Source organism: Xenopus laevis, chromosome 5S (genome assembly GCF_017654675.1).
Source record: "Xenopus laevis strain J_2021 chromosome 5S, Xenopus_laevis_v10.1, whole genome shotgun sequence".
NCBI classification, from domain to species: Eukaryota; Metazoa; Chordata; class Amphibia; order Anura; family Pipidae; genus Xenopus; species Xenopus laevis.
Window position 1 is genome coordinate 136,909,237 of NC_054380.1, and position 72,089 is coordinate 136,981,325.

The 72,089-nt window shown below is 42.1% G+C and overlaps 1 protein-coding gene, 1 long non-coding RNA gene and 1 pseudogene across 2 annotated transcripts; 1 reads left to right on the plus strand and 2 right to left on the minus strand.

Annotated features, from left to right (window-relative positions):
• Nucleotides 1-15,010: 15,010 nt before the first annotated feature.
• tram2.S (translocation associated membrane protein 2 S homeolog) lies at nt 15,011-42,903 on the minus strand. The gene is made up of 11 exons (XM_018266011.2): nt 42,676-42,903; nt 30,330-30,393; nt 29,467-29,576; nt 28,254-28,370; nt 26,733-26,791; nt 26,561-26,645; nt 23,656-23,726; nt 21,297-21,401; nt 19,020-19,163; nt 18,287-18,456; nt 15,011-15,751 (listed from the first exon to the last, which is right to left on the minus strand). The coding sequence occupies exons 1-11, from the start codon at nt 42,790-42,792 to the stop codon at nt 15,678-15,680; spliced, it is 1,116 nt and encodes a 371-aa protein (XP_018121500.1). The 5' UTR covers nt 42,793-42,903; the 3' UTR covers nt 15,011-15,677.
• Nucleotides 42,904-46,305: 3,402 nt separating this feature from the next.
• Nucleotides 46,306-48,093, plus strand: LOC121394324. Its single transcript, XR_005961665.1, has 2 exons — nt 46,306-46,539; nt 47,952-48,093. It is a non-coding gene; the product is annotated as an uncharacterized LOC121394324 (long non-coding RNA).
• Nucleotides 48,094-62,995: 14,902 nt separating this feature from the next.
• LOC108717505 lies at nt 62,996-63,958 on the minus strand (annotated as a pseudogene).
• Between the last annotated feature and the right edge of the window lie 8,131 nt (nt 63,959-72,089).

The following is a 72,089-nucleotide window of genomic DNA, read 5'->3' on the forward strand; positions in this document are numbered from 1 at the left end:
CTTCTGGAAACAGGTCCACATGTCTTAGACACCAAGAAGAAACTCGGGGTCCCAGTTTATGTAATGTGGATTAGATAACACATAACTCAAGAAAGCTCAAGGAATGTTGGGATATTTCATGGCTATAGTCTGTTGATAGTGTATCAAATGGTTTGCCAATAATTGGATGTGGTCATTCAGAAGCTCCATAAATGCAATTTTCTTATAATCTGATCACCATCTGTGTTCCTGACTTTGCATATTTGCCTTGGCCAGACACCGTCCCAATGAGTGTGCTGCAGATCTCAGACCAGGAGGTGAAGGAATGGTTCTCCCCCGGAGATTTCACAGTGGGAAAGCACGTTAGCATTGGGATGCAAATTCTTCATTTATGACTGTGATGCCTACACTAGAGATTTCTATCAAGAGAAAATGGGGGTCCGAGACCTTCAGCTGGTTGAGGCGGAAGTGGAGAGAGAGGATGAGAAGGTCATCCAGGTAGGCTTACATCTGATATGAGTTATGAGAATGTTTCACAGGTACAGTCAACACATTTTACATACCAAGATGAAGGTTATTGGAATATGTTTGTAGGAATATTTATATGGTTATAGAAGATCTTGAAAAGCGGTGTGGTGTCCAAAAAATGCCAGTTTATCCTGTAGTTGAGCTCTGAGCTGGAAGTGCAATGTATATAATACATACCTGTTATTCTGAAGTAGTTAGTAGAGATCAATCTACTCGAGGCACCGGAGATGTGGCTTCAAGGAGGTCATTAAAAAGCTGATGAAGATATATTTTTAAGCATATACTCAACCTCCTAATTAGACATAGCCCAACTGGGCATTGTCTTTTTCCTCTATGGTCACTCCCTTAGTAAAAGTGGTGTGCAAGAACACCCTAATGCTTGTCCTTGACACCATTTTGTTCTTTTGCCTCGTTCCTCTTCCTCACTCTGGAGTTCTTTTCTTAGTTTTGTAGAGTCCCTGCCATTGTGGTCTTTCTATTGGTTCAGATTAGCAGTTATTGACTCACGCCCTGGCTGACCATGTATCTCCACCTACATCTGAACTTGGGCTTGTTCTGACTCCAGACACAGGTTAATCTCTTTAAACTTCCCTTGAGGTCACTTATGAACCTCCACACATACAATCCTTTAGGACTCAGAGTGAAAGGGGCAGTTATAGTCTAAAGCTGGGCTCCGTAGTACTCCCCCAAGGTTTTGGATATGTGGGGGCATTGTATTATTGACAAAGGGCATAGCCCGAAACATGTTGTGTAACTCTATTCCCCAATAAAGAATACTGTAGTCATGCTTGCTGCCTTGCAACAACACAAATTCATTGATTTATCTAATTGGGATATCGAACACAGGATAACCCGTGGAATAAACCGACAAAGAAACCTTGGTGAGCTGCACTTACTTCCTAAGGGGCATTGTATTATTCACAGTTTATATATCATAGCTGATTGCAGGAGATCCCTCCATACAATGGATTTGGTTTGCTCAAAGACTCTCTACAGAACTGCCCATCCCTGGTGCCCAAGCCTCCCAAAAGGATGTTCTAAAAATGTTGGAGAAGGACCATAATGTCTTGAGATATTCAGCTATCCTGGTAAGGAGCTCCACATCTCCTCGCTGAGCACATTGCTTGTTGCCCTATTGAAAGAACTTTCACAATTTTGGTTCTTATCGACCCTTGAAGCCGCATAGACCTACTGCCTCTAACCAACTGTACGGCAGCCCTCTTGAAGCTGTTCCAATGTTGGGCCTTTTGATGCTTTCAACATCTCTGACTTGAGCACGCCCAGTATTTTCTCAAAAAAAGTCTTTCCGTAGGATTCCCCAAACCCAGACGACAAAGTGCACCGGTTCATTCTCTCATATTTCCTGGCCAACAACATGCTGAGCATCTTTGAGCGTCAAGTTCGGAGGGAAATTCCTAGAGAAATCCAGAGTGCCCATACCAGGTTCTACCATAGACAACCCAATCTACTACCGACCAAAGGATTTCACTATTGAAGGTAACTAGAGACAACCATGTGGTTGGTGTAGATATAGAAATGCTATAAAGTTGCACAGCACTAGGACTTGCTCCACAGGCCGCAGGATATAATAGTACTATATATACCTCTGCCCATGGTCTCTACCCTCAGACAGCAGCGGCCAAAACTCCCTGTGGGCCAATTGGACTGGTCTCATTGGTGTCTGAAACCTTTGCAGCAATGCCAATACCAAAATCAACAATAGAGAGCTCTCCTGTGCGCCATCTAGTGGCAAAAAGCAGTATAGAATCATAATAAAGGACACAAAATGAATATTCAGAGCGCGTGACTGTCAAACTTTATAAATTATTCTCAATACTGTGGGTTCTGATCAGTGAGAATTTGTAGCAGACTTTATTGATCCCTGAGCTGAACACTGGAACTAGTGAAAAGCAGCCACATTCAGCGGTGCAATAAGTGGACAACAGCACCCCCTTGTGGCTAGAGATGTGTGACGCTTGTTGGTGCAGGGAAACAGCAGTGCACTTGGCTCATAGATCAGACAAATGTGCATGAAATCAAAGGGAGATCTATGGATGATGGATGGGGGCTGCACATAAATGGTGGCACTATAGCAGATAACAGATAAGTACTACTATAGTTTATATAAACTATATATGGCTACACAGCAGCTTGTTTATATAAACTATAGTAGTACTTATCTGTTATCTACTGTGTATCCTGTGCTTGAATGGCTGCCCCCATGGCTACACAACAGCTTGTTTATAGAAACTATAGTAGTACTTATCTGTTATCTACTGTGTATCCTGTGCTTGAATGGCTGCCCCCATGGCTACACAGCAGCTTGTTTATAGAAACTATAGTAGTACTTATCTGTTATCTACTGTGTATCCTGTGCTTGAATGGCTGCCCCCATGGCTACACAACAGCTTGTTTATATAAACTATAGTAGTACTTATCTGTTATCTACTGTGTATCCTGTGCTTGAATGGCTGCCCCCATGGCTACACAGCAGCTTGTTTATATAAACTATAGTAGTACTTATCTGTTATCTACTGTGTATCCTGTGCTTGAATGGCTGCCCCCATGGCTACACAACAGCTTGTTTATATAAACTATAGTAGTACTTATCTGTTATCTACTGTGTATCCTGTGCTTGAATGGCTGCCCCCATGGCTACACAGCAGCTTGTTTATAGAAACTATAGTGGTACTTATCTGTTATCTACTGTGTATCCTGTGCTTGAATGGCTGCCCCCATGGCTACACAGCAGCTTGTTTATATAAACTATAGTAGTACTTATCTGTTATCTACTGTGTATCCTGTGCTTGAATGGCTGCCCCCATGGCTACACAGCAGCTTATTTATATAAACTATAGTAGTGTTTCTGAAGCAAACACACCAGAACAGGGGAACGATACATTATATTGTCATTCCTTTAAAACACTGTAATTTTTTGGTGAATTCTTTGGTGAATATTCTGAGGACACAGTTATACCCTTATACTCTACTAGGGAAACCAGTGACGGCTCCTGTTTATACAAATAGATACAATTAAGTGTCTTTAAATGTTTCTCTCTCCAGTCTTCACCGACAGATTTATCATCACCAATGCCGATGAATATGTGTTGAACTACATCAAGGCGCACAGTGAGGAGTTCCCGGCCCATGTGCTCAACTCCCTGCAAAGGCACCTGCACCAGATAGCAGAAGTCAGCACTCAGCAATGGAAACTTTTGCAGTTGGGGTGCACGTCTCAGGTAGCCACTTCCACCTTAATATTCAGTATTCCCAGGTAGACAGCACCACACATCCAGTCAGGTTCCTTAAAAAGCCTTTATTAGAAAAATGGCTTTAGCAAGACAGAAATACAGCGACGTTTCAGGCCGACATCAGCCTTTCCTCAAGCTACAAAATGCATGAAGTGAACACATTTATATACCATCTCTATGCAGTGCCCTCTACTGGCTACTTAGTTGCTACAGAAACAGCTGAACTTCCTCAAGCTAATGAACACATACAATGTTGCAAAAAATATATCAGGGTTAAGATACTTCTTGAGCAAATCTTCCTGCTCCATCCGTGCAAATATTGAGAGTCTCGCAGTAATCTCCGTGACACCACCCTGTAGATTAAAACCAATAAAAAACAATTTGCTATAAAAACGTTATTGAAAATTTTTTTGCAGTTCATACTCCCTATTCAATCCCCCAGGTGTAAGAGTGCCCAATAATAGTATCCACATTGCCTCTTTTTTAAGTAGTAATTTAAGTCTATCACCCCGGCGATGTAATTTGGGGACCCCATCTACTACTTGGTATTTCAAATGATGAATACCGTGCCCCTCTCCTACAAAGTGACAGGCTACTGCTTGTTCCATTTTTTTCGTTCTGATAGCAGATTTGTGCTCACATATGCGTTCCTTGACCATGCGAGTGGTCTGCCCTACATACAGTAATCCGCATGGGCACTTTATCACGTATATTACAAATGAAGAAGAACAAGTAAAGAAACCTTTAATTTTAATAGGGGAACCTTTATGGGTATGATAAATAAATTCCCCTTTTTGACAGTTCGAACAACAATTGCACGCCAGGCATGGGTAGGTGCCATTTTTCACTGGTCGGAGCAATTGTTGTGTTTCTTTTGGGGTCCCTATGTCTGATCTCACTAAGGCGGACCCAACAGTTTTTGTTTTTTTGTAGGCCATCATGGGTAAGGACTGAAATTCTCGTATAGTAGGTATGCCATCTCTAAGCAACCCCCAGTGTTTGCGGATAATTTTTGTTATGTGCGAACTCAATGGATTGTATTTAGAAACAAATGTTAACCGTCCCCCCTCTCTAGACCGCCCTGATACCTGGGTCTGTTCGATATTTTGCCTCTCCACTAGGGAACGTTGTTCCCTCAATAGTGACAAAGGGTACCCTCTCTCCTTAAATTTAGTAGTCATTTCCTCCATTCTTCCTTGGAGGGCATCTTGGTCAGATACAATACGTTTAACATGGGTATATTGAGATTTAGGTAAAGATCGCTTCACATGGGGTGGACGGAAAGATCCATAATGTAGTATTTTTGTCCGTGGGTTTCACATAAAGATCTGACCATAGTGTCCCCTCCCTTAGATGTATCATGGTGTCTAGAAAAGGAATGCACTCTGGGCTAGCATTCATGGTGAATTTAATATGGGGTGATGCACAATTGATCTCTCCATAAAATTTGTCAAGGGTCTCATGTGGCCCCGTCCATAAAGCGAAAATATCGTCTATAAAGCGTACCCATTTCCAACAGAATTTTTTGAATAATTCATTAGGGTAAACAACATGTTCTTCAAAATTGTTCATGTAAATATTCGCATAGGACGGGGCCACATTCGAGCCCATGGCGGTCCCCCTTATTTGTAAAAAGAAATCATCCTGAAACATGAAATAATTGTTCCGGAGAACCATTTGTAAACAATGGAGTATGAAGTTTTTTTGTGCTCCGTCTAGGGACTGGTCTCTGGTCAATTCGATGCGGACAGCCTCAACCCCCCCATCATGTGGGATGGAGGTGTAGAGGCTCTCCACATCAAAAGTAACCAGCCAAGTACCATCCGATACTGTGCCCAAACATGCAAGTTTGCTCAAAAAGTCTCCTGTATCTTTCAAATAGGATTTGTGTTGCACCACATAAACATTAATCAACCGGTCTACAAATCTAGACAAGGGTGATAGTACTGAATCAGTGCAGGACACCATGGGCCGACCTGGGGGAGACTCCAATCTCTTGTGTATCTTGGGTAACACATAAAAGATGGGAGTCACAGGATTTTTGTTCTGTAAGAATGCAGCTAACTGTACATCGATAGTTTTTAATTCAAGTGCATCATGTACCAAATCCTGAATCTTATGTTGAATATTAAACAGCGGATCACTATCCAACCGTTGATAGGTGGTAGTGTCGGTTACTTGTCGCATAATTTCTGCGATATAAGTAGATTTGTCCATTAACACAATGGCTCCCCCCTTATCCGCTGGTTTAATAATTAAGCTATCATTTTGTTTCAATTCCTGCAAAGCTTTGTATTCAACAGAGTTCAAATTATAAGGAGTAAGATGGAAATCCCCCTGCCTGTATTTAGTTTCCAAAGTTGCAACATCGCGGGTCACATTAGATATAAAAGTATCAATAAAAACATTATCAACCACAGGGATATATTGGCTACTCAGTTTTAACCCCAAGTCCTTGCTCGTGAATGTGTTAATAGAGCCACAACCCGAATCCCCAACAGTATCCGAGAACTGAACTCTCAGTTTAATGTTCCTGAACAGTCTGTATAGCTCCAAGTCTAATTCAAAAAAATCTGGGCGGGTAACTAAGCGAAAAGATAAAGCTTTAGTCAATACCTTCTCTTGGTCGTCCGTCAATGCGATACTGGAAATGTTTAACACCGTTTGGGCCTGCGGCGTGGACGATGTACTCGCTTCTGTTTGCCTGCGGTGCTTCCTTCCACCGCGCCGCCGTTTTCTAGAGTTGCGCCCATCACTTGCGACCCACCTAAAAAAGAGGAAGAGGTGGTGGAAGCAGATGTAGACCTGGATCGGTCATGTCGATCCTCCCCGTCGAAGCGTGTCATGCGGGATAATCTTGTAGAGGGAGACAGCACCTCCGTGTTGTTTGCCCATCGGTAAACTCTCCCACTCGCATTGCTCAAGAAGTATCTTAACCCTGATATATTTTTTGCAACATTGTATGTGTTCATTAGCTTGAGGAAGTTCAGCTGTTTCTGTAGCAACTAAGTAGCCAGTAGAGGGCACTGCATAGAGATGGTATATAAATGTGTTCACTTCATGCATTTTGTAGCTTGAGGAAAGGCTGATGTCGGCCTGAAACGTCGCTGTATTTCTGTCTTGCTAAAGCCATTTTTCTAATAAAGGCTTTTTAAGGAACCTGACTGGATGTGTGGTGCTGTCTACCTGGGAATACTGAAGGCACCTGCACCCCCAGCCTGAGAGCACGACGATGCCAAGGGCACAGGATGGGTCACTGTCTCCCCAATATAATCAGGGTACCCTGTACCCCTCTGCATTCATTTCTACAGCCAATCAGGCTCAGCTCAGCATTTGACATGTTTGAACCAGTGACTAGTTCTCATGTCTATGAATTAATGAGCAGAGGATACAGGGGGGCCTAGCGGGGGTTTGGGGGGTTCTATAGCTCAGGGGGGCCCTGTATAATTGCACAGTAATGACCCGCCCCCCACAGGTGACAAGGAAAGGAGAACCATTAAAGATGTGGTTCACCTTTGAGTTCATTTTTAGTAGGTTATAGAATGGCCAAATCTAAGCAACTTTTCAATTGGTCTTCATTTTTTTTTACTATCTTTTTTTAATTATTTGCCTTCTTCTGACTCCTCCCAGCTTTTAAATGGGGGGAAGGGGGTCATGCAAAGATTTCTATTCAGGCCTCTCCTATTTATATTTCATTCTCTTATTCAAATCAATGCATGGTTGCTAGGGAAATTGGGATCCTAGCAACCAGACTGCTGAAACTGCAGACCGGAGAGCTGCTGAATAAAAAGCTAAATAACTCAAAAACCGCAAATAATAAAAAATGAAAGCCAATTGCAAATTGTCTCAGAATATCCCTCTTTATATCATATTAACAGCTAATTTAAAGATAATCAACCCCTTTAATTGCTCTTCTATATCAGGAAATATCACGAGTAGATGAAATGCCAGGGCTGAATATAACAGGGAGGGTTCAGGTTACCTGGGAAAGTTCATAGCGTTTCTAACAGTCCCTCGTTAGTGATCCTCGTTACCAAGGTCAGGGAATGATCTCCAGTTCCCGGCTCTATTCATGCAGCACAGGCCGTCCTGTTGCACAGCTTCTCCAGCTTCTATAAGGGGCTGTTTTCTACACCCAGGAGACCTGAGTAGGGATGGACGAATTTGACCCATTTAGTTTCGCCAAAAACTTGCCGCCAGCGAAATGTCGCCAACGGGCATTAAAGTCAATGGGCGTCAAAATGTTTTTGACGTGCGGCAGATTTTTTTGACACGCACTTTTTTTTTTTCCGCATGGCGCCATACAAGTCTATGGGTGTAATTTCCACGGCAAAAAAATTCGCCCATCCCTAGACCTGAGCAATCCTTCCAGCAGTGTGTCGAACTTAGCCTATGAGTAAGTGCCCACGTCAGGCACGAAACGCTTCAGGCTTACGTATGTCCTAATAAAGATTTTTTTTACTTTCATAAAACATTTTTGGCTCCTGCTTTACAACAGGTTGACCTCTTACTACATTTGAATGCTCTAAACTAGGAGGGCCACAATGTAATAAGGGGGGGGGCATGGAACTAGGCAAAAAAAAAAATGCTTTTTATTCAGCAGCTCTCCAGGTTGCTAGGGACCATATTACCCTAGCAACCATGCATTGATTTGAAGAGACTGGAATATGAATAGGAGAGCGAAGACCAATTTAAAAGTTGCTTAGAATTGGCCGTTGTAGACCATACCTAAAGTTAACTTAAAGGTGAACCACCCCTTTAACATTTAAGTTGGAGTAGGGGCCCACATTTGAGAACTGAAGGGGCCACGTGGGGTCCAGTGATATATGAAATTAAATAAGAGTGTTCTATGAGTATTACTGAGCCACATGGGACCAGTCGAGTGGGTTTGGGTCTTTTGTGGGACGCGGGCGTGTGTTTAACTTTAGTGACCTCCTAGTGCCCCACCTCCGTCTGAGGCGCTCCTTTTTATACAGTATACTCATACACCAGTGTGCTCCGCCCCTTTCATGACATCACAGTGGGTGCGGGGCGAGCATATAAATAGCAGGTGCAGGGCAGGGGCGGGTACATAAATAGGAGCAAACAGCAGGTTATGGTCGGTTGCGGGTTCCTCGGGGGTTGGGTCACTATTTTGTACTGAAGCCATTGTTACTACGCTCCCATGAATCTCTCCCTTCTTTTTGGCTTTGCCTTTCAGTGGATCCATGGTGGGAAGACCAACATTGAGTTGAAGGACTTGGCCAAAGCCTCCAAATGCTGCTGCTCAGAGCCTTGAGCCAAAATGATTGGATGTGATTGGTCAGTGCTGTACTTGACTTTGCTCGCATTAAAGCCAATGGCCGAGACTCGTATGTTCCTCCGAGATTCATATTCGTAATCCGCATCACAAACTACTACAAAGTCCAGATTTATTTTAGGAATCTTTTGAACAATTGGTGTTTCCCTCCCTATCAAAATCCTGTTCCCCGAGGAGCCAAGTTTAACCACAGAAAGGAATGAACGATGAAACATCATATTGGGGTGAGTACAGGGACTTGCTAGTGGGGGTGTCTGCTTCGTGCGCCCCCGCATGTCTTTTATAAGGAACATGGGCAGTTTTAAAGTTAGATTTGCCCCAGACTTGTGAGAATCTGCTTTTTGGCCCCTGGGGAAATGATTCCATTGTGCAGGGACATTATCCACCAAACCAAAAAAAAGTTCCAGCTCGTTTCCAGGTTTAACATTCGGCTGAGTCACAATGATACTTAATAGCTGTCCATATAGACAGGTGAGGTTCCCAATGTGAGTTTTATGGGCCACATTATGACAAACACGTGACCAACTGTCTGGCAGATGTTGTAGAGCTTTGCCTTAACAGCACCTGGGCAGGAAAAAAAGGGAGAAAAAAAGAATAGAAAGAGAAAAGGAAAAAAAGAATAGAGAGAAAGAGGAAAATAACAGAGAAAGAGGAAAAAAGAATAGAGAGAGAAAGGGAAAAAAGAGAGAAAGAGAAAGGAAAAAGAATAGAGAGAAAGAAAGGAGAAAGAACAGAGAGAGAGGAAAAAAAAAAGAATAGAGAGAAAGAATAGACAGAGAAGGATAAAGGAAAAAAAGAAGAAAAATAGAAGAGAAACAGAAAAAAAAGAAAAAAGAGAAAGGAAAAAAGAATAGAGAGACAAAGGAAAAAAATAAGAGCGAGAAAGAAAGGAAAAAAAAGAAGAAAGAATAGAGAGAAAGATAAAGGAAAAAAAGAAGAGAGAAAGGAAAAAAGTATAGAGAGAGACAGGGAAAGGAAGAAAAAAAGAAAAAGAAAGAAAGAGAAACCCCGAGGGAAATGGGGCCCCTGGGACAAACAAGTGACCAAACTGTATGGCAGATGTTGTAGAGATTTGCCTTAACAGCACCTGGGCAGGAAAAAAAGAATAGACAGAAATAAAGGGAAAAAAAAAAAAGAACAGAATAGAGAGAAAGGGAAAAAAGAATAGAGAGAAAGAAAAAAAAAGGAGAGAGAAAGAGAAAGGAAAAAAAGAAGAGAGAGAAAGAGAAAGGAAAAAAAGAAGAGAGAAAGAAAGGAGAAAGAATAGACAGAGAAGGATAAAGAAAAAAAGAAGAGAGAAAGGAAAAAAGAATAGAGAGAAAGAACAGAGAGAGAAAGCAAGAGAGAAAGCAATAGAGAAAGAAAAAGGAAAAAAAGAAGAGAGAGAGAAAAAGAAAAAAAGAAGAGAGGGAGGAAAAAGGAGAGAGAAAGGAAAAAAGAATAGAGAGAAAGAACAGAGAGAGAAAGCAAGAGAGAAAGCAATAGAGAAAGAAAAAGGAAAAAAAGAAGAGAGAGAGAAAGAGAAGAAAAAAAGAAGAGAGGGAGGAAAAAGGAGAGAGAAAGGAAAAAAAAGGAGAGAAAAAGGAAAAAAAAAGAGAGAGAGAAAGGAAAAAAGAAGAGAGAGAAAGAGAAAGGAAAAAAGAAAAAGAAAGAAGGGTTTTCTTCCAGAGCATTTACTCTCCTGCACTTGACTCCTCCCAACCCGCCAGACCTTTTTAAATATTTTAAAGACCCACCCCCTCTGGTGACATCATAGACAGTCAGGGACACTATAAACAGCGGGTGCATAGAAAGTTTGGCCCATAAAGGTGCCCATACACGTAGAGATCCGCTCGTCTGGTAATTTCGCCAAACGAGCGGATGTCTCCCCGATATGCCCACATTGAGGTAGGGGCTAAATCAGCTGATCCAATAGGGCCCAATGATCGGATCATAATGTAACCAACATGGCCAGTCGGATCACGGGGACTGCATCAACGAATAGATACGCCCCGATCCAACGGGATTTTTAATCATGCCCGATTAACATCTGCCTGACTTTCGGCCAGATATCGATCGGGAAAGCCCGTCTGAGGGCCCCACACACGGGTCAATAAGCTGCCGACTCAGTCTGTCTGTTTTATCGGCCTTGTATGGCCAGCTTTGGACTCTACTAATGATCCCTTGGCCCATCCTACAGGGAAATCTACAAATAGCAGATGAGGCTCCCTCTACTGGTCAAACACACAAACTTCAAATGAATAACTAAATGGAGTGACGTTCCAAGGGCTCATTTTGTGTTGGTGAAGCAGCATCAATTGGAGCCTCACTCAGTTTTGTGCACTTATAGAATTGAAGCTGAATATGCTTTGGCTTCATCTGTACTAAGCACAATTCAGCAGGAACAGCCCCTTAGTTTGCTCATAGTCTGTACAGAGAGATCCCATAAAACTATGGCAGCATAGGTATCCCCTGTACTAAGCACAATTCAGGAGGAACAGTCCCTAAGTTTGCTCATAGTCTGTACAGAGAGATACTATAAAACTATGGCAGCATAGGTATTCCCTGTACTAAGCACAATTCAGCAGGAACAGTCCTTAAGTTTGCTCATAGTCTGTACAGAGAGATCCCATAAAACTATGGCAGCATAGGTATTCCCTGTACTAAGCACAATTCAGCAGGAACAGCCCCTTAGTTTGCTCATAGTCTGTACAGAGAGATCCCATAAAACTATGGCAGCATAGGTATTCCCTGTACTAAGCACAATTCAGCAGGAACAGTCCCCTAAGTTTGCTCATAGTCTGTACAGAGAGATCCCATAAAACTATGACAGCATAGGTATTCCTCTGTACTAAGCACAATTCAGCAGGAACAGCCCCTTAGTTTGCTCATAGTCTGTACAGAGGGATCCCATAAAACTATGGCAGCATAGGTATTCCCTGTACTAAGCACAATTCAGCAGGAACAGTCCCCTAAGTTTGCTCATAGTCTGTACAGAGAGATACTATAAAACTATGGCAGCATAGGTATTCCCTGTACTAAGCACAATTCAGCAGGAACAGCCCCCTAAGTTTGCTCATAGTCTGTACAGAGAGATCCCATAAAACTATGGCAGCATAGGTATTCCCCTGTACTAAGCACAATTCAGCAGGAACAGTCCCCTAAGTTTGCTTATAGTCTGTACAGAGAGATCCCATAAAACTATGGCAGCATAGGTATTCCCTGTACTAAGCAGAATTCAGCAGGAACAGCCCCCTAAGTTTGCTCATAGTCTGTACAGAGAGATCCCATAAAACTATGGCAGCATAGGTATTCCCCTGTACTAAGCACAATTCAGCAGGAACAGTCCCCTAAGTTTGCTTATAGTCTGTACAGAGAGATCCCATAAAACTATGGCAGCATAGGTATTCCCTGTACTAAGCACAATTCAGCAGGAACAGCCCCCTAAGTTTGCTCATAGTCTGTACAGAGAGATCCCATAAAACTATGGCAGCATAGGTATTCCCCTGTACTAAGCACAATTCAGCAGGAACAGTCCCCTAAGTTTGCTTATAGTCTGTACAGAGAGATCCCATAAAACTATGGCAGCATAGGTATTCCCTGTACTAAGCACAATTCAGCAGGAACAGCCCCCTAAGTTTGCTCATAGTCTGTACAGAAAGATCCCATAAAACTATGGCAGCATAGGTATTCCCCTGTACTAAGCACAATTCAGCAGGAACAGTCCCCTAGATATCAGGAAAATATAATGGTATGTATGAGGCTAACGTGTATATAACGTGACTTTGTACCCGCCTAATAAAAACTCAACACTCACCTCTATAAGAAACAATTTAATATTCTCATATGAAAAAGTCACCAGTGAAAGATCCAAAAATGTGGGTTTTTTTTCACAAGTAACTGTCCCTTTAGAAACGGCGAGACATGACCAATGTACAGAGCTTTCTGCCCACGGCCACACGTCTGGCTACATGTTACAGTAAACGGAGTATAAAGCCATGGGACACGGACACAGACATGAGTGGGTTAACCCCCCTACTGATTCCTGGGTCTGCCCTGAAGGGGTTAAGCCACTCTTCATAGTCATTGGGATTAAATGGGAAGAGAAATTAATTTTGATCGGCCCTATATTTTCCCTTTAGCTACGACAGGGGGTCACACTGAGCCTTCGCTCTCTATGTATTTAAATGAACACACGGAGGGAGCGGTCCTATCGATTGCTTTGGGCAAATGTAAACGTACAGATTCAACAGACACACAAGAGAGACAGCGCCACTGCTACTGCAGCTACAGACATGTCTCGGTATATATATAATACTGCGTGTAACACTCCTACGGGCATCTTACATTTCATATAAATCATTGCTACTCTGCCCAGATGTTGTTGGAATACAAATCCCAGCATGCCTCAACATCAGGCATGGCTTCTTAAAGGATAAATAAACCTTAGAATTAAGTGAATGTAAAACTGATGAGGGGGCTATTCTAAGCACTTCTGTACATTCATTATTTATTTTCTTTTAATTCCAAGATATTAAGGGATATACATGTACTGTTAATATGAATGAATTTTGTTACAACAGCGCCACCTGCTGGTCAGTTTCCCACCAGTCTGACCAGCAAGTAGTCAAGGAAGTTGTCAGGAGAAAGAAAGAGGCTGCTCTGATGTTCTTCTGCTTAGGAATAAAACAATTAAAAACCTCTCACATCTTTCCTAAGCAGAAGAACATCAGCCTCTTTCTTTCTCCTGACAACTTCCTTGACTACTTGCTGGTCAGACTGGTGGAAAACTGACCAGCAGGTGTCGCTGTTGGAACAAAATTCATTCATATTAACAGTACATGTATCCCTTAATATCTTGCAATTAAAAGAAAAATAATGAATGTACATTGCAGAAGTGCTTAGAATAGCCCCCTCATCAATTTTACATTCACTTATTTTTAAGCTTTACTTATCCTTTAAAACCATACCTAAGCCACGGACCAGAAAAGCTTCTATTTGATTCTGCCACTGCCCCCCCTCCCCAAGAAAAAACACTGGGCACAGCTACCAATCAAACACTGGATAGCAAAGAGGCACCCGCAACACATCCTACTGGTCACTGAGGTAGATTTTTGTCTCCCATAATGCTTCACTATGGGCCTTCCTCCACCTTCTAGTCCTCTCTAGTCATGTGATTGGCAGCATGGTATTTATGAAGGGCATGCTGTGAGCAGTATGTTGGGATCCCCTGGGACACCATGTTTGAATGGCAGGTGTTAAAGGGGAACTATCGTGAAAAATTAAAATGTAAAATAAGCTTCCTCATACTGAAATAAGAAGCTTTCTAAATACAATCAATTAAAAATTCTCTTTTCATGCAGCAGTTGGGTGTCAGATATTCATTGACAGTTAGATCCAATATATCTTATAGGGGGGCTCCTTTCCTAGCAGATGTATTAGAGCTCACTCTATTAAACTCACCAGACATCATGTCTCTCTACATGCAGGATTTGTGCAAAAGGCAGTTATTTTGTTAGATTTTGTTTGTACTGGAATCAGTTATTTGAGTGATCAGTTTCTCTTCATTCTCTCTTCATGCAGCAGTTGGGTGTCGGATATTCACTGACAGTTAGATCCAATATATCTTATAGGAGGGCTCCTTTCCTATCAGATGAATTAGAGCTCACTCAAATAACTGATTCTAGTACAAACAAAATCTAACAAAGTAATTGCCTTTTGCACAAATCCTGCATGTAGAGAGACATGAGCGCTAATACATCATCTAGGCAAAAGGAGCCCCCCTATAAGATATATTGGATCTAACTGTCAATAATTATCTTGATTATTTCAGAAACAGTACCGAATATTTAATTGATTGTATTTAGAAAGTTTCTTGTTTCAGTATGCTGAAGCTTATATTATATTTTCATTTTTGGGATAGTTCCCCTTTAAGAGTCCAAAGCGTCAGGGAGGAACACTGGGAAATCAGACACAGCCTATCAAGCTGGGCACAACAGGGTGAGCAAGACCTACAGTTAGAATTCGAGATGTGCTTAACCCTTTCAGTGACCGCAGGACACCTGCAGAAGCTTCTGTTTGACACATTACAATACCGACTGTCAGTTGTTGAATGACAAAATCACTTTATCTTTTCCCTGTTGTGTTTTTAGACCTGCAACGCAACTGCTATGGCGTTCTACACTCGGAGTCTATTGGCAGCAGGTGGAATTTCAGTCGTGGCTACAGCAGCCGCCATCTTTAATTTCCCTCCTAGGAGGGAGCAGCGGGGTATCAGCGTGGGACTGACTGACAGCTAGAGTCACTAGTCACAGCCACAGAGATGTGGCCCTATTTTGGCCAATGAGGAGGTAACGATCCGGAGAGTTGGTTTGTTGGCTCTGTATGATGAGAATAGCAACGTACACAAGAATATTTCAGTCAATAAGAAGGGAATGTACACTTCCCCCCACCTCGAGGTTTCTATGGACCTGGTTGGGGGGGGGGAGGGTTTCAAGGCAAGTTCGGCATTGTGTTTAATTCTTTGTTTCCATATAGTAAATAGTTCCTAGCGATGGCTCCAAAAGGCACTGGGCAGGCAGAAATGTGGAGCACAGATTTAGTCTTGGGCTCACGGTCTCTGGTATCGCTTAGTTTGGCCTCTAAGGAGATTTGATTTTCTTCTGTCGGGGGGTGGATCCATTCTCGGCTTTCACAACTCCATTTTCGTGATAACCTGAAGTGAAGGGAGAGAATTGTAAGAAGATTCCCAAAATAAGTTTTTATGAATCACATTTCTATGGTTTTTTGAGATTGAGACAGTAGTTAGGGAAGGCCAAGCGATTTGCTGGTAACATTATTATCAACAGCATCACGTATTTATAATACACAAAAGCCATGAATATCTTGTAAATTATATAAAATTAGACATTAAGCCCGTTAAATTAACGGGCGCTAGAACATATGTAGTCAAACATTCGCCAGCATACCTACCAACATTTCAGAATAAGTAAGAGGGACAAAATCGTTAGCCGCGCATTTTTGGCCACACCCATTTTTTGACCACACCTCCTAATTACCATATTAAGTTTACAAAATTTGGCTGCTTATGAAAGTTTAAACACACTCCCTTTCCCTCCATGTTTGCTGCTCAGCCCTCCCTTCCCCTCAGTGCTTGTTGCTGTCAGCCCTCCTTCTGTGTCACTGCTTGTTACTGTCAGCCCCCCTTCTGTGTCACTGTTTGTTACTGTCAGCCCCCCTTCTGTGTCACTGCTTGTTACTGTCAGCCCCCCTTCTGTGTCACTGTTTGTTACTGTCAGCCCCCCTTCTGTGTCACTGCTTGTTACTGTCAGCCCCCCTTCTGTGTCACTGTTTGTTACTGTCAGCCCCCCTTCTGTGTCACTGCTTGTTACTGTCAGCCCCCCTTCTGTGTCACTGCTTGTTACTGTCAGCCCCCCTTCTGTGTCACTGCTTGTTACTGTCAGCCCCCCTTCTGTGTCACTGTTTGTTACTGTCAGCCCCCCTTCTGTGTCACTGCTTGTTACTGTCAGCCCCCCTTCTGTGTCACTGCTTGTTACTGTCAGCCCCCCTTCTGTGTCACTGCTTGTTACTGTCAGCCCCCCTTCTGTGTCACTGCTTGTTACTGTCAGCCCCCCTTCTGTGTCACTGCTTGTTACTGTCAGCCCCCCTTCTGTGTCACTGCTTGTTACTGTCAGCCCCCTTCTGTGTCACTGCTTGTTACTGTCAGCCCCCCTTCTGTGTCACTGCTTGTTACTGTCAGCCCCCCTTCTGTGTCACTGCTTGTTACTGTCAGCCCCCCTTCTGTGTCACTGCTTGTTACTGTCAGCCCCCCTTCTGTGTCACTGTTTGTTGCTGTCAGCCCCCCTTTTGTGTCCGTCTTGCTTAGCCCTACCTTCTGTGTCCGACGTGCTTGCTGCTCAATATCTCACCCTCCCTTCGTTCCATGTCCATGCTTGACTCTGCTCTCCGCCCCCGCCTTCTCCTCTGATCTCAGCCAGCACCACATTCCTTTCTCCTATGCGCTCTGCCTGCCTGCCCGTTCTCGTCTCTCAGCCAGCCCCTGCTGCTCAGAGGAGAAGGGCCTGTTGTGAGAGAGTGTGGCTGTCTTGAGTGTGTTGTGGCTGCAGCGTGACCCGCGTCAGTAAAATAAAGATGGCGACGCCGGCTGGGCTGCAGCATATGCGCAGCTCTCGTGAGACAGTTGGGAGGTATGCGCCAGAGACGGTCCGTGGGGCACATGCGCAGTAGCGCAATCCCACGGACACAGGGACTGGACGCAGAGACACTTCAACTTTATCATATAGGATGTGGTCCCCCCCTCAGTCTTTGATTGGAGAAAGCTGCAAAGCAGGAAGTAGTGTTCTGACATCAAGTCAATCCAGTCTTTATACATTTTTATCATTGGACAAATTTCGAATTCATGTGATTTTTTTTTTTTTTTTAAAAAAAGAAAAAGAAAACTCCCATAAACTCTAAATTCGACCAATCGAAATTAATAAAATCGAATTGACAAAAAGTCTGATTAATAGAATGAACCTGAGTTTTCAGGGCAATTCTATTCATCAGACTTTTAAAAATGTGATTTTATTAATACATTAGATTGGTTTAATTTCGAGTTAATGGGAATTTCAAAAGAAATGAATGGGAAACCGAACCTGGTTAGGGTGAGAAGGGCTAAAAGGAGTAAAAAAGCCCTTCACTAGCATTTTACATACAAAGTGAAGCCTTCTGAATCTCATGCCGTACACACAGCACTGCTTAGATACCAAAATGAGTTTTAATTCTTGACGTTTTTTTCTCTTAAAAAAAAAAAAACCTTGAATGTCATGAAGGCTGCAAACAACTCCAAATTGATCCCTGGACCTCTCCTATTGACTTAAACAGCAATTCAACAGGTTTTAGGTGGCAAATAGTTGAATTTGAGTTCTTAAAGGCCCAGAGTATGATAAATCTCGAAAATCAAATTAGATTTTTTTTTTTAAAAAAAACCTCGAATCGAATTGGAATAACTCCCAATCAAATCTGACCATAAAAAAAGAAAAACCCTAAAATTCGACCCTTGATAAATCTGCCCCTACAAACAGTACATGGCTAATTAACTATATTGAAAACTTTTTTATTTTGCACAGCCTAATAATTTACACAGATTTTAATTTTATACTGAACAACTCCTTTGACATACAAATACATACAAAGCAGCCAATAACTGAAGAGGTAAAGAAGGCCCTGACCTAAAGAGCTTACACCTTACCAGATTCCCTTTTGAGGACTTTTGCTTGCTGCTTCACCATGGCAACGGCTGCCAATCTCTTCCTGGCCGCTTGTTCTTTACAGAACTCTCGCCATCGCCTCAACTGGAAGTGAATGAACCTCCACATCATCCAGGTCTGGGAGATGCACATCAGGAGCAACACCACCATCCTGCAGACAAACGACAGGGGGAACAATATATTGATACACAAGCCCATCACTGTCAGCACTTCCTGTGCCATTACCCTTTCCTGCATGCACATTTCAGAAAGGTTAAAGGATAAGTAAATCTTAAATATAAGTGAATATAAATTGATAAGGGGGGCTATTCTAAGCACTTCTGCAATGTACATTCATTATTTATTTTCTTTTAATTCCAAGATATTAAGGGATACGTGTACTGTTAATATGAATGAATATTGTTACAACAGCGCCACCTGCTGGTCATTTTCCCACCAGTCTGACCAGCAAGTAGTCAAGGAAATTGTCAGGAGAAAGAAAGAGGCTGCTCTGATGTTCTTCTGCTTAGCGCTACGCAATATGTTGGCGCTATATAAATACATGTTAATAATAATAAGAAAATAATTAGAAACCTTTCTCACATCTTTCCTAAGCAAAAGAACATCAGCCTCTTTCTCCTGACAACTTCCTTGACTACTTGCTGGTCAGACTGGTGGGAAACTGGTCACTTATTTTAAGGTTTACTTATCCTTTAATATGAATAAAATATTTACCTGAACAGGAGTGTATTGAAATCCCCCTTGTCCGGATTAAACGTGTGAACCTCAGCTCGCGCAAGGCCAAATCCGATGGTCAGAACAGAGAGGGTGAGGGTAAAAAGGCGTGTAATGACGAAGACTATGCCCCAGGCATTAAATCTGCGAACAGAGTCAATACGACTTCATTAGACCTGGTACAGGTAGGGGATCCATTATCTGGAAACATGTTATCCACAAAGCTCCGAATTACAGAAAGGTCATCTCTCATAGGGGTATATTTAGTGAAGTTAGAGATCACCACAGTCTTCTAGAATAGGGGTCCAAACTGCCGGGCCGCGGCCCAGAACTGGGCAGCAGACAGTCCTGGGCCGCCGAGCCTAGGCCGGAATTAACGTGGAGCAACAAATTGGATGTGCAGTTTCTTCTGGCTGATCATGTGATTTCAGAAAGAGCCAGCACTTTAGGATGGAACTGCTTTCTGGCAGGCTGTTGTTTCTCCTACTCAATGTAACTGAATGTGTCTCAGTGGGACCTGTATTTTACTATTGAGTGTTGTTCTTAGATCTACCAGGCAGCTGTTATCCTGTGTTTGGGAGCTGCTATCTGGTTACTTTCCCATTGTTCTGTTGTTAGGCTGCTGGGGGGGGGGGAAGTGAAGGGGTGATATCACTCCAACTTGCAGTACAGCAGTAAAAAGTGACTGAAGTTTATCAGAGTACAAGTCACATGACTGGGGGGCAGCTGGGAAACTGACAATATGTCTAGCCCCATGTCAGATTTTAAAATTAAACATAAAAAATCTGTTTGCTCTTTTGAGAAATGGATTTTAGTGCAGAATTCTGCTGGAGCAGCTCTATTAACTGATTCATTTTGAAAAAAATAAATTTCTTCTCATTACAGTATCCCTTTAAGGGAAGGGAATCGCTCTACTTTAAAAGGAGAACAAAAATGCATTTAGGTTATTTTGATACCATACAGAGTCCTCCAACTTCCCAAACCATGTCACCAACAGATCCCCATAGAGCCACACTACTCTGTAACCTATGATAAAAGGCAGAGCACTGCATCGGAGTGGAAGTCAAGTGCCTGTCAAATCCCTGGTGTCAACACAGAACCAGGAGAATCGCCAGTTGCACGTGCTCCTGGCTGCCACAGAAAGGAAGTCTAATGCCAACCATCCGACACCTCTATTCTGTCGCTTATCACCAGGCCCTATTGTGGGTGGCACAGATTGGGACGGAGGAGGGAAACTCCAAGCGATATAAAAGGATTTACTATTCCCTTTTTATTTATTATAGAATATTATATATCTAACAACTGCCCTATTGGCAGCATTTAATTCTCTTAGTCACAACAGTCTTCTGGTGAGCAAATCATCTATAGAAGATGATAGAAAAACAATAGAAATTATTTAAAACAAGAGTTAAAGGAGAACCAAGCCCTTGCTAATAAATCCCCTACCCTACATAGATAGACCCCTCCCTCCCTGCCCCCTCCCCCAGCCTAGGTGGTACCTTTGGTAAATGCCCCTAATTCTTTACTTACCCCTCGGTGCAGATTCAGGGCATCGGAGTTTTCGGGTGCCATCTTCTTCTCTTCAAGAATAGAACAGCATAACGGCACATGCGCAGTTGGAGCAATCTTCTGTTTTGCGACAACTGCGCATGCGCCGGAAGAAGACCCGAAGATTACCGAAGAGAAGAAGATGGCGCCCATGAACTCTGATGCCCTGAATCTGCACTGTGGGGTAAGTAAAGAGCTAGTACCATCTAGGCTACAGTCCTGCAGCGGGTCAGGTACCGACGGGTTACCAGCAAAAAAAGCGGGCACCCTGCGGAATGAGGGGCGGATTTTCAGGTGCGTGTATACCCGCGGGTCGGGTTGCGGGTCTCATCTACATTTCTTTTTTTATGTAATATTGTCTATATTTTACTCCTTTTAAAGTTTTACAAAACTCGTTTCTGTCCACACCCACTTTTGATGACGTCACTTCCAGTTCTCAGCACTGTCTCTTCAAGTTTGAAGGTGGTCGGCGGGTTCCTGGTCGGGTTGCGGATAAGGCAGTGGTGGGTCCAGGTCAGGTAGTGGATCAAAGTGGGTAAAAATGCGGGCTGCGGGTTCGGATCTTAGAAATTGGTTCCGCAGAAGACTCTAACCTAGGCTCGGGGAGAGCAGGGAGGGGGGTCTATGTAGGGTAGGGGTTTTTATTAGGAAGGGTTTGGTTCTCCTTTAAAGTTAATGGGTTGACATATTTACCCTTTAAATTGCAACATTTCTCGCAGAGATACTTACAGCTTTTGATTGTTCTCGTCGGTGAAGTAGAAGAGGCGGGCGATGTGGAAGAGGAATTCAGCCACGGACTGCAGGAGCAGCAGGATCAGCCCCAAGCGAGTTAAACTGGAACAACAGACAGAAAGTGAGAAGCAGGAGAGGCCAATGTGTGCTGAGAGCGGCCACTTTATGGCTTGTTTGTGCAGAGATGTGACACGAGGGACCTGCGTGACTCCAGTCAGGGCTTTAACTCTTTTTGTTACTGTGTCAGGCTGTTCTGTAAAAGCACTCGGCACCGCTGCCAGCTATTCATTGCACAGAGGCCGAAAAATAAATGCCTGCTGGAGGGTGAAGACGTACCGAGATACAACTACTGTAGCTTTAAAAGGGAACAATAGCGAAAATGAAAATTTAATATAAGCTTCCTCATACTAAAATAAGAAACTTTCTATATACAATCAATTTAATATTCTGTACTGTTTCTAAAATAACCAAATTTATGCAGAATATTTAATAGATTGTATTTAGAAAATCGGAGCTTAAAAGAACAGTAACAAATTACCAAAAAAATTAAAGTGTTTTAAGGTAATACAAATATAATGCAGTGTTGCCCTGCACGGGTACAACTGGTGTGTTTGCTTCAAAAATTCAACTATAGTTTCTATAAACAAGCTGCTGTGTAGCCACGGGGGCAGCCATTCAAGCACAGGATACACAGTAGATAACAGATAAGTACTACTATAGTTTATATAAACAAGCTGCTATGTAACCATGGGGGCAGCCATTCAAGCACAGGATACACAGTAGATAACAGATAAGTACTACTATAGTTTATATAAACAAGCTGCTGTGTAGCCATGGGGGCAGCCATTCAAGCACAGGATACACAGTAGATAACAGATAAGTACTACTATAGTTTATATAAACAAGCTGCTGTGTAGCCATGGGGGCAGCCATTCAAGCACAGGATACACAGTAGATAACACATAAGTACTACTATAGTTTATATAAACAAGCTGCTGTGTAGCCATGGGGGCAGCCATTCAAGCACAGGATACACAGTAGATAACAGATAAGTACTACTATAGTTTATATAAACAAGCTGCTGTGTAGCCATGGGGGCAGCCATTCAAGCACAGGATACACAGTAGATAACAGATAAGTACTACTATAGTTTATATAAACAAGCTGCTGTGTAGCCATGGGGGCAGCCATTCAAGCACAGGATACACAGCAGATAACAGATAAGTACTACTATAGTTTATATAAACAAGCTGTTGTGTGGCCATGGGGCAGCCATTCAAGCACAGGATACACAGTAGATAACAGATAAGTACTATTATAGTTTATATAAACAAGCTGCTGTTTAGCAATGGCGGAAATTGAAAAAAGGCTATATGACACAGGTTAAATAGTGGATAACAGATCCTGCTGTTGTGTAACCTGAGCCTTTTCTCCTTTGAATGGCTACTTATCTGTTATCTACTGTGTATTCTGTGCTTGAATGGCTGCCCCCATGGCTACACAGCAGCTTGTTTATATAAACTATAGTAGTACTTATCTGTTATCTACTGTGTATCCTGTGCTTGAATGGCTGCCCCCTTGGCTACACCGCAGCTTGTTTATATAAACTATAGTAGTGTTTCTGAAGAAAACAGAACAGTTTTACCAGTGCAGGGCAACACTACATTATATTTTCATTATTACTTTAAAACACTTTTTTGGTGTTACTATTCCTTTAAACACATTGTCTTGCAGAGTCAGGCTAAGGTACTTTATAAAAGCATTATTGTTTTTGTATGCAAGTCTTATACAGAGGGTACCTGTCTGTCTCGGTACATGTAGAACAAAGGAGGACTGTGTTCAAATAATTACTATTAACAATAAAGTAACTAATTTTCCCATCTAAATAAAATCTACTGTCGTTCTTTCATCTTGGGGGGGGAAGGAGAGGTGAATGGGGGTTAGGGTAAGGTAGGGGAATGATTACTCGATTGAGCTTCAGTTTGGGGTAACAGTTCTGGTAGGTGTTCAGAGAGTTATGATGACCATATTTTATAGGGATGCACCAAATCCAGGATTCGGTTCAGGATTCGGCCATGATTTAGGCTTTTTCAGGAGGATTCGGCCGAATCCTTCTGCCCGGCTAAACTGTATCCGAACTTGCATATGCAAATTAGGGGAGGTAAATCATGTGACTTTGTCAGAAAACAAGGAAGTAAAAAATGTTTCCAATTCATATGCAAATTAGGATTCGGGATCGGTATTCAGCTGAATCTTGGCCTGACTCTCACAGCTGAGGCCCCCGTCCCGTATGAACTAAGTGAAAGTTACATTAAACATATGCTTTCCACTGGAAGAAACAGTTCAGGTCACTTACTTGAGCAGGTAAGCTCCTGTTATATGGAGCAGATAGAGAACAATGTACTGCAGCTGACGCGGAACTTCTTCCTGGGAAGGAAAAGGAGAAAAAGTGTTACAATAGGTTGTGGTTCAACAACAAAGACAACACTGAGCACCAGGCAAATAAACAGCCTCCCAGTCACACACAGTTTATATTGTTATTTCCCCCTTTACAGTTTCTATTTAAAGAGATTCTGTCATGATTTTTATTACAGTTTTCATTTCTAACGGATCCTGTTTACACTGCAAATAATTCACTGTACAATATAAAATGTCATTCCTGAACCAGCAAGTGTATTTAGTTGTAATATTGGTGTGTAGGTGCAGGTCATTTTGCCTGGTCATGTGATTTCAGAAAGAGCCAGCACTTTAGGATGGAACTGCTTTCTGGCAGGCTGTTGTTTCTCCTTCTCAATGTAACTGAATGTGTCTCAGTGGGACCTGGATTTTACTATTGAGTGCTGTTCTTAGATCTACCAGGCAGCTGTTATCTTGTGTTAGGGAGCTGCTATCTGGTTACCTTCCCATTGTTCTGTTGTTAGGCTGCTGGGGGGGGGGGGGGAGGGAGGGGGGTGATATCACTGCAACTTGCAGTACAGCAGTAAAGAGCGACTGAAGTTTATCAGAGCACAAGTCATATGACTTGGGACAGCTGGGAAACTGACAATATGTCTAGCCCCATGTCAGATTTCAAAATTAAATATAAAAAAATCTGTTTGCTCTTTTGAGAAATGGATTTCAGTGCAGAATTCTGCTGGAGTAGCACTATTAACTGATGTGTTTTGAAAAAAAATTTTTTTTCCCATGACAGTATCGTTTTAATTGTTTTCATTGATTTACCTGCCTGAGAGGTCTTGCCTAAAATCAGATATTGATCATCTTTGCATCTTATATTGCCGTGTATAATCTTTGTAACCCTATGCACCCTACTAGGTTCAAACTGCAAACTCTTTCTGCATCTTCAGTCTCACATGGGTGCTCTATGAAAACTAGAGATGCACCGAATCCACTATTTTCGCGAAAGATTCGGCTGAATACCGAACCAAATCCTAATTTGCATATGCAAATCAGGAGTGGGAAGGGGAAACATTTTTTACTTCCTTGTTTTGTGACAAAAAGTCACACGATTTCCTTCCCGCCCCTAATTTGCACATGCAAATTAGGATTCAGATTCGGTTCGGCCGAATCCTGCTGAAAAAGGGCAAATCCTGGCCGAATCCCGAACTGAATCCTGGATTTGCTGCATCCCTAATGAAAACTCACAGGTCAGTGGTAGGATGGCAGCAATTAGTCCTGATCAATATTATTCTAGTCAATGCAAGACTAAGAACTAGGCCTATGCAGAGCTGATGGGAGAGGACTGTACCAATGGGTCAAAGCAGCCGTCTCTCAAACAGATTTGTCTAACCTGACTAATAGATCTGTCCAATGTGAAAGCCCCATACACTGGCCAACAAGCTGCCAACTTGGTCTCACCGGCTTCTATTGTACTATGTATATGCCCAACTTAAAGAGGTGGTTCACCTTTGAGATCATTTTTAGTATTCCAAGCACCTTTGCAATTGGTCTTCATTATTTATATGTTCTAATTTTTTAGTTATTCGCTGTTTACTTAGGAATCTTTCCAGCTTTCAAATGGGGGTCACTGACCCCCATCTAAAAAACAAATGCTCTGTAAGGCTACAAATGTATTGTTATTGTTACTATTTATTACTCATCTTTCTATTCAGGTCTCTCCTATTCCTATTCCTGTCTCTTATTCAAATCAGTGCATGGTTGCTAGGGGAATTTGGACCTTAGCAACCAGATTGCTGACATTGCAAACTGGAGACCTTCTGAATGAAAGGTCAATCAATTAATAAAAAATGAAAGCCAATTGCAAATTGTCTCAGAATATCACTCTCTACATCATAATAAAAGTTAATTTAAAAGTGAACAACCCTTTTATGGCAGACACAATTCAAGTAATGCAGTAAATGAAATGGAAAGGAGAACCAATTTCAGAGGAGTCTTGTCTTTGATATGTAGAAAAGCTTCGGTTATTTGCTGGGCAATTGTTCCCTAACAGTCCTCCCGCTAAATACACTGCCATCACCCTCAACCTCTTTATACAGCTGCCTCCTTATACAAACAGAGGCACAAATTAGACTCACAGAATCTGAGGCACATTCTTCATCTGTGACTTCTAATATCCTTATCATTTACAGTAGGGGGTACATTATCCCTTAAAATACATGAGTGATACTCAGAGTTCCCTGTATAACTCAGCCTGCAGCCTTGTGCCTTTATATGGTCACAGAACAACCCCTCAGTGACTTCTAATATCCTTATCATTTACAGTAGGGGGTACATTATCCCTTATAATACACGAGTGATACTCAGAGTTCCCTGTATAACTCAGCCTGCAGCCTTGTGCCTTTATATGGTCACAGAACAACCCCTCAGTGACTTCTAATATCCTTATCATTTACAGTAGGGGGTACATTATCCCTTATAATACATGAGTGATACTCAGAGTTCCCTGTATAACTCAGCCTGCAGCCTTGTGTCTTTATATGGTCACAGAACAACCCCTCAGTGACTTCTAATATCCTTATCATTTACAGTAGGGGGTACATTATCCCTTATAATACATGAGTGATACTCAGAGTTCCCTGTATAACTCAGCCTGCAGCCTTGTGTCTTTATATGGTCACAGAACAACCCCTCAGTGACTTCTAATATCCTTATCATTTACAGTAGGGGGTACATTATCCCTTATAATACATGAGTGATACTCAGAGTTCCCTGTATAACTCAGCCTGCAGCCTTGTGCCTTTATATGGTCACAGAACAACCCCTCAGTGACTTCTAATATCCTTGTTCAGCCGCGTTGCACTTACCTTTTTCACCTTCTGGAAGTATAACTCAGGCAGTGCATGTAGCCAGTAAGCCAGCTGACACAGGTAGAAAAACTTGACTTGGAAGCTGGAAAGGAAATGAATAGAGAGCTTAATGGAATGGGGCAAATCACCAGACCCCCAGCACTTCCAGGCTCCAGCTGAACACACTTACGGAAGGTAAACATGAGGGTAACTTTCCCACAGGGTTTTTGGACTGGATAAATATCCTTCCTGTGTGGGAGGGAAAAGAGAGAGCTGTATCATCATTAACAAACAGGACTATTTATATAGTGCCGACATATTCTGTAATGCTGTGCAGAGATATACGCCTTTTGCTGCCACTGACCTGTGATCTTTGAGGATCTTCTCCTAAAACATCCCAGGCATGTAACAGGGACCCATCGGGATCTTTTCCTGAATCTTGTCAGACCAAATTCAACCATGGATTTAGGGCATTAAAGGATAAATAAACCTTAAAAATAAGTGAATGTAAAACTGATACATGTACTGTTAATATGAATGAACTTTGTTGCAACAGCGCCACCTGCTGGTCAGTTTCCCACCAGTCTGACCAGCAAGTAGTCAAGGAAGTTGTCAGGAGAAAGAAAGAGGCTGCTCTGATGTTCTTCTGCTTAGGAAAGATGTGAGAACAGTTATCTAAAGGTTTCTAATTGTTTTCCTAAGCAGAAGAACATCAGAGCAGCCTCTTTCTTTCTCCTGACAACTTCCTTGACTACTTGCTGGTCAGACTGGTGGGAAAATGACCAGCAGGTGGCGCTGTTGTAACAAAATTCATTCATATTAACAGTACATGTATCCCTTAATATCTTGGAATTAAAAGAAAATAAATAATGAATGTACATTGCAGAAGAATAGCCCCCTCATCAATTTTACATTCACTTATTTTTAAGGTTTAGATATCCTTTAAGTTGCCTAAATGATTTTTAGCTTGCTGGGCAGCAAAGATCTCCAAGTCACTTGTTATATATTTCCCTTGGAATTGCCTGGACTGATGGGTGAACTCACAGCTCAGGAGATAGTGACTGTAAAAAATGTGGTAGTCGGCTTATTCAGAGAAGATTAATAATTTTGGATTGTTTCGGTTACTGACACCAAGCCATACATCAATCGGGCACGAATATGTCCTTAAAGGGGGGGTTCACCTTTAAGTTAACTTTTAGTATGTTATAGAATGGCTAATTTTAAGTAACTTTTCAATTGGCCATCATGTTTTCTCTATTATAGTTTTTGAAAAATTTGTTGACTCTTTCCAGCTTTTAAATGGGGGTCACTGAACCCCATCTAAAAAAACAAAGGCTCTGTAAGGCTACAAAATTTATTTATTGCTACTTTTTATTACTCTTCTTTCTATTCAGGCCTCTCCTATTCATATTCCAGTCTCTTATTCAAATCAGTGCATGGTTGCTAGGGTAATCTGCACCCTAGCAACCAGACTGCTGAAATTGCAAGCTGGAGAGCTGCTGAATAAAAAGCGTAACAACTCAAAAACCACAAATAATAAAAAATGAAAACCTATTGCAAATTGTCTCAGAATATCCCTCTCTACATCATACTAAAAGCCCATTTAAAGGTGAACAACCCCTTTAAGACCACCCTGTCTCCCATTACAAGGGATGCGGCAAAGAAGCAAGTGATGCAAATGGGATAAGTGTAGCGGCACGCTCGTACTCACCGTGGTTGATACATAAAGGCACCAAAACATGGAGGCGAGATGAAAGGCTGCTAGCTGTCCCGATTCATTAAACCTACTCTGTTTCACTTTGGACAGATGAAGACGTTTATTTATTTTCTGTAGAAAGGGCAAAAATGAAACGAAATATAGGTTATGTGACATGAGCCTCGTATCTAAGCGGGGGTTTGTCTGGTAAAAACAGAATGATGGGTAAGTGGGTGGGACCTGCAACATGTAGTGTATATAAGGTACTCCTTTTAAAGGAGAAGTAAAGCCTAACTAAAGAAGTAGGTAGAAATGTCGTACATGATGTTTTCTGCTTCTGTACCAGCCCAAGGCAACCACAGCCCTTTAGCAGTAAAGATCTGTGTCTCCAAAGATGCCCCAGTAGCTCCCCATCTTCTTTTCTGCTGATTCACTGCACATGCTCTGTGCTGCTGTCACTTACTGAGCTTAGGGACCCACTCACAATATACAGTACACATAGAATAGAAATGTCACAATATAAGGCTGATTAGTAATTAATACACATAATTACTACATGGCAGCACAGAAACCAGTGCAATTAGCATCAGAATTGAATAATCAGAAAACCTGTAGCATCATCTTATATTACAGCCAGGGAAGCTCATTTTCTGCTGGATAATTAGTGACGAGCCCTAAGCTTAGGTTCTCAACAGCCAATCAGAGCCCACTGAGCATGTGAGTGTCACAGACACTTTCCAAGATGGTGACCCCCTGTGACAAGTTTGAAGTCCTGGATCATTGCTGCTATTGACAAGCTCAAACTTTAGCCTTGTGCAATAAGTTCAGTTTATAAAATAGGACATTTTTAGCCACATTTATTTTTAGGGTTTAGTTCTCCTTTAACACATACCATACAGTGACATCACACACAGTTCCCCAAAAATCTGGGTGATAAAGAGGGAAAGGCAAAAAAATGCTACAAATGTAGGATTTGTATAGTTACAGGTAATATTAAGGGTTCGGATATTAGACTGTCTGTTTGTTTTCATTTGTCACAGCTTCATGCCCATTAGGCAGCACATATTCTATAGATTACTATGGGAAACTGTATTTTGACAGGTACAGTGGCTCTTTAAATGGGATATCTAGGTGAGGAGGGGCCCAGAACTGGAAAGGCATATACATTCCAACACCAGAGCAATTTGTGTCTCTGTCTGGACTAACTCCGGGGAGCGGGAATACTTACGTCGAGAATGTACTCTTGCACTATGGCGTGCAGAATGATGGCGATGACCACGTAGAACAGGATGGTGACCAAGTCTTTCACCCCGTAATGATAATACAATATCTCACCATCTAAAATGAAGGAAAACACATGCCGTTTTTTTAGTTCCCCTTTAATGTACAGCCTGCACCACGCTTCTTACAGGGATTCTGTCATGATGTTTATTTCTAATGACACTGTTTACACTGCAAATAATTCACTCTACAATATAAAATGTCATTCCTGAACCAACAAGTGTATTTAGTTGTAATATTGGTGTGTAGGTGCATCTCAGCTCATTTTGCCTTGTCATGTGCTTTCATAAAGAGCCAGCACTTTAGGATGGAACTGCTTTCTGGCAGGCTGTTGTTTCTCCTACTCAATGTAACTGAATGTGTCTCAGTGGGACCTGGATTTTACTATTGAGTGTTGTTCTTAGATCTACCAGGCAGCTGTTATCTTGTGTTAGGGAGCTGCTATCTGGTTACCTTCCCATTGTTCTTTTGTTTGGCTGCTGGTGGGAAAGGGAGGGGGTGATATCACTCCAACTTGCAGTACAGCAGTAAAGAGTGACTGAAGTTTATCAGAGCACAAGTCACATGACTGGGGGCAGCTGGGAAACTGACAATATGTCTAGCCCCATGACAGATTTCAAAATTGAATATAAAAAAAATCTGTTTGCTCTTTTGAGAAATGGATTTCATTGCAGAATTCTGCTGGAGCAGCACTATTAACTGATGTGTTTTTTCCCCATGACAGTATCCCTTTAAGCAATAGCTTTTCAGCACTTATCGCTCTCCTCTCTACGGTCTCATGATGACAGAGTTGACCAATGATTTACTTACCCAGCGACTGAATGGTACTGTTGTACTGAGGTAAGATGAAGATGAAGGCGGTCTTCGCAGTGACCTATTGGACAAAGAATAACCCGATTAGAAGGAAGTAGTGTAAATGTAACATGCGTGACGGAGCTGCTTCTGCACAAACAGACCTTCACGTGACCGGGAGTTCAGCTCATCAGAATGACAAACATCTAGAGCAGCTCCAGATCAGTTCTGTGACCCAGTAGCACCCTGTGCTCATCAGATCTAGAAGCGTTTTGTCTTCACGGAATCAGTTATACCATGTGACACAATAGGGAAGTGAGTGTGGTCTGTAAATCATCATGACATGTTCCGTCATCATTTAAAGGAGAACTAAAACCTAAATATAGAACATGATGTTTTGTGCTTCTGTACCAGCCCAAGGCAACCACAGCCCTTTAGCAGTAAAGATCTGTGTCTCCAAAGATGCCCCAGTAGCTCCCCATCTTCTTTTCTGCTGATTCACTGCACATGCTCTGTGCTGCTGTCACTTACTGAGCTTAGGAACCCACTCACAATATACAGTACACATAGAATAGAAATGTCACAATATAAGGCTGATTAGTAATTAATACACATAATTACTACATGGCAGCACAGAAACCAGTGCAATTAGCATCAGAATTGAATAATCAGCAAACCTGTAGCATCAGCTTATATTACAGCCAGGGAAGCTCATTTTCTGCTGGATAATTAGTGACGAGCCCTAAGCTTAGCTTCTCAACAGCCAATCAGAGCCCACTGAGCATGTGAGTGTCACAGACACTTTCCAAGATGGTGACCCCCTGTGACAAGTTTGAAGTCCTGGATCATTGCTGCTATTGACAAGCTGAAACTTTAGCCTCGTGCAATAAGTTCACTATATAAAACATGACATTTTTAATAGGGATGCACCGAATCCAGGATTCGGTTCGGAATCTTCCTTTTCAGCAGGATTTGGATTTGTCCGAATCCTTATGCCCGGGCGAGACAAATCCTAATTTGCATATGCAAATTAGGGCCGTGGAGGGAAATTGCCTGACTTTGTCACAAAACAAGGAAGTTAAAAATGTTTTCCCCTTCTCATCCCTAATTTGCATATGCAAATTAGGATTCGATTCGGTATTCAGCCGAATCTTTCGCGAAGGATTTGGTGCATCCCTAATTCATAGCCACATTAATTTTTAGGGTTTAGTTCTCTTTTAAATTAACTTTAAATCACTAGTGGACCCAAGTTCTGTCAGCTGTACCCCCATTTTTTTTTTGTTTGCACTATTTTTATATTTAAACACGACCCCTGTGCATTAAGCTGCTCATTTTGAGGCTTTATATTGGTGCTGAGAGTGGATGCCCAGCTGGTGTCCTGCTCGGAATACTGTGTGGCCCAGCTGCTGGTAGTGTTTACACAGGCCTGCATCTGGCTCGGGGCCCGAGTCTCGCTTCAGTAGCCGTGCTGGGAAATGCGAAGTTAAATTCTATTGCTACTGATGCCTTTATTTACTGTAGGCAAAATGAGACATTCCCATGCCGGCGTGCTCAGTAATCCTACTGCTGTAAGTCAGTCTGGGCACAGTCATGCCTCGTGGGCAGCCTTTTCTGCTGGTAAAATACAGTATCAGATACTTCCAAGTGTCCCTTGGATTTCTAGCATTAAATGCTTTTAAAGGAGAACTAAACCCTAAAAGTAAATATGGCTAAAAATACCATATTTTATAGAGTGAACTTATTGCACGAGGCGAAAGTTTCAGCTTGTCAATAGCAGCAATGATCCAGGACTTCAAACTTGTCACAGGGGGTCACCATCTTGGAAAGTGTCTGTGACACTCACATGCTCAGTGGGCTCTGATTGGCTGTTGAGAAGCTAAGCTTAGGGCTCGTCACTAATTATCCAGCAGAAAATGAGCTTCCCTGGCTGTAATATAAGATGATGCTACAGGTTTGCTGATTATTCAATTCTGATGCTAATTGCACTGGTTTCTGTGCTGCCATGTAGTAATTATGTGTATTAATTACTAATCAGCCTTATATTGTGACATTTCTATTCTATGTGTACTGTATATTGTGAGTGGGTCCCTAAGCTCAGTAAGTGACAGCAGCACAGAGCATGTGAATCAGTGAATCAGCAGAAAAGAAGATGGGGAGCTACTGGGGCATCTTTGGAGACACAGATCTTTACTGCTAAAGGGCTGTGGTTGCCTTGGGCTGGTACAGAAGCCCAAAACATCATGTACAACATTTCTACCTACTTCTTTATTTAGGTTTTAGTTCTCCTTTAAGGGCAAATGGGTAATGTCTACGCTGGTGTGTGTATCTTGTAGCAGCATTCAGTAGCCACAGGTACATAACCGGCAACAGAGCTGTAATTTCTCTGGGCACAGACACAACAGGCTACCATGGCTGTAACGGGTGAGTATGGGGGCGGGAGTGAGTATATAAATGATTGATGGCAGCCAGATGGAAGAGAATTAAGCATGTGCAGAAATCATGGGTGGGGTGGGACATCTGCAAAATTTGTCCCTCTCCAAATTAACCAAGGATTAATGCGGGGGGGCTTCATGATAGTTAGAGCGTCAGTTTTAGTCAGTATGGGGCACCCCAGCAATTTGCAACCTCCACTAGCTTGCACGTCTGACTGACAGTTGCCATGTTATCTGCAGTGGCTTATCTACAGTGGTATCTAAAGCATGGCCCAGAACATGACTTGCTAGGTTGCCAGGTGTATCATATCAATGTGGCGTCTCTGTGTATTACTGGGAGTGGAGGAACGGCACAGCTTAGCCCTGCCAATCCACAGAAACATTTGGCACTCGTTTATCTCTACCCTAAAGGGAAAGAGGGCACTGGCAGTTAAACGGCACGCTCCAGACACTGTAATTAGTCTATAAAGTGCCTTTATCCCTTGCTAGCTGTCATATAACATGTCTTTTCATGTCGGAGAATATCGCTGCTATGCTCCAATGTACACAAGTATAATGGCAGAGACTTCCTATACATACAGTGTTACATCTGGGCTCTGATCAGAACAAGGGCTACAAACAAAAGATCCTCCACCCATAACCATTACTCAGATACAAGCACTTTGGCTGACCCCACACCACCGAAGAAACGGACATAGATAATAGATGCCCCTAAAGTTCAAACGGTAAATTCCATTTTTTTTTTGGGGGGTCAAAACTCAGAAATTCGAATTTAAAACCACCAACTCGAATTTGAATGTGAGATTTATCACACCTCAACCCTGGAAACAGTTATAATTCGAATATTCGCCACGTAAAACCTGCCGAGTTCATGTAGAAGTCAAGAGGTCCCTTGAACTATTTGAAGATCTTAATAGTAGCGATGAGTCAAATTTTTGCCAAGTTCTGCTGCGAAAATGACGCCCCATAGACTCTAATGGGAGAAAAAAAAAATGTTGCACGTCAAAAAAAAAAAAAAAAAGTCAAGTTTTTTTTCGGAGGAAAACTCAATTGAAACTCGATTCGTATTATAGGGTCGTTTCTATTCACTTGAATATTCGATGTTAGAGTTTTTTCATAATAGGGATGCACCGAATCCAGGATTGGAAACGGGATTGGGCCTTTTTCCCTCTCCACCCCTAATTTGCATATGCAAATTAGGATTCGGTTCGGCTGGGCAGAAGGATTTGCATATGGGAAATTGTGTGACTCACAAAACAAGGAAGTAAAAATGTTTTCCCCTTCCCATTCTCAATTTGCATATGCAAATAAGGATTCAGTTCGGTATTAGGCAGAATCTTTCGCGAAGGATTCAGCAGAATCCAGAATAGTGGATTTGGTGCATCCCTATTTCATAAATAACCTCCCATTCGAACTAAAAAATTGGACCTTTGATAAATGTGCCCCCCACAGTAATAGTTCAACTATGGGGCAGAAAGAATCCCAAGGCACACAGGATAGTTTATTGCGAAGTGCAACGTTTCGGGGTCACGCCCCTTTCTCAAGCATGAAACACAAGCGATAATTGTGGTGCATAAGCAACAGCTTCTATAAGATCATGGTGCAATCTGCCTTTAACATATTCATTATACAGGTTTGACAAGTTAAAGGGGCAAAACCACCTGAAACTAATGGTACTTTATATAGGTCTCTCCAGCGACTAAAACAGACATTTATTGCGCCATGCAAGATAGAGTTTCCGCATAGAAGTGTGCAGCCCCATTCCGTCGTCATGGGCTATTCAAGTGGGCCCAACGAGAAGAACTAAAGCTTAACAAAGAATTGGGATAGAAGTGTTATTAGGTTCTGAGACAGCCCAAGGCCCCCAGAGCCCTTTAGGGCAGAGACACGCGGTCAGATTCGGGGAGAATAGTCGCCCGGCGTCAATCTCAGCTTCTTCGGGGCGACTAATCTCTCCGAACTGCCTTCCCGCCGGCTAGAATGTAAATAGCAGGAGGGATGGCACTCTGAGCGCTTCGTTTTCCGAAGTTGCCTCACAAGGAAACTTCGGGCGACTTCGGAAAACAAAGCGCTCAGAGTGCCATCCCGCCGGCGTTTACATTCTAGCTGGTGAGAGGCAGTTAAGGGAGATTAGCCGCTCTGAGGAAGAGGAAATTTGTTGCCGGGTGACTAATCTCCCCAAATCTGACAGTGGGGGTCATTTATCAACACTGGGCAGTAACCCATGGCAACCAATCAAATTGCTGCATTCATTGTTCTACTTGCAGCTGTCATTAAAAAGCTATGCACTGACTGGCTGCTATGGCTAACTGCCCAGTGTTGATAAATGAGCCCCAGTGTGGCTCTGCCCTTATCAGGGGAACATCCGTTCCCCTGAAGATGCCCCAGTAGTTTCCCATCTACTTTTCTGCCGATTCACTGCACATGCTCTGGGCTGCTGTCACTTACTGAGCTTAGGGACTCACTGACATACAGTATATGTACAATATAATATTCAAAATACAAAACTGATTACTAATTCAGATTCCCATTACATGGGAGCATAGAAATTTAGGCTTAGCCTCTCAACAGCAGCCCAGAGCCCACTGAGCATGTGCAGTGCCATCGACTCACAAAAGATGCCTAACATCAAAGATGGGTAAGCGCTGAGGGGGGGGAGCAACAGTGAAGACCTAGATTATTAAGGTCATAGAGCTGCTGATCCTCTGGGCTGGTACAGTAAGTTTAGAATATAAAGTCCCGTTTTTCTAGCCAGATTCATTAGTAAGCTTCTGTTCTTTAAAAAATGTGAATTTTTCCATACCCAAAAACACAACAGATTTATCAAATGTCGAATTTCGAAGTTGTGAATTTTTTTTAACGCTAATAAATTTGAATGTTGTCACAACTCGAATGGGAGGTTATGAAAAAATGTGAACGTCTAATATTCGATCGAATACGAACGACACGAAATTCGAAACAAGTTTCCCCCCGAAAAACTTGAATGTCAGGAAGGCAATTAACATCTTCAAATGGTTCAACGGACCTCTGCCATTGACTTGTAAATGAACTCGGCAGGTTTTGGGTGGTGAATATTCGAATTAGAACTGTTTCCAGGGTCGAGGCGTGATAAATCTCATTTTCAAATTAAAATACGAGTTTGTGATTTAAAATCCAATTAATGTTACTTTATTTTCTATCAAAATTAACCTTTTGGTTTTCATACATCCAGTTTAAAAGTTCAGCGTAACCTTTCTTCTCTCTCCAACTCTACTTGCTGAATAGGTCACAGGCCTCTCCAGGTAGCAGTGCAGTAAAGGTTAATGATCCTTTCAGATAAAGGGTAACTGATCCTTTCTGATTCCTTTCACATAAAGGGTAACTGAACCCACAATATGTTCTGAGTGTTTATCTAGAATACCACTCATACACATTGGCGGCCTCAGCCATTTTCAGGAGAGGGAGTGATACACTTTTTACCTCTACGCTGTTGCATTGAAGTCTGTGAAAAACGCCCCAGTCTTCCAAGACAATTGGACTGTCCCTCTCATGTAGGATATTAAAGGTGGCCATAGACATAACAATTACGATCTTTCTTGAAAAAGATCTTTCCAGAAAAGATAGTTTGTTTCAATACACACGTGTAGAGCTGAATCTTCAGATATACATATAGAAACAATAGAATTCTACCTGTATCTGACGATTCAGCACTAACAATGGCCGATGTTTAGGTGCCTTCAAAGGCACCCAATCAAAATTTTCCATCCAGCCCAATCGACCGATATCCAAGTCTTCTGCCGATATCAGTCGGCTCTTTTCCCACCACACGCACCAAATATCTTACAAAAATATTTTTTTACGATATTATCTGTGTGTCCATGGCCACCTTTACTCTCCTTGCCATTCCAACTAACTGCCAATATAACTGGTTTGGGGATCTTGGAAAACCTACACTTTTTTTTTGCTTCAAGACATTTAGCTGCAGCTCACCGGATATCCAAGCCCAGTAAACAGCAGCACTAAACTGATGTACAGTATAAAGACGAACATTATACTGTGACAAAACCGGCTTTGTTGAATACCAGGATGCGGTGATTTTATGTAAACAACGGATTAGAATACACCATGGGAGAAAGTTAATTATTCATTATAGAGAACCATGGCAAAACCAAGTATTAGACAACATATTTGGGGCAACATTACTATAGTTATTATCCAACAAATTGTTGAGCCTCCCCCAGATAAACAGTAGAAACAGGGGCCAGACCTATGAAGGGTCGTTGGGAGAGGACTGCATCAATGCACCCATCCAGTCCTCAGCCTAAGGGATTCTCCAACAAATCAGACATCTGTCCCATCTTGGACTGAAGCAAAAAGGAAGCAAGGTTTTGTACAATATTCAGTTCCTGTATGGTGAGACATGAGACGATCAACATAGGCAGTCTTGAATATCGGTTGCTTCATCGATTAGACAGTATGGAACATTTTTATTGGGCGCCTTTGAAGGTTCATATCTGAAAATTCAACTCTTAAAGGCACATTTATCTAGGGTCCAATTTCGAATTCACGCGAGTTTTTTTAAACTCCCCTAAACTCCCATAAATTTGAATAGACAAAATTTATTGAAATCAGATTTTTTTAAAATCAAACTAATATAAACGACCTGGAAACTCGAATCTAATTTAATTCATATTATAAAAAAAAAACTCAATTCGAGTTTTTTTCTCTGAAAAAAACTTGCATGTCATAAAGGCTACAAACAACACCAAATTGATCCCTGGACCTCTCCCATTGACTTGTAAGGTAATTCAGCAGGTTTTAGCTAGCGAATAGTCGAATTTGAGTTCTTAAATGGCCAGAGTATGATAAATTTCGAAATTCAAATGAAAACTCGAATCGAGTTTGGATAATTCACAATTTCAGAGTTTTGACCAAAAACAAAAATTCTAATTTTCACTTCGACCCTTAATAAATCTGCCCGTTAACGTTAGTAGAGAAAACTAACACTTTTTCCTGCGATCAATGGCATCGATCCTTGTATATTAATAAATGTATACATGTTGTGTGTTCTTTAAGGCAAATTAATTTCCAAACGGTCAAGCAAAGACAAGTGCCTTGAAGGTCTACCTTAGAAAATAATATAAATCATGCAATAAGGCCCTTATTAACGGGTTGCAGATATGCCAGTGTGCTGTATGCCGTACGTGGCATACGGGCCTACTTATGGTGCCTTATGAACAATATCTGGTCAAAAATAGTCCAGATACCTATTGAGCAGGTAAGAATAGCCAATCAACTGATGGTTGCTTTAGCCTGTACATGTGGCCCTCTCATGATGGGTATGTGTTGGTAAGCATTTGGCCAAATACAAGAGTCCTCTGCACTCAACCCATTATCAATATATTTAAGACAGAGACATTTTGTGCTACTGCTACTGAAAAATGCCTTACCCTTTTATGCTTTGCCCTGTTAAGTATCGCATTGTATTTGTCTATATGTATTTTGTGGTCACAGCCTCATTGCATCCCCCGCCTAATGGTTTTAAAAATTAGTGGTGAGCACAACTTTCCCTTGGTTGGTAAGCATTTGGCCATATGGGTGGCCAAATCGGGCTAAGATCTGCTTGCTGGGCAACTTGCCACTATTTTCAGCCCTCACTATTAAAAATATCAAGACAATAACAAAAGAAAAATAGCAGGCAGCTCTCAAAAGGGCTTAGGGCAGAGACACACGCTCAGATTTAGGAGATTTAGTCGCCTGGCGATAAATGGCCTCTTTGGGGCGAATAATCTCCCCAAACTGCCTCCTGCGGGCTAGAATCTAAAATCGCAAGTAGGATGGCACTCCGAGAGCTTTGTTTTGGAAGTCACCCGAAGTTTCCTTGTGAATCAACTTCGGAAAACGAAGTGCACTGATTGCCATCCCGACGGAAATTTACATTCTAGTCGGCAGGAGGCAGTTCGGGGAGATTAGTCGCCCCGAAGAAGAGGCGATTTGACGTTGGGCGACTAATCTCCCCGAATCTGAGCATGCGTCTCTGCCCTTAAAAATTGGGGTGCAGCACTGAAAATTCAGTTCCAGAGTCCTGGGTTAAGGATTGACAGTTGATTCTGCATTCTCACCAATCTTTTTGGTTTTATGCTTTAAAACGAAGGTTTTTTTTTTTCATTTCTAGGTATCGGTTTCTAAAAGAAGATCTGCAACTGAAACGACTGAATGGCAGTTCATTTCCGTGCTCTCCTTAATACACGTGTGTTTTTCACCACAATGTATGAAAAAGAAAACCCTTCTTGTTCTTCTGCATTCATCGAGAGCAGGACGTCTGACGATATCTGCTTAAAATTTTTTCTACTCTCTCCCCCCCCTCTTCCTCCCAGTTACAGTTAGGCTCCTTTCAGTTTGATACGTGGCACTGAGCAGCGAGTGGAGGGGGGTAAAAAAAAAAAAGAAAGAAAGAAAGAAACCCTCCATTTATAGAGGGTCTGAGGGAAGAGAGAGATGCAGGTCCGGTGCTAGTTACCCATGAGCCAGGTGTACAAGGGCCGAGTTGTTTAACACACAGGATTGACTCAAATTCCCAATCCTGGAACAGACAGTACAGAGGGGGGGGGGAAAACCCTCCTCGCTTAGGAAAGACACATTCCTGGCATAATTTGGCTCAGTGGAGAAGCTTTAGAGAATGCTTTCCTTTCACTTCCTGCGGGGAAGGAGGGAAACAGTGTTTTTTCTGCTCGGCCAGTGCCAGTATATAATGGTTTAAAGTAACTACAGGTCGACAGGCACTTTCCATTAAACGCCTGAATATTCTTTGCTTCAACCGGCACTTTCCTTCCTGTAGTGCACCGCAAAAATGGTAGCAATACAAGGAATGCTTCAATGTACTCCAAAATATGTTGATGGAAGATAAAGAAAGCAAAAGAATGCGAATCCTATACGTCTGAACCTGGAGGCAAATTGGGGGAAAATATTAGATGCCTTATAGGCCCACATACGGCTTCTGGGGCTAGTTAAACAGCCATGCACTCGCCCTTGCTGGTGGCCAATATCAGCCATACATTACCGAGACTCATCTGGGAAAATGAGACAGATAAAATTGTCCATTGTGACATCGGCTCAGTACAGTCATTCTCAGTTGTTTGCAGTCGCCTCTTATCTGGCCTGCCCTGCAGATAACCTCCCGTTCCTCAGAAGCTGGCGCTTTATTTGGCTCCGACACACACAAACAAAAGGCCACTTAGGACAAACCAAAGGGTCATTACAGTGCAGCGGGAGTTTAAAGAGCCCAAATACCTTTTGGTATTGTCCTAACCAGGGATGCTCCATATCCATCATTTTTGGATTCGTATCAATTAGCAAAACCAAATCGGACCCCTAATTTGCATATTCAAATTTAAGAATTTTTTTTTTCTTGATACGTCAGGTTATTTTATGCAGAGCTATCTGGTGCCTCCCTAGTCCTAGGAGTGATATGAAAAGATCAGTTCTCCATTGGTATTTCAGCCAAAACTTAATTCTTTAAAACTAAACGGCGTTGGGTAAAGTAATTGGTGGCATTTGGTGTTGTTGTAGTTTACCATCTGCAGGGTCTGCTGTTGGACCCTCAGGTCATGAACTGGGTCCTCCTGGGAGTTGGAACGGTCATAAAGTGTCCTCATCGGAAAAAATAATCATCATCGTTCTAGGCAGGCTCCAAATTGTTCCCTACAACAGCCACAAAGTCATTGCAATTTGAAAAAAAAAAAAAAACTCTTAAAATACTGCGACCATGACATTTTATTGGACAGAACCACCGAAGCACTCCGAACTAAACCGCCGTTGAACTATTATTTGAAAACAGATCAGCAAAATGTTCCTTTAAACCAGATGAGATTAATCAGCAGCATCACAACAATAAAATAAACCCAAACACTGAGTTTTGAAACGCCCCACTTGAACAGTGTCTCCAAACATTCTCAGCACTTGGCCGTAGCCACCACCGTGTGTCACACCATTATAAATGCACAGTCTGGACAGCACCACAAACCCCAGTACAGGAAAAGGAATTAGTGACTCAGGTTTTAACAGGGAAAAAATAGATCCTTGGAGGCTGCCATATTGTTCCCCTTAGACAACGTATAGCTTAAAGCAGACACAGGACAATTCTTCACTGGGATCATAATGGAGGAATATGCAGACCTATCAAGAGAGGACATCATCAAACTAAGGAGGTCCTGGCCCAGCCAATATACTACTGATTTACTGTCTGATATTGGGTGAGCAGACCATCGGAAAGGCCCACAACAGACCAATAAGCTGGCCGCTTGGTTTGGATGTTCTGAATCGTCAGATTATACCTGTCTGTGTATAGCCATAGACAACAATAACAACATTCAATTGCACGGTGAGTTAGAGTAGAGCCCACGCCAAAGGACTGAGTAATCCCGCTATCAAGTAACCTGTTGCCCGGAGAGCTTCTTCTCTTGGCTGCTTGTGTAACAGACACAGCAGATTCCTTCCGTCTGGGAGCCCAGACAGACAGCTTGTCCCTAACCACAAACAGCTAACTGTGCCTCTATAATTACACTGCACCTTGGTGAACGGCTGCATGTCGGCTTATTGAGGGGGTGCTGGGAGTTGCTCCCTAGAGTAAGAGTTCCTAGCCGGAAGTATTTGCCAGCAAGGAGGCACACAACGTTTTGCCCTCCAGTTGTTGGCAAACTACAACTCCCAGAATGCCCTTGGCGGCTTTGCTGTGGTTTAGTCTTTTATAGCTGGAGTGACAGTAGTTTATAGGTATGTTACCCTATACTAACCATTAACAGTTAGAAGGGCAGTTATAAGGACAGCATAGGGGCACAATGGCTAGGCAGCTGTGCAACGCTGGGTACTAGGTCCGATTCCAACTAGGTCACAATCTGCAAGGAGCCCAGGTATAATTTTCGTAAAGTGCTGCAGAATATATAATGATAGTAATGAGAAAGGACTCCAATTCCTATTGCAAAACTAAAGCAGAGCCCGATCTAGCCTGGAATGACTGGCAAGTTTCCCTGGCATGAACTCCCCCGCCGTTGTTGTTTGGACTGCCACTTGGCATTTGTCAGGGTTGGACGGGGACACGGCACAACTGTAACAGCAGAAGAGCAGAGTCACAAAGGGAAAGCGATACCAGATCCTGAGCTGCCCTGAGAGATGCCAGTTGTGGGAAGGGGGTGAGGGCATATTTTGGGAGGAGGACAGTGTAGGAATGCAGCGGTGCTATGGGATAGTGTCTCCAGCTCCTAGCACCCCCACTAAAGTCACTGGGGATCATTTATCAACACAGGGCAAATTTGCCCATGGGCAGTTACCCATAGCAACCGATCAGTGATTAGCTTTTTAAAGCCAGCTGCAGGTAAAACAATGAATGCAGCCATTTGACTGGTTGCCATGGGTTACTGCCCAGTGTTGATAAATGACCCCCACTGGGTTAGCCCACCTCCAAGCCAACTAGTGAAAACAAAGCACATACCATTACCCCTTCCCAGGGGGGATCCTCACTTATTCACTCCCACCTCCCCTTCCTGAAACCCAGGGCAGATGTATTTAATACTATGCCCCCCTTGGACTTTATAAACTACCCAGGACCAGATCTGCCTATAGAGAAATACAGTGGCTAAAGGTTATTTACAGATCTTTATAAAACTCCTACTTTATCTTCTTAATCCCACCCCTTTTCCAGACTAATGGTTCACCCCTCTATCCTATGGGCGCCCCCATTGTGGGGATAATGATACAGATACAGGATCTTCACTCCTTACAGCTGTGGGGGTTATTGGAAAGCCCCCCACCTAGTGAGTTGGTACGTGCCAGGTTCCCACCACTGTCTGGGGGTAGGCGCCACCACTGACACTGCAGGGGGGGACACCTTTGCCAGTGGGTCGCTAGATACCCCTGGACTCTCCCACTCTGAGAGAGGGGGGGAGAGAGAAGCGTACCTCAAACATGAGCCCGATGAGAACGCACAGCACGAAGAAGAAGCCGATATCCGCATGGTTGTGAATGACAAACTCCTGGCTGAAGAGCGGGTAACTTTTCCTCCTCCTGAAAGCCATGTCCGGGAAGCTGTGCCGGCTCTCCGTGTCCCCCTCCCTTTCCCTCTCCTGCCCGCTCCACCCTTCCCCTCCGCTCTCCCACTCGCGCTAAACTTCTCCTTTCCCAGTCAGAAGTTACACAGCGGGCTCTACGCCGATTTACCGCGCATGCGCGCATTCGCCACGCCCCTTTAGCCGTGACGGCGACGGAGAGGGAAGATGTGAGGGACTGGGATCCAGTCAGGCAGGGATTGTGTTTCACTGTCTGTGAGGAGGCGGGAGATGTGAGGTGGCACTAGGCTGGGGAAGAAGACCAAATTAATAGTATCAGTGAATCTATAGTAATAGTGGGGCTCCCTATTTTGAGGCTCCCCATTTTAATATGAAAAAGGAGGGTCCATTTTTAAGAAATGACTCCTGGTTTAAAGGAGAACCAAACCCTTTATATTAAAAACCCCTACACTACGTAAACCCAGGGCCACTCCTGCTATGAGGCGAGGTAAGAACATCTCAGGCGGCAGCGAGCGGCCAGTTACAAGGGGCGGCAAAAATTCGGCTCCACTAGTGCAAAGAGCGCAAATGCTCTCAATGCGCTAGCGACGCTGCCCTCTTTTGACCCTCTCCGACGCTGATTTTTAAGTGCGGAGAGGAGGGCCGGTATCTGGGCTCAGGCGGCAGCAGCCCCGGAAGTGACGCTGCATAAATCCCCCTCCCTGCTCCCCCCAGGCTAGGTGTTTTCCTCGGTAAAGGCCCCCATACACAGGCTGATAAAATCTGCCGACAGACAGAGACAGAGTTGGCAGCTTATTGGCCTGTGTGTGGGGCCATCCGACAGGCTTCCCCAATCAATATCTGCCTGAAAGACAAACAAATCTTAATCGGGCAGATTAAAAAATCCCGTCGTATCACGGCCGCATCTGTGCGTCTATGCAGTCCCACAATCCCGTATCAGATCCATTATGAGCTGATCATGGGCCCGATCTGCTCGTTTGGCGACTGCCAAATGAGTGTATTTTTACATCTATGGCCACCTTTACTCTTTACTTACCCCTCTCATTGCAGATTCAGCGTATCGGGGGTTTATGGGTGCCATCTTCTTCTCTTCGGTAATCTTCGTGAAGTAAACGCTGTATCTGCGCATGCACAGTTGGAGCAGGCCGATTTTTGACAATTGTGCATGCGCAGAAAGTGACAGAAATTGTCGAAGCGCCAGAAGAAGACCCGAAGATTACACAAGAGAAGAATATGGAGCCCGTCAACTCAGATGCGCTGAATCTGCAACAAGTAAAGCGTTAGGGACTCCCAGTGGTGGAACTAGATATTACTGGGCCCCATAGCAAATTATTTTTCAAGCCCCCAAAATGTCTAGAGGTTTGCTTGCTTTATCAATATTTAATGAAATTGTATATGAATTAGGGCCTCATGGGGCCCCTATACCTCCTGGGCCCCCTGCAGCCGCAGGACCTGATTCCTCTGTAGTTACACCTCTGGTAACACCTAGGCTATACAGGAGCAGGGAGGGGGGTCTATGTAGGGTAGGGGTTTACGGGATTTTAATAAAAAGGGGTTGGTTCTCCTTTAAACTACCTCCCAACTTAAAATCATCAAGCTCCCCCTAAATAACAAATGGGTTAATTTTAAGGTAATCTGACCTCCTTGTTTATATGTTTCTCAGGCTGCTGAGGCCACCACACAAGTCAGTTGTTTAGCCCTCAACTAATGACTGGATTATAATAGAAGAAAACAGATTACACTCCAACATCCTGGCCGTCTGATCAGTGTAGGTGCCCAGGGTAAGAGGAATCGGCGACCACGTAGTCAATATTGAAGAAAAGTAGTTCACCGGCACACGTGGGTAGAGTTGCCACCTCTCCGGTATTTTGCCAGCCTGGCCAGTAAAAATGATGGTTGATCACAATGTTACCCTACACATGGGTAATGCTGGCAGGGAAAAACCCTTGCTAGTTTATTGCGGGATACAACGTTTGTCAAGCATCATAATAGGACCAGTGGCGTAACTAGATATTACTGGGCACCACAGCAAATAATTTTTAGGCCCGCAAAATGTCTATAGTTTGACCTGTTTTACCAATATTTATTGAAAATGTATATGAATTAGGGCCTCAAAGGGCCCCCTATACCGAATCAAAGGGTATATGGGACTGAATATTAATCAAAGGGAAAATGTTTTACCACCATTGGTGTCTCGGGTCCCCTTGCCGCCCCCTCCTTGCACCTGGTGCATACCATTTTGAGAGCCTGAGCGGGTGTAGGGGGAGGGTGCATCACTAATGGCTCCTAATGTTATTAGGGGCACCTTTTTGCTGCCCCTGATAACTTGCAGGCTGTTTCTGTCTGAGGTGAGCTTCTCAACTCGCCTCATGGCAGCAGCACATGCAGAATGAGCACAGCGGGGCGCACGGGCACCATCTTCTTCTCTTCCGTAAACTTTGTGTCTTCTTCCTCCCCTTCGACAATTTCCGTCTCTTTCTGCGCATGCGCAGTTGTCACGAACCGGAACAACTGCGCATGCACCAATACGCCACTCACTTCACAAAGATTACCGAAGAGAAGAAGAAGGCGCCTGTGAGCTCCGCTGCACTCACTCTGCATGTGCGGTCGCTATTTCTAGAGGGGACCCAATTCAGGGGTAAGACTGTGCAGGAGGGACTTATAACCATGGGGGTTTAGTTCTCCTTTAAGCTTTAATGGGCCCCAGCCTGAGGTAGTTTCACTTTCACTAATTTCCTTATTTCTAGCTATGTAACATATGTTTGGCCCACGGTTAAACCTCATGGGAGATTCTGATCAGATTTTGTGGGTCAGATTTTATCTGATATTGCACACGATATTTGAGCACGATATTTGAAGGATCCTGTGGAATCTGATCCTTCTATAGCTAATTTGTAGTCAGATGATCGGATCAGATAAAATTAGATGGTGTTGTTTGTTCATACATCTGCAACTGACATTCAGTTTATTTCATTTTTATGTTTATTTCAGTTTATGGAAAAAAAGTCTGTTAGACACCATCAGATTTTATATTGTTGGATGAAAACGCAGCATGCTGTGTTCGCATCTGACAGTCATGTCGGATGGAAAATTTCCCTGTAGTTTGCACATTAGATTTTAGTTGAAGTTGAAGTCATGGTTAAATAGTACATAGTTACATAGTTACATAGTTAAATTGGGTTGAAAAAAGACAAAGTCCATCAAGTTCAACCCCTCCAAATGAAAACCCAGCATCCATACACACACCCCTCCCTACTTTTAATTAAATTCTATATACCCATATCTATACTAACTATAGAGCTTAGTATCACAATAGCCTTTGATATTATGTCTGTCCAAAAAATCATCCAAGCCATTCTTAAAGGCATTAACTGAATCAGCATCACAACATCACCCGGCAGTGCATTCCACAACCTCACTGTCCTGACTATGATGAACCCCCTACGTTGCTTCAAATGAAACTTCTTTTCCTCTAGTCTGAAGGGGAGGCCTCTGGTACGTGATCCACTTTATGGGTAAAAAGGTCCCCTGCCATTTGTCTATAATGTCCTCTAATGTACTTGTAAAGTGTAATCATGTCCCCTCGCAAGCGCCTTTTTTCCAGAGAAAACAACCCCAACCTTGACAGTCTACCCTCATTCAAGTCTTGAAGCCGCGAAAAGAACTGAAGCCAAGAAAGGGACTGAAGCCGCGAAAAGACCTACACTAAACGAGCCAAAGCTGCAAAAAGACCCGAAGCCACGAAAGGAGCCTAAGGTAAGTTCCACTGAACGCCATTGTTTTTTATTTTATTAAACCCCTGGCCACCAGTGCATTATTTTAATACTGCATAGACCCCTGACCACCAATGTTTTTTTAAAAAACTTTTATGGGGGCCGTGGTGCCAATGTTTTCTTTTCTAACTCATAGGGCGGCCCTGACCAACAATGTTTTTTTTTAATAACTTTTATGGGAGGTCCCTGGCTGCCAATGAGGTTTTTTTTTTTAACTAATAAGGGGGTCTTGACCACCAAGGGCTTTTTATAACTTGTATGTGGCAGGTGTTTACTGTTTTTAGCGCTGATGTCCGTGTGGCCTTTTTACTGTGGTGTGGGCGGGATCTGGGTGGGGCTTGGGGGCAGTGGCGGAACTACCGGGGGAGCAGGGGGTGCAAGCGGGCCAGGGCCCCCCCGGCAGCCCGTGCGCCACTGAAAATGCGGCCGTACGGAGGGGGGCAGGGCCCGGCTGCGCGTCACGCATCAGGGCCTGTCCCCTCTAGTGATGCTACTGCTTGGGGTATGGGGTGGGTAGGGACCAGTTTTGTACGGGGTCCGGGGATTCCTGATGGTGGCCCTGATAGGGCCTATAGATAGCTGTTGGAGAGGGACTGAATCAAAGGAACAATGCTCTACACCTTAAATGAGACTTTAAAACTTTGTCTATGAAACATATTTACTGAAGGGAAGAATGTCAGATTCGAAGTATTCTCAGCGAAAAGAGAAAATTCACATGACATTGGCAGTTTACAGGACAGCAAGTTTTCCTTGTTAACGTCACACTGGTGAAAATTATTCATTTCGCCTGGTGTCTTTTAAAATTTTTTAATTTATTCAGAGCTTCAAAGCATTTTCCCGCCAAAAGTAATTTCACAAAGTCTAGGCTGGCAAATTATCATTACAAACATACAGCATGTACATCACTGCTTTATGGTGTTTACTCTCTAGTAAATTTTCTGTCATAATTACGTGAAGACAATTTGGCATGTTAGGCTCGCAATGGAACATTAAAATTCTCAGTAAACATGCAGTCACTGTGAAAATTCTCTTGACCTATTGATGGAAACTTTGCCAAAACGAGGAGAAAATTCACACCAAAGACAGAGTGCTGTTTTACAGAACATGGAACTCCAAGGTGACTTCTAATATCCATGTATTTTACAGCAGGGGGTTCTATTATTACAATACACAAGTTTCAGAGATTCATGTGACATGAAATTACATCAGCACTGTAAAGACATCATTTGCAGGACATTCATATTCTTGTGTATTATAAAGGTATAAAGTATCTTTGAAGTCTTGGGCTTTACCATCCTTAGAGCAAGAGCATACGATTCCTCAGTTAATGAATTCAAGTTCTAAGGAGTATTTTAAGAAACATGTTTAAAGATTCTCTTTGATTTCATCCGACAGACACACCTCTCAGCAAAGCTGAACCAGGGAAGGAGAGTGGGGGCTCCATGAAGATATGTGTTCCCTCCCAGAGTGATACATGCCACTAACATGACACAAGAGAATAAAGAGGGTACAAAAGGGGAAAGGAAAGAAGAGAATTGAGAGGAGAAATAAAAAGAACAAAAGGTGAATAGATCAAAGGATTCTTTGAAAGTGGAAGATGATATCAGAAGAGGACAGGAGAGAGAAGAGCACACATGATAAAAGAAGGGATGAGGGGAGAAAAGGGAATCCAGGGAGAGAGAAAGGAAAAGATATAAAGGTAACAAAATATTAAAAAATGGGTATTTGGAAGGGGAGATCATAATGTGCAGAAGAAGAAAAAGAGGGAATTGAGGGAATGATGAGAAGGTGAGAGGAGGCAGAATAAGAGAAATTGAAGACAACGTAGACAAAACAACCTGCTACATACAAATAACAAAAAAGAAAAACAGAAGGAAATATCACATTTAGAAGAGTATAAGCATGAGGGAGGGATAGTAATGGAGCTGAACACATGCAATCCTATTGGCTACACATATTTAGTGGCCGCTATAACAATATCTGAATATGGTACTGGCAATCTTTGTTTCAACTCTGGTTGAAAAAAAACATAAACGTGTCAGCCACAAAATTCTGTCTGGTTTCATCTCAAACATTAGATGTCCAACATGCTACATCCGGTGTCAGACTGGCCCTCATAGGGCCCACCAGGAAATGTGGCATCCAGGCCTACCCTCACAGCAAGGGGATGTACACTACATGAAATGCTATAGTGTTATACATATATATAGGAAATATTCCTATGTTGGGGTCCATCTGAAGATTGGCTGCTCCTGTGGCAGGCCAGTCCAACCCTGGCTATTTCCCTCATCCTCTGTGAGGTTGGAGAAGAAGCATAGGTCTAATCTCTGATGTGATTGTTTTGAAGCATTTTCCAAATGAAATTTTGTTGACATTTAGAAAGAATATTTGTGACTACAAACTGTTAGGCTCTACCTATCCATGAGGCACAATTGAGGTGAGGCTCGAGTGAACTCCTTGCACCTTACATGGTTCCTAAGTAGAGAAGATTGTTAGGTCTAGAACTTTTGTTTTGAGGATGAATGACATTCTGATGGTTTTTCCTTCAGCGGCACTGTTAACCATTCATACACCTGCTTACATTGCTTATACTCACCTGTAACTTGTATTGTACTTATAGAGGTGAGGTTCCACGTGAGGGAAGTATGGGTGTTGAATAAGGTACCAAGTAAAGCATTGACAAATAAATGGTAGAATATTCCATGAACACGGCATGGCCCAAAGGTGGAGCAATAACTAGACCTTGGCATTAAATGTCATGTTAAACTGTATTTACTTATGACAGCCCATTCTACTACTATGTGTTCCTTTGTGAAACCTTGTTATGTTTACAGCCATGATGGAGCGATATAACACTTGTGCCGACTTGTCTGGAGGAGATGAGTTGGTTTATCACATCCTTACCCTCATAACAACATATACTGGTGGGACATGGTTGCACTAAAGGTGGTCAAAGACGTTAAGATTTTTCTCTCCCACTAATTTAATTCAATCCGACAAATCAATCAAATTATTGTGAGGTTAGTGGGCACCGAACGATTGTGCATCTAATGATTTTTCGTCCGACAGTGGTCAGAAAATCAATCGGTCAAGTTAGAAAATTTTCATCGCTCACAGTGAAATTTATCCATTGGCTAATTGTTTGCAGGGCCAAGCAGGCAGCTACCCACAGTTTTCCTAGCTTCAACTAGGCAATATCACTTGAAATGGTCTCTTTATTTGATGGACAAAACAAACATTTAAACGATTTTTTCACGATAAGCTAGGTCTTACAATAACAAAAAGATCTTTTAGGAACCTTAACATTTATGACCACCTTTACACTCCCTGGTGATTTTAGTGATGCAACAGTGAGGTCCCATTGGCACAAAATGCACATGGAGCCCAGTGTTTACCCTGCAGTCAAAGGAATCTGTACCAGCCTCCATGATGTGCATTTGACTACCCTGTTACATAGCGCCGTATGCATTTCTGGTTTTAGAATGTTGCTCACCCTCATTCCTCAGACTCACATATTGACCGGCATTTGTGATAGCACCTTAACTACACCACCCACAGGCTGTACTTAGTGAGCATTACGCACACTTTCACTTGTGTCTTTCTTTGTCCCGTTTCTGGCACAAGCTAAACACTTGGTCTGACGACGTCCTTGAATGCTTATAAGGGACCAACTACTTTAACATTGCACGTAGCAATCAATGAATAAAGCACAATTCTTAGTGTGGATCCCATATAGATATAGGCAAGAAGCAAGTCTGTCATCTGTAACCAACAGCTCATTTATGGAGACCCTTCTGTAAGATTTACTGGGAAGTGTGAAAAGCTACTGGAAAATCCAGCCTGTGTGGCCGAGGCCTTGGACATATGGGCTGGGTTTACAATGGGAATTGAAGTAAATGTTTCAGCAATCGTGGTTTGAGTTAAAGGACCAGTAACACAAATTATTATTATTATTAACATGTATTTATATAGCGCCAAACATATTGCGTAGCACTGTGTGTTTTTCAAGTTCAAAATCCACTCTTCCCTTTTCCACCTGCAGATCCATTTCTCAGAAATGGTACTATGATTAATGCTTAATAAAAAATACCATTATAAAACACAGCTTCTGGATGTACTCTGTCTTTCCCAAAAGCGAACTGCAAGATCTGATGTGCGTTGCTTGACATTTCCTCCTTGCCAGCCTTCTAAACCGGAATTTGTTTTGGCTGCGGGCAGTGTAACTTCTTTGGCGAGGGATGGACTGCAGCAGCACACTGGTCAGCAATAAATCTAAAAACTAACCAAGACACCCTCCTAAATTCCTGCGTGCATTCCTTCACCTGCTTTTACAGAAATAAATTATGCCGAAGAAGTTACACTACCCGCCGCTAAAACGAACTTCCAGTTTAGAAGGCTGGCAAGGAGATGTCCAGCAATGTACATTGGATCTTGCAGTCGCCTTTTGGGAAAGACAGAGTAGATCCAGAAGCTGTGTTTTATAATGTTTTTTTTATTAAGCATTAATCATAGTACCATTTCTGAGAGATGGATCTGCAGGTGGAAAAGGGTAGAGTGGATTTTGAACTTAAAAATTTGTGTTACTGGTCTTTTAAGGGAGTGAGTTCTTATTTGTGCCTGCCGATAGCAGGGTGACTGTTACCCCAATGTTTCTATATATCTGTATTCTTGATAAGAATCTGCTCCCATCTACAAGGATGCTGAAGATAAAATGAGGGTGGACATTTCAGCAAGACAATGATCCTAAACACACAGCCAAGGAAACTCTCAACTGGTTTGAGAGAAAAGAAAGCTTCTAGAATGGCCCAGTCAATCACCTGACGACCCAATAGAAAATCTATGGAAAGAACTGAACATCAGAGTTCATAGAGAAAGCCCCTGGAACTTTCAAGATTTGAAGACAGTTTGTGTGGAAGAATGGGCCAAAATCCCACCTGAGCAATGCATGTGACTAGTTTCTCCATACAGGAGGTGTCTTGAAGCTGTCATTACCAACAACTAACTAAAATTAATTTTACAGGAGTGTGCCCGGGTTGTCAGGTTTAAATATATATCATTAAGCGTGATCGATATGTATTGCCTGTGTCATTCTACTTTACTACACATAACTTAATTTATGGATTAATTTGTTTTGAGTTCTTTGCATGTGTGGATTACTTGGGTTATTACTGACATCTGCTGTAAATTTCATGTCAATAGCCCCATTAGAAATATATTTACTGAGAAAAAACGTTGACGTGTTCAATACTTATCTTCCCTTGTTTATATATTTAGAGTCACTGCATATTACACAGCTACAGTATGTAAATATTTGCAGACAGAGGCTCCCCATAAAATAAATGAATGCCTGGGAAACTTAATAAGAACCCCTGGGGGCAGATGAATGACAAAGAAGAGATATTGTTTGAGACAGAACAAACTATAGCAGTTGCCAATGTTCTTATTGAGTTGTTGGAACACGGGGCATCTGGCAGTTTATTTTATGAAACAGTCATGTTATGTCGAAGCCCAATGTCTGCACTATAATTCTATATATTCCTTTTCATAGGTTAGTGATGTTTATATGAATGGGAAGTAAACTTGCAACTATTGATAGTAGTCAATTTGGTAGTCTTGAAGAAATACTGGAGAAGACCTGGCGGTCTTGATACACATAGGTACCAATGACAAAGTTAGAGGAGGCGGTGAAGTCCTCAAGAATAATTTTAAAAAACTAGGTGTAAAGTTGAGGGTGAAGACTTCCAAGGTAATTTTCTCCGAGATATTACCTGTGCCAGGACCAACGTTAAGAAGATAGCGGGAGCTTCTTGCGTGGCTGAGAGATTGGAGTAGGGTTTTTGGAGAACTGGGCTGTTTTCTCAATTGGCTACAGGCTCTTTGCTAGGGATGGGCTGCACTTTAATGATGATGGGGCAGCTGTTTTGGGGGAGAAGATGGCTAGAGGGTTGGAGGAGATTTTAAACTAGGCATGGAAGGTTCAGTAAAGGATTCCGTGGAAGACAGGTTAGATGAGGTAGTGGGCAAAGGAAGGGAAAATGGGGAAGGAGATTTGGTTGGGGGCACTGTTAAGGAGAGGGAGGACCACAAGTCATATGTTCATTATGGTACCAGTATTAAATGTATGTTTGCAAATGCAAGGAGTCTGTAAAATGGGAGAGCTGGAGGGAAAATATGATGTGATTGGTGTGGCCGAAACATGACTGAATGAGTCACATGACTGGGCAGTTAATATCAGCGACTATACTTGGTGGAGCTCTTCGCCGATTGTAGAGTCCAGCAAATTAATTGTAGGAGTATGATATAGACCCTATAATGTAAGTGAGGAGGAGGAGGCTAAGCTCCTGATGCAAATGGAAAAGGCTGCTAGTTTGAGCAAAGAAATGATAATGGGGGATTTCAATTACCCAGATATTGATAGTACTGCCAGGCCAGTTAATGGAAACAAGTTTATAAACTTGTTGCATGATAATTTTATGGCACAAGTTGTTGAGGAGCCAACCAGAAAAAATGCTATTCTGGATCTAGTGATCTCTAATGACCCAGAATGTATAGCAAATGTGCAAGTAATTGAATCTCTGGGTAATAGTGACCATAATGGTGCAAAAAACAATTATACACTGGGACAACAAAAACCATGGATTTCAGAAAAACTAATTTTATGCCTTGAGGGCTGCCCTTCAAAGCATAGATTAAAGCATTATGTTTTCAGCTAAAAACACAGGAATGGTTGTCATTTAAAATTATATTAAATCGTTCTCAATTTATTCCCCTAAGGAGTAAATATAGAAGCACTAAGACTCACCCTATGTGGCTTAATATAGAAGTAAAGAAGTTAATAGGAAAGAAGAGAAAGGCATTTAAAAACTACAAGTCTGTTGGGACAGAAGCTGCATTTAATTTTTTATGTTTAAATATAAACACTATAATAAATGTTGTAAAACAGAAATCTGGAAGGCTAAGATAGGAAATTAAGAGAGTATTGCGGCTGTGGCTAAGTCTAACCACAAAAAGTTTTTCAAGTATATTAAAGTGGATTTGTCACCCAGACCTAAAAAGCTGGATAATAAAAGTCCTTTTCAAATTAAACATGAAATCCAAATTGCTTTTTATTAAAGCGTTCACAACTGTTATAAACTTGTTTAAAAATCTCAGCTGTCAATCAAATATTGCCTGCCCCTCCTCTATGCTTTAGGCATAAAGGCAGGGCAAGCAATTACATTCACTTTCCATTCAGCACTTCCTAGATGTCGCTGCTCTCCTCACATTCCCCCAGTACTCTCAACTATTTAATTGTGTAACCAGTGCATAGGGATGGACATCAGGTCCCCCATTCTGGTGCACAAACAAGATTCTGAGATGATACAAGTCTTGTCTTAATAGCAGTGTCCACAAAATGGCTCCTGCCTGCTTGTTATAATTATGAATTCCCAGACTGATGGAAACGAGATTCAATTAATTTATTCAGTGTAAGTAAAGTTCATTTTGAGGACTAATATGATGAAATAGATGGGTCCCTTTTAACAGTAAAAAGATGCAGGTTGAGAGTGTTGCTCCTTTAAATAATGGTACCAGTATGGTTGTAACAGATACAGAAAAGGCAAATGTGCTAAATCAGTTCTTTTCTTCAGTGTATGCAATAGAGGAGTCAAAGTTCCCAGGCTCATTTCATAGCTGGACTGATGCACTGTCAGTTGCTGCCTCATAAAGCTTTAATAAAAATGAACATAAACAAGGCACCAGGGCCAGATGGTATACACCCACAGGTTCTAAGAGAGCTTAGTTTAGTTTTAGACAGGCCCCTATTTCTGATTTTCTCAGATTTGCTTTCATCTTGTATAGTACCTATGGATTGGAGAAAAGCTGATGTCATTCCAATATTTAAAAAGAGATTATGATCTCAGCCTGGCAATTATAGGCCAGTAAGTTTGATCTGTGGTGGGCAAATTCTTTGAAGGCTTCTTAAGGGATCACATTCAAGCATTTGTCCTAGTGAATGGCATTATGAGAAGCAATCAGCATGGCTTTATGAAGGATAGGTCCTGTCAGACAAATGTGATTGCTTTTTACAATGAGGTAAGTAAGATTCTGGACAGTGGGGGGGCAGTAGATGTGATCTATTTGGATTTTGCCAAAGTGTTTGATACCGTGGCCCACAAACGACTGCTTTATAAACTAAGGTCTGTTGGGCTTAATGAAGTCGTTTGCACATGGATATTAAACTGGCACCAGGATCTGGTACAGAGGGTGGTTGTTAATGGGACATTCTCTACTTGGAGTAAGTTTCTTAGTGGTGTCCCTCAGGGCTCGGTATTAGGCCTACTTTTATTTAACTTGTTCATTAATGACTTAGGGGAGGGTATTGTAAGTAATGTATCAGTGTTTGCAGATGACACAAAACTATCAGCCCAATTAATTCCATCCAGGATGTGGCACTTGCAACAGGATCTTGATAAACTGGCAATCTGGGCAACTAAGTGGCAAATGAGATTCAATGTTGATAAATGTAAAGTCCTGCACCTGGGATGTAAAAATATCCACTTATACCCTTAATGGGACTGCACTAGGCAAATCCATAATGGAAAAGGAGCTTGTACCTTGTAGATGATAAACTTGTCTGTAACAAGCAATGCCAGTCAGCAGCATCAAGGGCAAATAAAGTCTTAAGCTGTATTAAAAGGGGCAGAGAGTCACGGGAGGAGGGGGTCATTCTTCCGCTGTATAGAGCACTGGTAAGGCCCCTTCTAAAATATGCCGTACAGTTTTGGTCTCCATCACTCAAACAGGACATTATTGTATTAGAGAGGGTACAGAGAAGGGCAACTAAGCTGGTAAAAGGTATTGAAAATCTTAGCTATGAAGAAAGACTGGCCAAGTTGAGGTTGGAGAAGAGGTGCTTAAAGGGATGGTTCACCTTTAAGTTACCTTTTAATATGTTATAGAATGGCCAACTCTAAGCAACTTTTTAATAAGTCTTCATTGTTTATTTTTAGCAGTTTCTGAGTTATTTGCTTTTTTCTTCTATATCTTTCCCAGCTTTCAAATAGGGGTCACTGACCTCATCTTAATTCAAATGCTCTGTAAGGCCACAAATGTATTGTTTTTGCTACTTTTTATTACTCATCTTTCTATTTAGGCCTCTCCTATTCATATTCCAGTCACTTGTTCAAATCAGTGCATGGTTGCTAGGGTAATTTAGACCTTAGCAACTAGACTGCTGAAAATGCAAATTGGAAACCTGCTGAATAAAAAGCTAAATAACTCAAAAACCACTAATGATAAAAATGAAAACCAAGTGCAAATTGTCTCAGAATATAACTCTCTACATCATACTAATAGTTAATTTAAAGGCAAACAGCACCTTTAAGGGGTGATATGATAACTATGTATAAATATATAAGTGGATCATATAATAATCTCTCTAATGATTTATTTACCAGTAGGTCTTTCCAGCTGACACAAGGTCACCCATTCCGATTAGAAGAAAAGAGGTTCCAGCTAAATATTGGGAAGTGATTTGTTATTGAGAGGGATTTGTTTGTGAGAGCTGTGAAGATGTGGAATTCTCTCCCTGAATCAGTCGTACAGACTGATACATCAGTAGTGCATTGCAATTTGTCGACTCATGCTAGTATCAGCCAATTACAGCAGGGGAAACCAGTCAGTGACTCACAGCATCAGTGTTGTTGGTTGCAGCTAGGTTAGGTTGTGAAAACTGCAAATCAATATATACTTTAATAAATAAAAATTATAAAAATGAATACTAACAAAATGATGGAGTTTTTTTTTTATTTATTGTAGTCTCTTTTAATTATTCTAGGTGAACTTATATGAACTTGTATTATGGCTGCAAACCTGAGTAAATGAGCAACTGTACTCTTGGAAAACAACAGTGTTTGTGAAAGAGTCGTGCCATCCTGCTGAGGTTCCCGGAATTACTGGAACAGCAAATAAACAAAAAAGACTATGCTCAGTCTACCTGGCCTTCAGCATATCTTGAGCAAAAAGTTCCCAAATATCATCAGAGCTGGTAATTAGGCTGGACCAGAGCAACACAGACGCTCCTAGGCCGGCCAGCCACACAGTTTTGGACGGTCAGAAGCAAATGGAGTAACTTGGTAGTGCAGTGGTCAAAAGACAAGCCAGAACATACTTTTGGGTGGAAAGGTGATGGACGGATGGTGGTTGAAGTTCACCTACAGATCATTTATCAAAAGCCTTGTTCTGACTTGCTGCCCAAATGCCTTGTCTGGCCAAGATTATACATAGCAGACAGAGGCTGCATAATATCTACATTAGGGATGCACCGAATCCACTATTTGGGATTCGGCCGAATCCCCAAATCCAACTTGGAAGATTCGGCCGGATCCCGAACCGAATCCTAATTTACATATGGTTTACTTCCTTGTTTTGTAACAAAAAGTCAGGTGAAATCCCGCCCTCCCCACAATTTGCATATGCAAATTAGGATTCGGTTCGGCTAGACACAAGGATTCGGTCGAATCCGAATCCTGCTGAAAAAGGCAGAATCTTGGCCGAATCCCGAACCGAATCCTGGATTCGGTGCATCCCTAATCCACATAAACACCCACCATCATCAGCAGAGCCTTGAGGAACTTGAAAGGTGATGTGGGGACAGTATTGGGCCTGAAATAGGTTTTGGACATGTAGGGGTAGATTTATTAAGGTTTGAATGGTAAATTCATTTTTTTGTGTCAAAAATCACAAATTCAAATTTAAAAGCTCCAACTTGAATGTAAATTAGATTGCAAGATTTTCTTGCACCTTGACCATGGAAATAGTTCTAATTCAAGTATTCGCCACCTAATAATTCACATAAATTTGACCTTTGATAAATAACCCGCATACTATATGAAAGTATGATAGCAGGTTCAGTCTGTAGGCGTGGAGTAAAACAGACTCAGAACTGTGATGTTTGGAGGAAACAAAACTCAGACAAGAAAGAAATATTTCATTTCTTATATTTATGGACTAATCTGTTCCACAGTAATTATGAGCCTGAGAGGTGAAAGCAAAGAACCCAGAAGCAATGGCAAGCATAAAAATGAGTATATATAATATACAGTATAACAACATACATGATAATGCATGCAAATAACATATTAAATAATCTGATATAGTTATTAGTCTACATAATAAAATTATTCTAGCTAAAACATGAACACTGTTAAATTGGAATGAAATCCATTAGAAATACGGAGCACTGAGAGTTACACAGAGGTGCCAAACGGGAAGTAATAAATAACCCAATCAATGGGTAAAGCAGTATCAAATCTTAGGATTTCCTTCATAATACTTTTAAGTAAAACACATACTAATCAAACAGGTATAGAAATAAATGAGAGCTTCCATACCAGACAACTGGAGTGCATGCTTTACATAAGCCATTAAAAGTTGTATATTGCTTCTCTCACCCAAGAGCCTGCCATGTTTGAGAGGTTATTTGCTCAAAAGTGATTGGTCAAGCAAATATTCCACTTATCATAAAATACTGGTCATTAGCAACACTTTGTCAGTTAAAGGACCAGTAACATCAATTTTTTTTAAAAAAAAATTCGTTAGTATAGAACGAAAAAAAACCACAAAGACATATTAAACTTTTAAATCACTAAGTCTTTGTTAAGAAATCGAGCGCCACATGATGGATTGTCGCCCTGTCGCCTTTTCTGAAGAGGAGCGCAAGCGGAGTTTCGGTAAGTTATTTCTAAATAAAAACGTAGCGATTTAAAAGTTTAATATGTCTTTGTGGGTTTTTTTAGCTTCTTTAGTACAAAGCCCAGCACCTGTCAATAGCCAGAAGGAACAACGCCCATTTTCACCCATTCGTTCTTTCACTAAAGTTTTCCCCAGCATTATTTTTTCCAAGTCTGCTCAGGATTATGACAATGAGGGGACGTTTTCACAAAAAGTACAGGGTTACAGTTACAGAAGTAGTCCTACTGCTCATGCCTCAGTATGGGGGCCTGATCAGTTGACATGTATGTGCATATCAGACAAACACAGAAATGGAGGTTGCGACCAATACCCCCCTTCATTTGGATAAACTAAACTAAAGGAGAACTAAACCCCCTATTGTAATAAGTCCCCATCGGCCCCCCTCTCACGGGTGCCATCTACTTCTCTTTGGTAATCTTTGTGAAGTGAGCGGCGCAATCTTCCAGTTTGCGACAACCGCGCATGCGCTGAAAGAGACGAAGATTACAGAAGAGAAGAAGATGGTTCCCGTGAGTTCCACCGCGCTCACTCTGCATGTGCAGTCACTATTTCTTGAAGGTAAAGAATTCAGTGGTAAGACTGTGCAGGGGGGGCCCAGTGGGGACTTATCACAATGGGGGGTTTAGTTCTCCTTTAAGTACCAATGAATCATAAGACAATACAACAATGTAAACTGCCACACAAGCATTGGAATGAAAAGAATTGTGTCAGGACTCACCCTGGTGGTCTAGTGGGCAGTGGGGTCCACCGCCGCTCCTTCGGCTGCTCCTTTCCCCTCTGTGTTCTGGGTTGCTATGGCGCGTGCGTCATCACGCATGGCGCGAAATTCAAATAGTATAAAAAGGGAATCTAGATATCAGCGCACTGCCCGTTGTTGGGTTCAATTAGTTGTTCCTTGTGCTTTAGTATATTGAACCCTGGTTGTTTGATCTTCTGTGTATTGACCCTTGCTTTGCCTGACTATCCTGATCTCTCCAATCCTGACCTTTGCCTGCCTGATTTCCCCAACTTCTCCAATCCTGATCCTGCCTGTTTGCGACTACTCTGAACTCTCTAATCCTGATCCTTTGCCTGTCCACTGACTATTTTACGCTCTCCAACCTGATTCCGGCCTGTCTGACGATTCTCTGCTTGTGCTGGTCCGGCCTGCCTGTTCCTGGTGGTTTTCTTCCTTCCAGAATCCTGATGAGACAATCGTGCCCCTTTGCTCGTCCAGAACCGTTAGTTTTGCTCCTCTCTCAAATAAGACCTGGCGGCATCCGATTAGCCGAGGGCTCCTCCTGAGGTGAAAGGCAGCGGTTAGAGGCAGAAGTGAGAGCCGAGACCAGGGAGCTGAGCTTGGGTTCTGGATATAGGGTGCCGAACGTTACAAATTGTGTCAGTAAATTCACATTATCGATAGTGAGCCAAGCAGTCACAAAGCCCCTATACAGGGTCCAACCCTCACAACTTGAACAAGGGAGACCGGTAGGGATGTAGCGAACTGTTCGCCGGCGAACTAGTTCGCGCGAACTTCGACTGTTCGCGTCCGCCGAATGTTCGCGAACGTCGCGCGACGTTCGCGTCAAAAATCGTTCGACCATTCGACCATTCGATCGCTAAATCGAACGATTTTCGTTCGAATCGAACGATCGAAGCCATTGGATTGAATGAAATCATTCGATCGAATAGCTTCGATCGTTCGTTTCGAACGAAAATCGTTCGATCGAACGATTAAAATCCTTCGATCGTTCGAATCGAACGATTTATGGATGTTCGAAGTTCGCGAACAGTTCGCGAACTGTTCGCATTTTTTGCCGGTGTTCGCGAACGGCGTTCGCGAACACATAAACGGCAGTTCGCTACATCCCTAGAGACCGGCACACACTTGGCATTCCATGAGACAGGACTGCACAACAATTGATCCTCCCACTGAAAAACTTAATTTGGGTGTTAAGATATATATCCGAAAATGTAACATTATGATAGTGGCACAATTACACACCATTAGGGGAGTTGGTTTCAGCTAATTCCCGTCAATTTCACATCAAAGTTTTGTGACGGCATAGAAAATGTAATAAAATTAAAGGAGCCATCCCTTTTTCTAATTTTTTTCTATATTAGAGTTACTTTTATTTATTTAAATAAATATATTGTTAGTACAATATACATGCTAGGTGGAAGACAAGCAGAAGTGAAATGTGACACTGCTGCAAAAGCCTCAGACTGAAGCCAGGCCTACACCAAATACCTTGACTGCCTGTAAAGACATCTTGCAATTGCACATGGGGGAGTTCCTAATGTTGTCATCTGGGAGATTTGCTGCTCCATGGAGGAAGCACCCCCCCCAGCCTATGGAACATGCCTGTGCAGGTTTTTTTAGAATGGTCGGCACACACAATGAATAAGGCTTGTCCTAAAAATGAACGAAGCACTCATTTGCAGCATTTGAGATAAGGATCATCTCAGCATAGAGTGCTTTATCTCCACTGGTATTTTGGTTTACTACCTACTCCTTTTTAAACAGTGACTTGGCAGAAACCAGGAAGTCGGAAAGAGGTTTAAAGGAGAACTAAAGCTTAACTAAAGAAGTAGGTAGAAATGTTATACATGATGTTTTGTGCTTCTGTACCAGCCCAAGGCAACCACAGCCCTTTAGCTGTAAAGATCTGTGTCTCCAAAGATGCCCCAGTAGCTCCCCATCTTCTTTTCTGCTGATTCACTGCACATGCTCTGTGCTGCTGTCACTTACTGAGCTTAGGGACCCACTCACAATATACAGTACACTAAGGAGCCGATTCACTAACTTCGAGTGAAGGATTCGAAGTTAAAAAACTTAGAATTTCGAAGTTTTTTTTGGGCTACTTCGACCATCGAATGGGCTACTGCGACCTTCGACTACAACTACGACTTCAAATCGAAGGATTCGAAGTAAAAATCGTTCGACTATTCGACCATTCGATAGTCGACGTACTGTCTCTTTAAAAAAAACTTCGACCCCCTAGTTCGGCATCTAAAAGCTACCGAAGTCAATGTTAGCCTATGGGGAAGGTCCCCATAGGCTTGGCTAACTTTTTTTGATCGAAGGATATTGCTTCGATCGTTGGATTAAAATCCTTCGAATCGTTCGATTCGAAAGATTTAATCGTTCGATCGAAGGAATAATCCTTCGATTGTACTATCTGCCCTAAATCCTTCGACTTCGATATTCGAAGTCCAAGGATTTTAGTTCCTAGTCGAATATCAAGGGTTAAGTAACCCTCGATATTTGACCCTTTGTGAATCGGCCCCATAGAGTAGAAATGTCACACTATGAGGCTGATTAGTCATTAATACAGATAATTACTACATGGCAGCACAGAAACCAGTGCAATTAGCATCAGAATTGAATAATCAGCAAACCTGTAGCATCAGCTTATATTACAGCCAGGGAAGCTCATTTTCTGCTGGATAATTAGTGACGAGCCCTAAGCTTAGCTTCTCAACAGCCAATCAGAGCCCACTGAGCATGTGAGTGTCACAGACACTTTCCAAGATGGTGACCCCCTGTGACAAGTTTGAAGTCCTGGATCATTGCTGCTATTGACAAGCTCAAACTTTAGCCTTGTGCAATAAGTTCACTATATAAAATATGGCAGTTTTAGCCACATTAATTTTTACGGTTTAGTTCTGCTTTAAACGTATTGTTCAGTGCAAGGACAAAAACCATTGATATGGTTAATATTTATTATGTCATAAATCAAACAATAGGCAAAACTTATATCTGGTACAAGCCATATTCATTTAAGGCCAGGTTGAAAAAGAGGGTTATATTGCCTGAATTTGCCCTTAAAATCCATGGCAGGAGAACTCAGAAACAAACAGTAGATAGTGATTCTTTTCAGCTTACTCATAGGAGCAGTAACACACACAGTCAAGCACAAACATGCATGATACTAAGTCAGCATTGTACAAATATATATTATTGGGTAAATTATTGTGTAGAGCTGTGCCATTGGCACAGTAACAGAGGTGTGCACCCCCTGCCCACCATACATTATAACATATTACATGCCACAGACCCATGTGCTACAAACATGTCATGTAAATACTTATCAGCAATAACAACTACTTTATGATTAATTATAAAGTCTCTTGTCATACTGTAAGCATAATATGTACATACAACAGAAAGCAGATTCCAGGTTTGATTTGCTTCTTGGTACCGCCCAAAAGGAAACTTTCTCATTGTATGAACCCACACATGATTTGATTCCAGTGATCTGGTACCATGACACTTCCAAGTGTGATGAGCCTGAGTCACTACACGGTCACTTATGGCTCAAGCAATTTCCTTTTGGTTTTACTCTCCTCTCGTAACCCAAGTTCAAGGCTTGTAGACTGGGGTTTAGAGGTGGAAGTAAAATAGGGCTTCTCCTCCTGAATCAGTCTGCCCAGGAGGCAATAAAAATTGTTCTTTCTCTACATGTGGTTCCTCTATCTCCGTAACGTCAGCCTCATCATTAGATATAGAAGATAGAGTCCTACACGGGTCAATTTTTTGGTACCTGTACCCGACCCGTACCCGCAACCTGCAATCTGCAATCCGGACCCACAACCCGCATTCTTACCCGCTTGGACCCACTACCCGACCGGACCCGCAAGTACCTTATCCGCTACCTGGACCTGCGACCCGCTGACCATCAAGAATCAGGAAGTGCTGTCATTGTAAACCGGAAGTGACCATCGGAAGTAAGCATGATTAGAAAAAAGGAGTAAAAGTCGCTATTGAGACCCGCGGCCCGACCCTCAACCCGTAAACCAACAGAACTGCCAACCCGCGTCTATACCTGCACCCGGAACTTCATTGATTGATGTTGGTAGACAAGCTTAGGATAGGACTGACACACATGACAGGATAAACCTCAGTGTGTGCTCCTTCCTGATCTTTTGTAGGGTTTGAATGGGTTCTACTTAATCAGTATCAGGCTGCTCAAGTTCAGGCCCCAACTCTTTAAGCAGAATGTAAAATGTCTTCTGTATTTGCACTAAAGTATAAGGTACCATTCACTTGGGGAGCCTCTCTACTACTCGGAGAAACACCACAATTCAGTTTTTCGCAAGCTTTATTGAATTGGTTGTCTTCTTCTTGTTTTCTCCTGCACCATAGTTCAACATCCATCTTTCCAAAAACCCACCTTTCCGACTCCAAAATCACAAAATCAGGAGATTCTTCTGAAAGGCGATCGTCAGATTCTTCATGTTTAACACAATCATCATTTGGCACATCTTTGGGACAATTTGGAGAAAAGGACAAGCCAAAATCGCAGTCACCAAAAGCTGCGTTGAACTTGGACATGTTGCCCGTTTTCATGGCCAGCTTTAAGAGCAGCCAGTAATGGTGCCTACTGGATTTCTGTAGCCAGTGAACAAGGCCCTCGATGTCTGATGTGCTTTTCTTGTTCCTATACGTTGGATTGGCAGCAGCGCTCCTGAAGGTATCACCAGTCTCTCTTTCAGAGGCTCCATAACGGTTGTTCCGTGGAAAGTCTTGCTTGTACTACATGCGCCATTTTGATAAAACTTTGGGATATTTGTGTGGATTTGGGGCACAGCAGGGTGTAGTAAATAATCAATGCACCACAACCTGCAAGACAAACAATAGATATATTTTTTAGTTGTTTCTCTCTGCCCCATTTTATGGTGGCCATACACGGGCCGATAAAAGCTGCCGACAGACCAAGTCAGCAGCTTATTGGCCCGAAAGTCGGGCAGATGTCGATGGGATGGGACTAAAAATCCCGTTGGATCGCGGCCGCATCTGTTCGTTGATGCGATCCCGCGATCCGACCGCCCGTTACCCATTGTTAGTATCCGATCGTTGGGCGCTAGGGCCCACGATCGGATCAGCTCGATATTGCCCACCTCAAGGTGGGCATATCGGGGAGAGATCCGCTCGTTTGGCGACGTCGCCTTTACTCTATCATGTTAAAGGGGTGGTTCACCTTCAGGTTAACTTGTAGGGGCAGATTATCAGAGGTCGAGGTGAATTTTCGAATGAAAAAAAATTCATATTTCGAGCTATTTTTTGTATACTTTGACTAGGGAATAGTCCAAATTTTAAAAAATGCGAAAATTCAAATATCTATATACTGTCTCTTTAAAATTTCGACTTCGACCATTAGCCATCTAAAACCTGCCAAATTGCTGTTTTAGCCTATGGGGGACCTCCTAGAACCCATTTGGAGTCAATTGGTGGATTTTGAAAAATCAAAGTTTTTTTCAGGTAAAACTTTGGATCGAATTCGATCGAATGCGCTATTCCTTCGATTCATACGATTAGAATTTGATTGAAAATGGACCTATTCAATCGAAAACGGACCTATTCGACCAGGAAAAAATTTTGACTTCATTTCAGTTGGTCTTTTTGAATTCTAATTTTTAAGTTTTTTCCATTCGAAATTCGACCCTTGATAAATATGCCCCTTAGTGTGTTGTAGAATGGCCAACTTTTAAATTGGTCCTCATTATTTATTTATTTATAGTTTTTTAATTATTTCCCTTCTTCTCCTGACACTTTCTAGCATTCAAAAGGGGGCCACTGACCCCCTCTAAAAACAAATGCTCTCTAAAGCTACACATTTATTGCCCTCAGACAAAAGCTGTCTTAGTGAGCAGAAGCCTAAAGAACTTTTAGACCAATAGAAAAATAGAAAAAAATTTTTTTGTTAATTTGTGGATGAATTTAGGAAGTATTATCAATTCATAGATGAATTGAACGGATCATTCTTATCAATTTTTTTTCACTGGAAACTGTTTAGGATAATTTAATGTCATTAGAAATGCACTGGCACTTTAATTCAATTTTTAGCACTTTATTTATTGAATTAATTCTCTAGACAAGTATGGTGTAACACCTATCAGAATTTTTCGATAATTATAGAACAGCAACTATTGGTGGGGTTTCTTTTTCTATTTTTCTTATAAAGAATTGTTTTCTTTTAAACCCCTTCCCTAACCAACCTCTAATGCAACAGGTTCAACTTTGCCTAATTTACCAGAGCACAGAGATAATTGTGCAAGTACTGGTTCAACTTGTCCTTGACCACCCAAACCCCTCGCCCCTCTGTCCACTTGCACTCGCATATCCCCCTGGCCTTTCACATACACTCGCAATCTTGCCCCCCCCATCGCAACCTCCTATTTCACTTCCCCATCCTTGGTTGTCAGTCACAGATTTTATTTTCTAATCCTCCTAGTCTGCACCCCCCCCCCCCCATTCTGATGTGCCCTAGAGCAGGTGCCTACCCCTAGTTCTGGCCCTGGGATTATATTATAATATTTTCATCTTGGGTTTCCCCATTCCTTTTTTATCAGCCCCACGGCTTTGTGCTAGAACAGGATGATCCATTTTATCCCAATTGCTTGGGCATTCACATTTCCAGAGGTTTCCCAACAGTCTGTATTCTGTTATATTATATATACTACAAAGCTGTGCCAGCATGGACATCTGTATTAAGGGCAGAGACTAGGGATGCACCGAATCCAGGATTCGGTTCGGGATTTGGCATTTTTCAGCAGGATTCGGATTCGGCTGAATCTTTCTGCCCAGCCGAACCGAATCCTAATTTGCACATGCAAATTAGGAGCGGGGAGGGAAATTTCGTGACTTTTGTCACAAAACGAGGAAATATAAAATATTTTCCCCTTCCCACCCCTAATTTGCCTATGCAAATTAGGATTTATATTCTGTTCGGTATTCAAAACTTTCGCGAAGGATTCAGGGGTTCCGCCAAATCCAAAATAGTGGATTTGGTGCAGCCCTAGCAGAGACACACGTGAAGATTCGGGAAGATTAGTCGCCCAGGGACAAATCGCCTCTTCTTAGGACAATTAATCTCCCCGAACTTTCTTCCCACGGGCTAGAATCTTAATCGTTTTCCGAAGTCGTGGAAGTTTCCTCATGAGGCAGCTTTGGAAAACTAAGCGTTCCGAGTGCCATCCCGCCGGTGATTTACATTCTAGCCTATGGGAAGGCAGTTTGGGGAGATTAGTCGTCCAAAGAAGATTTGTCGCCGGGTGTCTAAATCTCCCCGAATCTCCATAAGTGTCTCTGCTCTTAAGGTACAGGCACCCTTAAAGAAACAGTAGACAATAGATGGAAATAAATGGCGAGCTCTGATCTACTAAACAGCGTAACCTGTCTAATCAGTATGGGAACTGATGCTAGATGGCAACACACAAAGAAAGCGCTGGGCACAAACTAGAAACATTGTACATAACGGATTGGTTCATGTCCCAGGATGATTTCTATGTACATATCTAGCCTGTTTCACACTATTATATGAGGAATGCTGAGAACACATTAACACTATCTGTGCTGGAATGGGCAATGAACAACTCTGCTTAGTTACAGGCTGTGGGTGCAACTTTCTTTTGCCTTGTACAGGTATGGGATCCTTTATCCAGAAACCTGTTATCCAGAAAGCTCCGAATTACGGAAAGGCCATCTCCCATAGACTCTATTTTATCCAAATAATCCAAATTTATCAAAATGATTTCCTTTTCTCTGTAATAATAAAACAGTCGCTTGTACTTGATCCCAACTAAGATATAATTAATCCTTATTGGAAGCAAAACCAGCCTATTGGGTTTATTTCATGTTTATATGATTTTCTAGTAGACTTAAGGTATGAAGATCCAAATTACAGAAAGATCAGTTATCAGGAAAACCCCAGGTCCTGAGCATTCTGGATAACAGGTCCCATACCGGTAAAACATTATCACTAGCTGAACTAAACCTCTACAGCTGTGTTATACCTTGTAGCTAAATCAGTGGCACTTCATTCTGCTGGACTAGAATATCTCTGAGCCACAACCCTACACACGAGAAATAAAATAATGGATGCAATGGGGGGGGGGGGGTAGAGCTAATTTCAAGGAACGATCGCCATAACAAATTCACTGTCTTCCCTAACCAAGACATTTCTGACTGCCTAAATCCTTCCTTATCATTTCCCATAGTCCCTTTATCATGTTACAAGGTGCTGGCAGGGGAGGGCAATGTTTAAAGGAGAAGGAAAACTACGGAGGCATTTTGTTGCCAATAGATTAGCTGCAATAGTGCAAGCTAGAATGCTATAGTTATTCTGTAGAATGTTTTACCATACCTGAATAAACAGCTTTAGAAGCTTTCTCTGTTTGTTTAGGATAGCAGCTGCCATATTAGCTTGGTGTGACATCACTTCCTGCCTGAGTCTCTTCCTGCTCACTCATAGCTCTGGGCTCAGATTACAGTAGGGAGGGAGAGAGGAGCAAACTGAGCATGCTCAAGCCCTAGCCCTGGAGGTTTAAGATGAAAACAGGAAGTCTGATACAGAAGCCCATGAGTACACAATAGAAGGAAAGAAATGACAGTCACCCATTGATATGGTGCAATACATGCAGAGATATGATATTTAGTCGACAAAAATCTTCTAACCTGTCCCATCAACTAAACGACCGATCACCATCACCACGGTCCAAAAATCGTGCAAAACTTCGTTTCATACAAATTAATCTTTGCGTCTATGGCCAGCTTTAGTCTGACTGGCACAGATTCCGGTACATTAACCAAATGTGATAGAACCTGTGCTCCCAGGAGGTGGATTTGTACCTCAATATATTGTGATGGATTTGTCATGTAATGTTTAGTAGATGTGAGTAAATTTTGGAATAAAGTAATGTACTAGCACATCCGATGTGTAGGAGAGAACCCTGAACACAAATGGTTGCCGCTGTTTGATGCACTAGTGTGAGCAGGATCCCAGAAAGTAAAGTACAACTGCCAGTTACCCACAACGCTGACCAATCAACCTCCCATTCTCACCAATATCGGCTAAGGGTAAGACCTTTTGTATCAATAGTTATTAATGTTTAGGCAGTCGAAACAAGGTAACCTTTAGGTAGGCTTTTCTGTGAGCAGTTCCTACAAGTAATTTGGTTATTGTTTTTATATCTATTCATGTGTAGTTTGTCTCAATTATTTCATGAGGAAATTGCTACAGACGACCGCATTTTAATGTTTATGGAATTTTGACACTACGGATTGAATCGGGAACCTGCACAGTTATACAAATATTTTTATGACATCCTGGACTTTTAAGTATTTTAAACTTCCTATATCTATTTTATTCTTATATTATACACTATCTGTGTTCATATGTAATTGATTATTGTACCTCCCAGTGGTAAGGGTTAACTGTGGTTCAAAAGATTTTTTGATGGAGGGGTGGGACTTCCTGTATGGCACTATAAAGCACTTTTTCACTTTGGCTTGTACACACTTGAGAAAGGGCCCTTGCTGCCCGAAACATGTCGTGTGGAATGCACAATAAAGATTGAATAGCAGGTATTCTGCTTTTGCTGTTTTTCTTGGTTTGCCATTCTAATATATTGAAGTTAACCCTGTGGTTGCCTGTGACGGAGCACCAGTGCAAATCAAGAATATCCAACCAATGCTGGGTGCATGTGTGTTACCTTTAAATGTGGTTAAGGAAAATACAGGTATGGGATCCCTTGTGTGGAAACCCATTATCTGAATTACGGAAAGGCTGTCTCCCATAGACTCCATTATAATCAAATAATCTCAATTTGTTTTAAGGATTACCTTTTTCTGTGTAATAATAAAACAGTAGCTTGTACTTGATCCCAACTAAGATATAATTAATCCTTATTGGAAGCAAAACCAGCCTATTGGCTTTATTTAATGTTTAAGGTTTTATTTATTTGTTCGAACAATCTCATACATATAACAGTGTATTCAATAAATCGTTTTCAGATTTGCAGTTTTCCCGGCGAGGCCGGTGTTCTTATGGAGATTCTAACTTTTTTTTTTATTTTAATTTAATAATCAAACATTGTCCGTAGGCTTGTCTGCACTTAATGTTGGTTTACCTATTGTTCTGTGTTGTGGCTGAGTCTAGAGTGTCAGCCCACGGGCCCCAGATTTTTTTCAGATTTGCCTAGGCAGCCTCTGCTCATATATGTCAACCCGTATAGGGGGAGTGCCTCGTTTATCAATGATTTCCAACGTTTTAGTGTAGGTGTAGCGAGCAGCTTCCAAGAAAGGATAATTGTTTTGGGTTTATTTAATGTTCATATGATTTTCTATAAGGTATGAAGATCCAAATTATGGAAAGATCCATTATTCGGAAAACCCCAGGTCCAGAGCATTCTGGATAACAGGTCCCATATCTGTAATTTAAGCACAAGGTTGTCTATGTGACTAAACATTGATATCAGGATCTAGTGCATCGCAGCTGCCTGGGTATATGCCAGAGGTACCATCTGAGCTGCACCCATAGGAACCTGCCAAACATTTGGAGCAAATGCCTAGAAATGTAAATGCAAAGAGGAAAATGCTTCCCAGGCACCAGCTTTTAGCAGATCATAAAAATCCCTATTGTTCCACCTGCACCCCCCAATGGATTAGGTGGAAGGGGCCCAGCCCTCAGTTCCCAAGTCTACTACCATGACAGTTTATCTGGTTGAAGGCAACAAGTAGCAGACCTGCTAGAGATCCAAGTAGCCAGAGAAAGGCAATGTAGAGCCAGACAATAGTTGCCCAGCTGTTGAAGTCAGTGGGAAAGGTGCAAAGAATGTACTGAGTTCATTTGGGCTTCTGTTAAAAGAACAGTTCAGTGTAAAAATAAAAACTGGATAAATAAATAGGCTGTGCAAAATAAAAAAAATGTGTCTAATATAGTTAGTTAGCCAAAAATTTTATGTATAAAGGCTGGAGTGAGTGGATGTGTAACATAATAGCCAGAACACTACTTCCTGCTTTTCAGCTCTCTAACTCTGAGTTAGTCAGTGACTATAAGGGGGGCCACATGGGACATAACTGTTCAGTGAGTTTGCAATTGATCCTCAGCATTCAGCTCAGATTCAAAAGCAACAGATATGACCCATGTGTGTGTGACTGCCTGGTAACCAATCAGTGGAAAGCAAGAGAGCTGAAAAGCAGGAAGTAGTGTTCTGGCTATTATGTTACACATCCACTCACTCCAGCCTTTATACATTACATTTTTGGCTAACTAACTATATTAGAAACATTTTTTATTTTGCACAGCCTATCTATTTACCCAGTTTTTATTTTGTATACTGAACTGTTCCTTTAAGGAAATAAGGGTGAGTCTATGACTTGTTAGCTTACAACTCCCCGCACCTTCATACAACCCTTCAGCCAGGGTCAACGTGGTAGAGTCCCAGGAGACAGGGTGGGTTTTCTTTTTGTAGACCGTGAGCTGAATTTGGTCATAATATGGTGTGGCCAAGTGGACCAGGGGTGTGGCCATCTAGCCAAAGTTCTTTATTTAGGGCCCAATTCTGTTTGTTAACAGGGCCTTCCACCCAGGGGTTCAGGTGATCAATAGCTAAATATCTGGTGCTTCTTAGTGGGGGAGGGCCTTGCTAACATAGTAATATGAGGCCCAGAGATTCCTGATGGTGGCCCTGCAGTCAACTGAGACTTGCAGTTCAGCAAAAAAAATGGATATAAAGATTTAAGGAGGTCAATAAAATATAATATAATAAAATATAAAATACACGGCCAATGTAAGCTGCAGACAGACCTGCAGAGTTGGCAGCTTATTGGCCGCTCCAAATAGCTTCCCTTGTCTGCTAGACCTCACCAAACAAGCAGATCTTATAATGTATGACCAGCTTTACAATCACCACTGTGCCCTACTATACCAAATACAGGCTTAGAATCTGTTATCTGGAAACCCATTATCCAGAAACCTCTAAATTACAAGAAGGCTGACTCCATTTTATCCAAGTAATCACATTTTTTAAAAATGATTTCCTTTTTCTGTGTAATAATAAAACAGTATCTTGTACTTGATCCCAACTAAGATATAATTAATCCTTATTGGAAGCAAAACCAGCCTATTGGGTTTATTTAATGTTTATATGATTTTCTAGTAGACTTAAGGTATGAAGATTCAAATTACAGAAAGATCCGTTATCCAGAAAACCCAAGGTTACTATGTCTACTGACCACACGCTGGGCAATTTGCATTTGTAAAGGTAATGAAAGCAACTTCCTCCTGTACCTTGCTGTTCCCTGAACTGCTGGTTCTGACTACAAGCACAAATGAAAACATGCAGCAGTATTCATCTCCCCTCCAGCGAAGACTCAAATTCCCACAGTGCCTTGCGCACATCAGTGATTCGCCTTCTTTATTTTCTTTATTACACAATGTGCAAGGCATTATGGGAAATGGAGTCTTGGCTAGAGGAGGGATGTCTGACCTTAATAGCAATTACACCTATACTTGAAAATCACTGAAATAGCTGAAACATTGTCTATTGGGTAGGGATGCACCAATTTCAAGATTCAGCCAAATTCAAGTGCTTGAGTAGGGATATACTGAATAAAAGTGCCGGGGTAGGCATGCACCAAATTCAAGATTTGGGCCAAATTCAAGTGCCTGGGTAGGGATGCACCGAATTCAAGGTAAGGGACACAGAATTCTGGGTAAGGGCTGCATTGAATTCAAGATTCAGCCAAATTCAATTACCTGGGTAGGGATGGACTGAATTCAAGTGCCTGGGTATGGATGCAGTGAATTCAAGATTCGGGCCAAATTCAAGTGCCTCGGTAGGGATACACTGAATTCAAGGGCCTGGGTAAGGGATGCACCGAATTCAAGATTTGGCTGAATTCAAGTGAGTAGGGATGCATTGAATCCAGGATTTGGTACGGTATTCGGCCAGGATTTGCCCATTTTCAGCAGGATTCGGATTCGGCCGAATCCCTCTGCCTGGCCGAACCGAATCTGAACCCTAATTTGCATA

Bases quoted from the DNA above. Each gene is read 5' to 3' on its own strand.
- tram2.S (XM_018266011.2), bottom strand. From the start codon at position 42,792: ATGGCTTTCAGGAGGAGGAAAAGTTACCCGCTCTTCAGCCAGGAGTTT. The intron at 26,646-26,732 runs GTAAGTGTGTTC...TTTCCTTTCCAG, and splicing joins TACCCTCATGTTTACCTTCC to CTTCCAAGTCAAGTTTTTCT. The intron at 21,402-23,655 runs GTAAGTGACCTG...CTGTTGTTCCAG, and splicing joins ACAGGAGCTTACCTGCTCAA to TTTAACTCGCTTGGGGCTGA.